Raw genomic sequence first — 72,089 nt, 5'->3', positions numbered from 1 at the left:
GGTTGTTATGGTGTCAGGATGATTGAAGCACATTATTTCTATTATTACATTGTAATATAAAATGAAATCATTCAACTCACCATAATGCAGAATCAGTGGGAGCCCTGAGCGTGTCACTAGCCACATCGCCTGCCACCAGATGACATCAGGTGTCCCCAGCGGAGTCCGTCCTTACATCAGATGCCCCCAGCGGAGTGCCTCCTTACATGCAGCCTGTGTCACATCAAATGCAGCCTGTGTCCCACCAAATGCAGCCTGTGTTCCACCAAATGCAGCCTGCCTGCGTCCCACCAAATGCAGCCTGCCTGTATCCCACCAAATGTAGCCTGCCTGTGTCCCACCAAATGCAGCCCGCCTGTGTCCCACCAAATGCAGCCCGCCTGTGTCCCACCAAACCCCTCCCCTGTTCTCCGCGGGAGCACAGTGGTACTTACCTTGCTGTGTTGTCCTCTCCTGCGGTGTCTCCTTCCACTGGCAGCGGCGATGGAGGAGTCCGCTCCTCATACTTCCGGTTTTCTCTCTCTCGCAATGGGAGAGAGAAAACAGGAAGTGACATCTAACTCAGATGTCAATCAAACACGCTCGGCCATAGTAATAGATACTACGAGCGGTGGGCAGAAGCTACTTGCCGCTTCGGAAAGCCCGCAAATGAAGCGCCGCGTCTGCAATCTTGTGATTGCATAGACGTGATGCTTCCCATAGTGCAGTGTGTCCGGCGTCCGAACACAGTGCACTTAAGGACCTTTTTTTTTTTTTTTTAAAGGGCCAGTTTTTAAAAAAAAATATTAATTAATTAAATTTTTTTTTTAAATGTTTTTATTTTTTTTGTGACTGCCTGGAGGGGGGCGGTGCCCGTGCGCCCCCTATGGACAGGCCGCCACTGGTCTCTCCCTCCTCTGAGTTGATAAAAAGGTTCCAGAGAGACCATATCTCCCTATATTTTTCTTGTTCCTGCCTTCCTGTCCATATCAGGTTCTCTAATCTGTTCAGCTCTTCCACCTTCCTAAGCCACATACCTGCCGAAGTTGGTTGCGTCTTTTTCCATCTAAGCGGGATACATGCTCTTGCTGCATTCAAAAGATGACACAGAATAGAGTTCCTATATGTCTTAGCTGATATTTTAAGGTCATATAAGAGAAACATGTTTAATGCCAGGATAAAACTTCCTTGGTTTGAATGGACAGTTGCTTCAAATTTTTTCACTTAGCAATTGTTGTGAACAGAGCAGCCAAATCCTATTGAAAGGCTGAATGAAGGACTTAGTATAGCAGTAAATGTCCAGCACTCGTGTAACTACAGAACCTAGCACAACCGACCCAGCATACTTGAAGTTGTTGTTCCACAGCCACATAAGATATGGTTAAAAGACTGTTCTTAGACAGGGTTTTTATATGAAAAAATAAATAAATAGCTGACAGGTTCCTATCTTACTTCGCTGTCACTGTTGTTTCATGAAAAAGTTTGACAAACATGGTATTTGACATTTACAATTATTTTCCTAGCAAAGCAAAGGTGATTTCCAGATTGCCATGTCATAAACCCACATGTACCAGTGCACCAGCCACTATAGTTCAACTGCCAGCAGGGAGAAAAACAGCTACAAATCCACCACTTACAGCTAAGGTTAGTATGCAAGCAAGACAATGATTAATATCTGTTTGGCTCTTCAGATAAAACTTTCATAACTATAGATAATCAAGTCTAATGACTTAACGAGGGCAAATAATACAAGATTACAGTCTTTTATTGTTGCCCACTGAGTGTTATAGATTAGATGCCCTAGGTCAGAGGTAATTTTCAGTCAGAGGGTTTCAGGTCCAGTTTTGTGTTTATGAGCAGAGTTCCAATTTGACCTGATGATGTCATTTCAGAGAATTTGTATTTCTGAATACAGCCAGATTCTGCAGCTACTTTTCTAATACAGGTAGAACATTTTCCTTCAATGGTCCCTTATGTTTTGCCGGTTTGTGAGCTGTCCAAAATTGCACCACCTACTCTTTCTTATCCCTCTCTTTTTTCCTCTCCCCTTTTCCTTATCTACAATACTGGTATGTACAGACCTCAGGTCCTGGATCCTGATGTACACCTTTATCGTTACCTTATCCCAATATGTATTGTATTCTACTTACTTTTGATACGTTATATACTGTACAAATGTGACGTTTGATATGAGGATTGACCTCAAATGTTCTTCTATTTTTGTTATATACAATAAACATATATTTACCTCTAAAATTGTACCACAAACCCACTTACTTTTACTGTTACTTTGTTATTGGATAGATTTTCTGTGTTTTAAAAAGATTGCAATGAAAAAACGAGAGAAAACTATCATACTCTTATTGAAAATGAATAGAAATGATCAAGCACGTCCATTCCCTTCCTGAACGTCTCTAAGAAAAGATTAAAAACTATAAAGAAAAATTACCACATACAAATTTGCTTCTTTATACCTTACCCGATGATAATCCTTTGCGTAGATTGACACGCTCAAGTCTCAAGGCTGGCAGATTTGCCCCATAGGGCAATTAGATCTGCCTAAGAGGACAGGTTTTTAGTCCTGTAAAGAAAAGTGTTTTCAGTTTGAGAAATCACCTGTATCGCTACTCCTAAAGTAGCCGCTAGTTAAGATAGGTCCCCTGTTGCTGACCTCAACCTTCTCAAAGACCTGAGCCCCTCACACCAGGCTGAGTACCAGTATCCAGGGCTTTTTTTCTCAGAGAAAAGGTGCAGGAACTCTCCCTCCCCGGCCAACTTCCCGCCCCCAACCACACCCACACCCAAACCTGCCCCCAACCACGCCCAAACTCCACCCCCAACCACGCCTTCCTTAGGGTAGAGAAGAATAGCAGCACCTAATAATGGTAAAAAGTATAAATTTCCCTTTCTGCACAAATCTCCCCCTTTCCCAGCTCTCCTCTCTGCACAAATCTCCCCCTTTCCCAGCTCTCCTCTTTGCACAAATCTCCCCCATCCTGCTCTCCTCTGCCACATTTGCCCCCAACTCCCCTATCTGCATAAATTCCCCCCTCACCACACACTTTCCCAGTTCTCCCCTCTGCAAAATCCCCCCCCATCCCCCAGTTCTCCTCCCTACTAACCCCCCAGCTCTCCTCTCTGCTAAAATTTCCCTCCAGCTCTCTTCATCTTCATTGCACAGATCAACACCCTTCCCCCCGTTCTCCTCTGTAAAAATTCCCCAAAACCTCACTTTCACGTTCTCTCTGTCCATGTTCACTCTCCCAAAAGTTCTTCCCCTCCCCCCTTTTACAGCCCCCTTACCTCCTCCTCTGGAAAGCAGCCACTGCTATATGGTATGCGCGGGCTCTTTTCTTTCAAACTCGTCACAGTAAAGTGACGATCTGAGAGCTCCTCCCATCGGAACTGTCAGAGTAGCTGTGGAGGCGGCAGGCCGGGATGGAAGCTGCCTCTTGGATGGCCACAAGGAGCTGCAGTGTGTGACCTGACCCAATCGAGGGGTCACCATATCTGATGGAACACCGGACTCACATTGGCCAGCACAGAAGCCGGTAGAGGAAGTAAGTTGTGCAGAAAACTTCCTCTACCGGCTATTGTGTTACATGATATGTCGGCGCAGAGAGGGCTACCATAGGTGCCGGAACTGCGTTCTGCCGTGTTCCGGCAGAAAAAAAGCCCTGCCAGTATCACAGAGGAACTCTTGACAGCAACAACTGTACCAAACTATATTGCTAAATTTAAAGAACGCAAGCACCAAGCCAGTTGGTAAAAAGAAACGTAATATATTGTCACAAAATTAAGTTGGTAAAGGCAAGGAGAGACAAAAGGTGAAAAGAATAATAATGGTGATAATACACTTAGTATACAGAATATTTAGCAATAAGGACAAGGCATAAGGTGACACTTATCCATCCAGACCAGCATAAACAGTAACAACTCCACCTGAAGTGCAGCAGCGAGCAGTAAAATACTATAGTAAAAAAACGATAAAACGTTGAAGCTATACTGCCAGAGTGCACTAACGGTGGCTATGCTAGGCCTAAAACCATCTGGTAAGCACTGTCAGTAGTGAGAGGTCAAGAAAAAGTACAGGGAGATAGTGGGAGTGGGAGCGGCTATACACTGGGGCCCTTTAAGAAGCATTAGTGCTCTTAATGACAGTCCTGATGAACCTGAATGCTCTGATAAAGGTAGTATAGTCTGTGCACGGATGTAATGAAACTGAGCCCAAGGTCCTTACAGAACTTAGTCTTGCTTTGCAGGAGACTCTACAGGTTCTACTTTTTTTTTGGTCCTAGAAACACACTGCCCCAGTGTGAAAGCCCAAGTGCTTGGCTTGAGAGGCGCTTTTCAGGCGCTGTTTTTAGAGCTAAAACTCCTGAAAAGCGCCTTCAGTGTGAAAGGGGTCTTGGAGAAACTGCTGCAAGCTGTCCACAGAGAAATCCCAATATCAACAGTACTGACCACTGATTGAATTTCTCCACTGAAATGACGCCACCAAATGCGCTGAGCCCCTGGGAAGTAGTAACCCTGGGACACCAGGCCGGAAGAGAAAGCAGCGGCTTGGAACGCCAATGCGCTCCAGCTGCCATAGACTGGAAGACATTGGAGACAGGGAAGACAACAGACAAACAGAAAAAAAAAACACAAACTGCTGCCATGGAATATGTAATATAAAAGTATACATCACCGCACACGGCATGAACACAGATCTGCAATTCAATCCTGCTTCCACGATTAAACCAGACCAGGTAGGCTGCTCACGCCATACTTTGGACAGATAGGGCCACCCGCTAATAGCTGGGCTATGTTGTGGAAAATTTTATATTAATGTATTGTCAAAATAAGAAGCATGTGTTGGGTCTATTTGTAAGCATGAGGCACACACCAGAGGATGAGCTTTGGCAGAACGAAAGACATATGATCAAAAGGTGAGATGCATTTATATCATTAGATGAAATTGTTATTATGATTAGAAACAGGAGATTTGGCTGTGTGCTCTGCGTACAACCAAATTTCCATAACAGCTATCTGGCCATTACGCCACTTGCCTGCCAATGTCCAGGCTTCAGCTCTTTCAGCGCCTCTTCTGTTTGCCCACTCCATACCCTGCTAATAGCCAAGGCTTATCAGAGTATCGCAACCTGTCTTCCCAGTGGTCACCGTTGGCCGGTCTTGATCGCAGAGAGGAAAAGCTTCAGGTAGTTATATAACCAAACCAGTCCTTAGGAGGAGGACAAAAAAGGAATGTGGCCTCTGGCTCAGAATAAAGATTTATGGGAGTGGGGTCCTATAGGGGAGGAGTGGAGGCGGGGTTTAACCCATACGTATGCTGCCATGGAGTCGGTCAGGAAAGTTTAATTACAAAAAGATAAAAAGTGACTACTCACAAACATGTAAAAAAAAAACACATGATTGAGTTTCCAGGAAAGGATGAGCCTGTAGTGAGGGCACAGTCCTAAAATAGCGCAGCTAAATGGACGGATGGATGGATGATGAGCTGATGCAGGCACAGGGCTGGATCTCTGTACCAACGACAGCTAATTAGGAGAATGCTCTGACAGCCCGGCTAGCATTAAGTGCCTCGGCTTCCTCATTCCTAGTGCCAATGACCAATGGATGGTAATGTCCACCTGAAGTTCAGGGTCACAGGACGCGTTTTATGGGACCTCCATCTTCCTTAGCTAAACCCAATGGGCTACCTGCTCGGTTTAAATAGCCTCCCAAGGAAACAACCCAGGACCAGGTATTGGGAAAATCTTTTATTTTTGAGTTTGTAATAGGAACAGATCAAGTTTTTTTTTTCTCTCCTGAGAGACCTGCCACTCAAACACGTTTCACCCATGTTTAGATTAAATTGGTATTGTCCTTTTCTCTTAAAGTGACATATAAATTCAATGACAGCCCTAAAACTACAGTTTGGAGGCAGACTGCATTAAAACCATAACTAATGTATCCATTTGAAATATTACAGTACTCCCCCCCCCCCCCCCCCCGTGTATGCGGTGTGTTTCAAGTGACCTTTGTACTAGCGGCTCACAAGTACATGGTATAAATGGTTCTCCATTGCCCTCTAGTGGTGCAGTTTACATATAACCTGACAGGATCATTTCTCTCCATAACTTTAGTAAGCTAAGGCCTCGTTCACACGGGGTGATTTACTCCGTGCCTGTGCAGGCCCATGTTTACCAACACAGGGATGCTCATGTGAACAAGCCCTAAGGCCACATGCACACGGTAATTAAAAGAAAGGCATCCAGGTGCATTTGGAGCTAATATAAAATTGCATCTGGAAGAATGTAAATGCTTTGCTATGGCTGAATGCATACCCGGATGTTCAGCAATGTCCAATTGCATTCATCTAGCTGTATATACAAAGGCCTCATGTAGCGGTTAGGCCTATCAGCATCAAACCTCATTATTTTGGGCGCCCTGGGAAGCAGAGGTGCAGTGTCCAGCCCTGTTGCCAGCAGCCTGTCAACATCTGTGAAAATACACTGAATATGCTGAGCAGTACTTGCATCTGGGCCCATATGTGTGCATTGATGCAAACCCAGAATGCTAGAATTCCGTGTTCCAGGCGTGCATTCCTAAACGCATACGGCTCCAAATGCTTGGTACAGCATCTAACCACTCCGGATTTCAGCCTGTCCTAGATCTTGACAGGCTGCTGGCACCAGGGCTGGATGGTGCACCTCCTGAGCGCCTGAAAATGACAGGATTTGTTGCTGACGGGCCAAACCACCCAACTGCATGCAGCCAAAATAAAATGCATGCATGCATGCAAAATGTATGCATCGCATACTAGCACATTATGACAGACTTACCTGAAAATGAAGTCCTCCAGCTGCGGGTTGTCACCGCTGAAGGCGTTTCCATCTTCACGGATATCACTACCACGCGTGCGCGCGGGAGTCACTGTTTACGGCTTGGCGCTGAAGGAACGGTACAGGAACGACCGCAACATACAGAGATATACAATGTAATACTGACATATAATCACACACATAGGTTGGACTTGACGGACTTGTGTCTTTTTTCAACCTCACCTACTATGTAACGATGTAACTAAAAAAAAAAAAAAGGTATTCCTTCAGAGCGCATGCGCCGGTGACAACACCGGCTGCATCCAAAGTACAGATCTCCGAAACGGTGCACGTTTAGGAGATATTTACTGTACCCATAGGGTAAGCCCTATAATAAGGTTTACCTATAAGTAGAAATCATACAAGGGAGTTTATTCCCACTTTAATGGAGGGGCCATTAGTGGGGACTAGGATGTATTTCTAGATATCACTGGAGCTACATGCAGGCCTCACATTATTTCTGCAGCTCCTAGGAGTGTCTGGCGTTTATTTTGTTTTTTTCCTGCCTCCTGACTAAATGTTAGTTGATGTGTCCATGCACACAGGCTTTTAGAGGAGTTGAGGCAGGAAAGAAATCCCCACACAGCCAGTGCATCCAGGAGCGGCAGGAAAAAAAAACACTTGATGTACCTAAGTGCTAGCTGCATTTAAATAATAATAAATAAAATAATAAAAAATTATTATTCCGACCAAAAAAATGTATTAACGCTTGATGTGCGTAAATGTGTTACACATGTTTATAACCATCAGCCTTTTTTTCTGCCAAAACACTGCAAGGGGGAAAGGAGTCTAGGAGAGTTAGCAAAACATCCCGTGTGGATGAGGCCATAAGGCAAAATATATATTGCTTTCATTTTGATTAGCACAAGGGTGGATTAGAACCCCTGCCAGTTTTTTGTTTGCCCTGTGTCCTTTTGTGTCCTGCGTGACTCCGAAACGTTGAACTCTCCTTGTGTTGTGATCATGCAATAAATGACCCGTTTGGACGCTATTTATGTCGTTCCATGGTGGGCTGGCAAATATCTTCACTGTGACTTGAACCAGTATCCTGCTGGTTGTTGCTGCAGCACCCAAATTCGAGAGCTCATCCAGGAATGTGTGCGATGGGAATATGAAGTACTGAGGTAGGAGAATAACAGTATATGACTGCTGGACAATGAACTTCTGGTATGCGAGATTTTTATTCCATTCTTCGCTAGCAAGAATGGACACTCCTGGCCCGACTAATGTCTACACGCCAAAATTGCCCATACAGACAAATTCAGTGTACATATAACTCTATCACATTACGTCACAAGCGAATCAGACAATACATTTCCGTTATAAGACATTTTTAACCTCTTAACCCTTGTAAGCAGTTAACCTACTCTTATGGTTGCAAAGCAGTTAGCAAAGCAAATTCCTTTTGTACTCTTGCAGTTTGCAGATTCTTGTGCTTGCGGTTTCCTTATCTTACTTACTAATCAGCTTGACATTTGCTAACTTATAGGAAAGTGTACGTCAGTGTGCTAAACCCAGGTGTCTGTGTTAAGGGGGAGTGAAAGGGTGAATTCAGTGTCTTTAACCACAGCCTGTAACATATTTTACAGACCTCATAAACTGTTCTTAACATAGTATATACAGGAATGGCATCTTAGCTGAAATTCTAAATCAGCCTTACTGCACACATAACCATGGCCATATAAACTGACCCCCGTTCCTACTTCATTCCCCCCTTTGATCATAATCATAGCGATTAATATAAGCAAGATTAAGCATCATTATATAGCATACAGTTCTGTTTTTCTAATGGATCAGAGCCCAATGTTACTGAGATTTTTTTTTTTTTTTTTTAATCTTGGGGGGTTAATGGCTGGTATTTCCACATAGCCATAATATGGGTCGCAGACTTCCTTTCTACGGTGGCCTCAATGAAACTCTGGATCATTCTAGTCCCAAGGGGAATCAGACAGGGTAGCAGCAGACATGCTACAAGTATTACTACAACGATCCCCAATATAGCTTTCACCCCATATGCACTGGGGAAACCCCAATCCCCGAACCAGCTACCAGCGTTGAAACCATCCCATGTTTGGACTGGCACATGAGCTAACTTTTTTCATTCTACCAGTGATTTCCTCAACTACTTTTCCTGTGTTGTCCACTTCTAAGCAACAATTACTCAGATTAAATTTTCCACAGACACCACCCTCAGTAGCTAACAGATAGTCTAAGGCAAGTCTATTCTGATACACATGAGCACGTAAATTAGTTCCTTGTTTAGCAAGCAAATTTAAGGCAGCAGCAGTTTCATTAGTAATTATTTCTAATACAGCCTGCAACCTTATAATTCGATTAAGCATATAAATTGGTGTTCTATAACCGTAACTGCCATCTTCGGCCCATGTGGCTGGACCATAATACTGGACAATACGTTCTGGGGGCCATTCATTATCTTTCCAGTTTCCTATTGTCAGACTAGATGACCTCCGCTTCCTCTTTGAACCTATGTACACAGGGACTCCCAGTTCTTCCCTATTTCCCAGTGGAAGAAGGAAAAATGAGGATTCTAATGTGCCTAAGACACAGGCTCCTGACCAGTCTTGGGGGAGCTCTGAATAGGCTTTATTCCCACAAATCCAGTACAAGTTTTCTGGGGCCTTCCAGTTAGACTCTTTGGTGAGATTTTCCCATAGCCCTTTTAGATGAGTGAAATTGGTAAAGGGGTGTGGGTCAGGCACGGGTACGTTTGTATCACTCCACCAGGATGTACTTTTAGAAGTGTTGTTATAAAACTGTTGTCCTAAACAGGCCATTTCTCCTACATGTGTTCTATACTGTGGACCCGACCTGGCTATACAATATTTCCCAATTATTGATGTTTTCAGGTGCCATTCTGACCTTATTCGTTCAGGGGCTGCTCAGAGGTGGCACTGAATGGCACATCATAATCTTTTTCCCTGGCTTCCCAAGGCCATTGGTCTCCCATGTTGGTTCCTCCACACACATAGCAATCCAGCGTTGAAACCATCCCATGTTTGGACTGGCACATGAGCTAACTTTTTTCATTCTACCAGTGATTTCCTCAACTACTTTTCCTGTGTTGTCCACTTCTAAGCAACAATTACTCAGATTAAATTTTCCACAGACACCACCCTCAGTAGCTAACAGATAGTCTAAGGCAAGTCTATTCTGATACACATGAGCACGTAAATTAGTTCCTTGTTTAGCAAGCAAATTTAAGGCAGCAGCAGTTTCATTAGTAATTATTTCTAATACAGCCTGCAACCTTATAATTCGATTAAGCATATAAATTGGTGTTCTATAACCGTAACTGCCATCTTCGGCCCATGTGGCTGGACCATAATACTGGACAATACGTTCTGGGGGCCATTCATTATCTTTCCAGTTTCCTATTGTCAGACTAGATGACCTCCGCTTCCTCTTTGAACCTATGTACACAGGGACTCCCAGTTCTTCCCTATTTCCCAGTGGAAGAAGGAAAAATGAGGATTCTAATGTGCCTAAGACACAGGCTCCTGACCAGTCTTGGGGGAGCTCTGAATAGGCTTTATTCCCACAAATCCAGTACAAGTTTTCTGGGGCCTTCCAGTTAGACTCTTTGGTGAGATTTTCCCATAGCCCTTTTAGATGAGTGAAATTGGTAAAGGGGTGTGGGTCAGGCACGGGTACGTTTGTATCACTCCACCAGGATGTACTTTTAGAAGTGTTGTTATAAAACTGTTGTCCTAAACAGGCCATTTCTCCTACATGTGTTCTATACTGTGGACCCGACCTGGCTATACAATATTTCCCAATTATTGATGTTTTCAGGTGCCATTCTGACCTTATTCGTTCAGGGGCTGCTCAGAGGTGGCACTGAATGGCACATCATAATCTTTTTCCCTGGCTTCCCAAGGCCATTGGTCTCCCATGTTGGTTCCTCCACACACATAGCAATCTGTGACTTGTAAATTGTCGGCCACACTTTCTGCCAGTTCAATGAACAGGTTCTTTGTGCTAGGGGGTACTTCCATACCAGTGACTAGCTCTTCATATAAGGAATGAAATAGCTGATGATTAACACTCTTTGTTAGTTCAGTTTCTAGTGAGACATACACAATTGTACCGGGGTCTGATCCTTTACCATAAATATGAACTCCAAACTTATTTCCCCATTGTGCTAAAAACTGGACAGGGTTATGTATGGTGAAATTCACAGGGGTGCAACTTCCCACTGTGCAGCTGGATGAACCAGCTAAAGATTGTAGAATGGCATCCTGATTTTTCATTCCCCATGTTCCCCAGGCAGCACACCTCCAGTTGGGGCAGTAATTCCATTCCTCACCTGCACAGCTAGGTCCCAGTTTCCCTGAACAGATGTACCTATCATTTCTCAAATACTCTCTCTCCCATTCCAATCCCCCACACCCTCCTCTTGGGAAGGGGTTGAGGTTGATCGCAGCACACACATCAAAAATTAGGCTTGCTGCAGTGCTGGGGTCAGTGATCAGTGTACGGTTTATCAGCTTCCCGGTGGAACTAAAGCTCCGGACGGTTAGCCAGGTTTTGTAAGGTGCATAAGTGGGATCATAGCAGGTTATCTGATCTTCCACAGAGCACATTGAATAGGTAGTCCCATTATGTATGCAGGTACCAGTGTCTGTACCCTTGCATTGATAATGGGAGTGCCACAGTAACATCTTGGTAGTCACAGATCCTACTCTGGTGGTTTTTATACAAGGGTCACATGAGTTACTCTCCCCCTCTTTTAACCCGGTCAGTATCACTATTATGGCTATCAACAGTCTCATTATAACGATTTTAGTAAACATTACACCGACGTATATCCTCAGGCTTCAGCTTGTGCGTAGACCAACCAGCGTCCGGGGTGTGGTTGGAGCAGAGCTTAGTAGATATCCTTTATCTTCCGCCGTGCGTTGAGCCAGCAGCTTCCAGGAGTGTGTTGGCCGCAGGGCTGCAGTTTGTCTATCTTCTGCCGTGCGTAAATTCAGCAGCTTCCAGGGGTGTGCTGAACACAGGGCTGGAGTTCTTCCTTCTGATTTCTCTGGTCAATCTCAGTCTCAAAGGATCTTGGGGATCTACTGTACTGTGCCAGGAGTCTGTGAGGTCTGCAGCTCGCTTCACCCTAGAGTGGTGTATCCAGGGTGTCACCTCGGCTACCTTAATGGCTGTTGGGGTAGATAGCAGAACAGTGTAAGGACCTCTCCATTTTGGCCCTAGTGGGGTTAGGTTCCACTCCTTTACCCACACTGTATCTCCTGGTTTAAAAGGGTGTACTGGGTTCGACAAACTTATGGGAAGTTTCTCTTGAACCCATTTCCCTATGTCCTGCATACTTTCCCCAAGTTTCTGTATCAGTTCACGGTTAGTAACCCCTCCTATCTGATGCAAGTCTCCTCTTATCCCTCTAATGATGGGTGGGGGCCTACCATACAGTACCTCAAAAGGGGACAGATTTGTCCTCTTTGTTGGGGTACTCCGAATTCTCAGTAAAGCAATAGGCAACATCAAGGTCCACTTCATTTGGGTTTCCTGACAGACCTTAGCCAGTTGTGACTTGAGTGTGCGGTTCATCCGTTCAACTTTTCCAGAACTTTGTGGTCTATATGCAGTGTGTAGTTTCCAAGTAATTTTAAGTGCTGTTGCTAATTCCTGGAGGCACTTGTGGACAAAGTCAGGGCCATTGTCTGAGCCTATATCTGGGGATAAACATCTTTCACAAAACTGCTTTCGTCAGTAAAGTACTCAACGTTTGGATTTTTCAAGGGGCTGTCTTTCAAGTCTGGTCAGCTTGCATATCCATTACCCGGAGACTGTCCTGAGTTAGGGGTTCTTGTGAGGTGGGGAGCAGAGTGGCTGGGTTTTAAAGTGTTTACAGTCTCTAAGTGGATACGAGGATTTTCACACAGCATAGCTTGATATTTAACCATTCGACTGTTAGTAAACCAGTGATTTCCCTTGTAATCCATTAGTGCCTGTACCTGGTGAGGGACTCGGACATAAGTCTCCTGACCTAATGACAACTTGTCAGCTTCGACCACAAGGAGGGCTGTTGCTGCGATGGCCCGCTGCAGGATGGCCATCCCTGAACTACAGTGTCCAGTTGTTTTGAAAGGTATGCTACAGGGCGCTGCCAAGACCCAGAGTATTGTGCCAGGACTCCTACTGCTATTCCTTGTTTTTCACTGACATACAAATAGAAGACTTTTTGGCTATCTGGCAAGCCTAGCGCAAGAGTCTGCATTAGGGAGACCTTAATGTCTTAATGCTCTGTTTTGCTGTTCTCCCCATTGGAAGGGTTACTTTTCTCCCCCCTTTGTGGATTCATAGAGGGGTCTGGCTTTTATGGCAAAGTCCGGTATCCAGATTCAGCAGAATCCTACCACCCCCAGGAATTCACGTACTTGCCGACTTGTAGTCAGGGTGGGAATCTGACAAACAACTTCTTTCCTGCCTTCTCCCAATTGTCTCTGTCCTTGTGATACTCTGAATCCCAGGTACTTTACAGTCTCTTGTCAAAATTGCACCTTTCTCCGGGACACCTTATAACCTGCCTCCCACAGTAATTGTAACAGTTCATTAGTGACCGCTGGGTGCATGGTCATTACAGCCTGATTGACCGCTCGGAGGTCTTGAACAGGATGACAGTGAGCTGTTTCAGGTTTCTGCACTGGGAGTAGAGGTGTATTCCAGGGAGACTGACAGGGTTTTAGAATTCCATAGTGTAGGAATTTGTTTAAGTACTTTTGTTTTCCTACTAGGGCTTTTAGAGGGACTGGGTACTGTTTCAGGCTGACTGGAGTGGCTCCTGATTTTAATTCAATAAGGATTGAGGGAACGTGTGTGGTTAATCCTGGTAGGTTGTCTTCTGCCCACAGTCCCGGGATGTCTTGCAGTATTTCTGTCCTGCCTATACCCAGAGTGCTACGGTCAGGAGTATATTTACTGAGATTTGGCATTGACAAACTTGCTGAATCTGATGTAGGTGGACAACAACTTGAGTCCTCTTGTCTACTGGGTGGGGCGTTCGGACATGGTTCAGACTTGTCTCTATCTGAGGTCCGTTCCTCTACATATGGGGGAGGTTGATCTGTCTCTTCGGGTTGAGAATATATATGTTTTGTTTGTTTTGTCAGTGGTACTACTCTTGTCATTACTATAATTCTGCACTGTTCCTCTTTTGCAGCTTGTATCCACTGCGGGTCTCTGTCTCCCATTTGTCCAAAGGATGCACAATCATCCAGACGGACTTTTTCTCCTAGCTGACTGACTGACTGACTGACTGTGGATTTATCCGAGAGATGCACAATCATCTGGACGGATATTCCTCCTGACTGGCTGGCTGAGGATTTATTCGAGGGATGCACAATCACCCGAACGAACAGTCCTCCTGGAAGGTGCGTCTTGGTCATGTTTCTGTAAGTCTGACATAATATTCTCAAATAATCAGTCAATGGTCTCTAAGTCAAGGGTTCCCTGTGGGGGCCACCGCGCTCCATAGCAGGGCCAATCTTTCTCACACAATGTTATCAATTTCTCAGGGCTAAGTTTTTTTTTTTTTTAATTACAGTTCTTTAGAAAATCCCTTCTTAAAGTTGGAGATCATGGTTTGTAGAGGAAATTCAACACTATGTTTCCCACCCATTCTTATAACCTAACAGACACCAAGACAGACACAGAGGGTAGGGTAAATGATGAGAATTCAGTAAGGGGTCTGAATCCTCGACACAGGTAGGGACAATAGACAACGCTTCCCTCGGTCAGTGGCCTGGACGTGGTCTCCCAGCCAGAAAACGCACTTAAAAGAGGACACGGTCACTTCACCACAAAGTGATGTCTCATACACACATCAATCATACCAGACATTCCCACCCAAAAATTACTGACTGACTGAGAATTCGTCCGAAAGATGCACAATCATCTAAACGGAGGTCTCTTCTCGGAAGGTGATCAGGCTTCCCTTCTCTCGATCCGTCGAGAGGCCGACTGGCTGTCTGACAGTTATCCCAAAACCAAAAGTAAAAAGCTCTCACCTGTTCCCGTTGGAGCTCCAACTATCTACTGCTCGGATTCCCAGGTCCTTTTGACGCTACGAAGGTCGTCCACAGCAGGCCACCAAATGGGACACAGCGCAGTCTCCTAGATAACAGTTCTAGAAGGCGCCTTTTGAGACTACGATATAACCCACAGGGCTGGCCTCTCGGACCATTCCTTGTAGGTCTGGTGGAAAACAGTGCCACCTGCCTCAACAGGTCACACCGATATTCCCCCCTTACGGCCAATGCACCAAATGAGGTAGGAGAATAACAGTATATGACTGCTGGACAATGAACTTCTGGTATGCGAGATTTTTATTCCATTCTTCGCTAGCAAGAATGGACACTCCTGGCCCGACTAATGTCTACACGCCAAAAGTGCCCATACAGACAAATTCAGTGTACATATAACTCTATCACATTACGTCACAAGCGAATCAGACAATACATTTCCGTTATAAGACATTTTTAACCTCTTAACCCTTGTAAGCAGTTAACCTACTCTTATGGTTGCAAAGCAGTTAGCAAAGCAAATTCCTTTTGTACTCTTGCAGTTTGCAGATTCTTGTGCTTGCGGTTTCCTTATCTTACTTACTAATCAGCTTGACATTTGCTAACTTATAGGAAAGTGTACGTCAGTGTGCTAAACCCAGGTGTCTGTGTTAAGGGGGAGTGAAAGGGTGAATTCAGTGTCTTTAACCACAGCCTGTAACATATTTTACAGACCTCATAAACTGTTCTTAACATAGTATATACAGGAATGGCATCTTAGCTGAAATTCTAAATCAGCCTTACTGCACACATAACCATGGCCATATAAACTGACCCCCGTTCCTACTTCAGTACTACTTTTGGGGGAGGGGGGGTTCCCCTTTACCTCTTGTCCCATAGCCAAAACAGGAAGTGAGAGAAAAATTCCTCCAAAGTGAGAGAATCCCTGGTTGTCATCAGAACTAGTGTCCCCATTGGAAGATTTCCCATTTATTCTAGTTTTGGTGAAAGAAAATCCCAAATGTTAAGCTATCACTCTCAGTGATCATGGTAAACAGGACACACAGGGAGGGTGAATCTCTCCAATGGGGGCACAGACAAAAACCTGACAGGGGTTCTAATCGCTCTAAAACTGAAAAAAATGTTGCCTTTAGTTATACTTTTATTAATAAAAAGCACTCCTTGAGCTTTCACAAAGTGACCTTGCCTAGGCTGATACGTCATCAGTCTTCTGCAGGAAACATTTCCCCAGTGATCAGTCTGTGCATTGAAACATTGTGAGTTTAGAGGCTGGGCTGTGTCAAGACATTTTCTAACCACAAGGATGGCTCTGTCCTGCTAGAGAGCAAAGCAGATGAAGGCATGATTGGACCATTTCGGAAGGGGTATGATGAGAATAACCTATTATGTGGCTTTACAGATGATTTTTGATGTGACTCAACCAGTATCAAATTATAAAAACAGAAATGCTCCATGATATATAAATCAGAGGTAGCACAATGGCCATTTTTTTTTATTTAGTTATTAGAGAGCTAAAGCCCAATTCCAGGAAGCTTTACAAATTGTCCTATGCAGTGGGGCTGCATCCACACTGAAAGGGTTAATTGCGCAATGTCCCCTAGACAAGATTTACCTACCTGATCCTCCTAGCATCTTTTCGCCTTAGCGTTTTAAGGTCCTAAATTCATAGATCCATAGCCCCGCTTTGAACGTGAGGACACTGTGGAATGGACCACAACCTGAGCATGTGGGAGGGGGGGGGATCAGTTAAGTACAAGCTCTTCTCACCCCTAAGGCTCAGGTCACACCAATACGTTTTTTTTTCATGCTTTTTGCAGAATCGCAGGACATTATTTTTAACATGAATTCCTATGGAACATGTTCAAATCAATGCATTTTTTGTGCCTCTGCATTTTGGAAAGGGTCAGGGACTCTTTAAAATCCAAAACTGCTTTTTTTTTACTTTTGTAATTTAATAGACAATGGAGAAACTGCAGAAAAGCATGTAGTGCGTTTTTACTGCGCTTCATTTTTAATCTGCCCAACAACAAAGTTTTGCCAAAATGAAAAAAAGCACTGCAGATACGCTGAAAAGCATATGGCATAGGTGTGATTGGAGCATAAACTGAAGACGCAGTGAACTCTTGTATTGTGGGTGCAAGTTACCCATGGATTGGACACAAATTGGACAGAATGAGGAGGAGGAGCTGACCATCCATATTGAAGGAAAGATTGGTGATCAGGGAGGAAGTATTATCTAATGTGGACAGGGCTGCATTCATTAACACTGAACTTCATACTCAGTCAACATTGACCTTATAATCCATATGATGCTAGTATTAGTAAATAGGTAGGTACTGTATATCATTTACAGGTTTTTAACAAGTCTTCAGTTACTTCCCGTTTGCCATGCCTAGGCAAATGTCATACATACCAGGAGTCTTCAGGAGGGGTTTTCTCAGCTAAGCACAGCCCCCTGCCTGGCCAAACAAAGGGCAGATGGATTCCAGGAAGTAAATGCTACATAAATCTGCCCTTACTCAAGATGGCAACAGCCAGAAATGCTAGGAGGCGATTTCCCAAAGTGATTTCTCTGTGCAAAAAAAAAGGGGGGGGGGGCTTGGAGACAGACGGATGGTTGCTTTGAACAAAATTAAGTAGTGTTTTTGGTGCTCAGATGACGTGTAGTTTAGGAATTTCTTTAGTGGTAAAAAGTTGTCTGGGAAGGGAGGTGGAGAGGGGTGTACCCAGATGTAATTGTTTAAAAACTGAACAGACTTGGGTGGGCCAAAGATTATGTGATTTTCTTTCCTGCAACCACAGGAAGAGGGAGGGAAGACACACCGCTGCAATAAATGCACATTATTATGTTATGTGCAAGTACAAAAAACAGCCTGTGGATCCGACAAATGCACACCGAGTCAGATTGTGGGCGGACAATACACAGCATTTTTGTGGAAAGAGCCCTGCGTCTTATTATTCAGCTACTCTACCACAGCATATACAGTATCTCACAAAAGTGAGTACACCCCTCACATTTTTGTAAATATTTTATTATATCTTTTCATGTGACAACACTGAAGAAATTACACTTTGCTACAATGTAAAGTAGTGAGTGTACAGCTTGTATAACAGTGTAAATTTGCTGTCCCCTCAAAATAACTCGAAACACAGCCATTAATGTCTACACCGCTGGCAACAAAAGTGAGTACACCCCTAAATGAAAATGTCCAAATTGGGTCCAATTAGCCATTTTTCCTCCCCAGTGTTAAGTGACCTGTTAGTGTTACAAGGTCTCAGGTGTGAATGGGGAGCAGGTGTGTTAAATTTGGTGTCATCGTTCTCACTCTCTCATACTGGTCACTGGAAGTTCAACATGGCACCTCTGAGGATCTGAAAAAAAGAATTGTTTCTCTACATAAAGATGGCCTAGACTATAAGAAGATTGCCAAGACCCTGAAAGTGAGCTGCAGCACGGTGGCCAAGACCATACAGCAGTTTAACAGGACAGCTTCGACTCAGAACAGGCCTCGTCATGATCGACCAAAGAAGTTGAGTGCACGTGCTCAGCGTCATATACAGAGGTTGTCTTTGGGAAATAGAGGTATGAGTGCTGCCAGCATTGCGACAGAGGTGGGGGGTCAGCCTGTCAGTGCTCAGACCATACGCTGCACACTGCATCAAATTGGTCTGCATGGCTGTCATCCCAAAAGAAAGCCTCTTCTAAAGATGATTCACAAGAAAGCCTGCAAACAGTTTACTGAAGACAAGCAGACTAAGGACATGCATTACTGGAACCATGTCCTGTGGTCTGATGAGACCAAGATAAACTTATTTGGTTCAGATGGTGTCAAGTGTGTGTGGTGGCAACCAGGTGAGGAGTACAAAGACAAGTGTGTCTTGCCTACAGTAAAGGCATGGTGGTAGAGGTTTCATGGTCTGGGGCTGCATGAGTGCTGCCAGCACTGGGGAGCTACAGTTTATTGAGGGAACCATGAATGCCAACATGTACTGTGACATACTGAAGCAGAGCATGACTGGGCCGCAGGGCAGTATTCCAACATGATACCGACCCCAAACACACCTCCAAGATGACCTCCTGCCTTGCTAAAGAAGTTGAGGGTAAAGGTGATGGACTAGCCAAGCATGTTTCCAGACCTAAACCCTATTGAGCATCTGTGGGGCATCCTCAAATGGAAGGTGGAGGAACGCGAGGTTTCAGAGGGTTAAGGCAGCGCTGGAAAATAATGGTTAATGGTGGCCACACAAAATATTGACACTTTGGGCCCAATTTGCACATTTTCACTTAGGGGTGTACTCACTTTTGTTGCTAATGGTTTAGACATTAATGGCTGTGTGTTGAGTTATTTTGAGAGGACAGCAAATTTACACTGTTATACAAGCTGTACACTGACTACTTTACATTGTAGTAAAGTGTAATTTCTTCAGTGTTGTCACATGAAAAGATATAATAAATGTAGCAATAACTCTCGGTGGAGCTGCTGGTTTAAAGCGGGCTGTTACCGTCACCTTCGTTACCTCTATTTCACCGGAATCGGGTCTAGGGTCCCTTTGAGTTTAATACCAGACAATGTAGGCACCAGACACTTGAGTATCTTTTCCAATGCTTTAATAAACGTAACTGTAACTGGAAGTAGCAGGAAAGAGTAATGCCGCGTACACACGAGCGGACTTTATGGCAGACTTTGCCTGGCGGACTTTTCGACGGACTTTACAACAGACTTTCTGAATGAACGGACTTGCCTACACACAATCAACCAAAGTCCGTCGAATTCGTACGTAATGACGTACGACCGGACTAAAATAAGGAAGTTCATAGCCAGTAGCCAATAGCTGCCCTAGCGTGGATTTTTGTACATCGAACTAGCATACAGACGAGCGGACTTTTCGACCGGACTCGAGTCCGTCGGATAGAACATGTTTCAAATCTAAGTCCGTCCAACTTTTGAGAAAACAAAGTCCGCTGGAGCCCACGCACGATCGAATTGTCCGATGAAATCCCATCCGCCGGGCAAAGTCTGCCGTAAAGTCCGCTCGTGTGTACGCAGCATTAGAAGAAGAGTTGCAGGGAAGTTCAAATACCTTTTCTTAGCGTATTAGTAGAAATTGAGAACTTGTAGGTGAATGTACTTTCCTCTTATGCCACGTACACATGAGCGGACTTTACGGCAGACTTTGCCCGGTGGCCGGGATTGCGACTGACAATTCGATCATGTGTGGGCTCCAGCGGACTTTGTTTTCTCAAAAGTTGGACGGACTTATGCCACGTACACACGAGCGGACTTTACGGCAGACTTTGCCCGGCGGACTTTTCGATGTACTTTACGACGGACTTTCTGAATGAACGGACTTGCCTACACACAATCCACCAAAGTCCGTCGAATTCGTACATGATGACGTACGACCGGACTAAAACAAGGAAGTTCATAGCCAGTAGCCAATAGCTGCCCTAGCGTGGCTTTTTGTCCGTCGAACTAGCATACAGATGGCGGACTTTTCGTCCGGACTCGATTTCAACGGATTAATTTAAAACATGTTTCAAATCTAAGTCCGTCCAACTTTTGAGAAAACAAAGTCCGCTGGAGCCCACACACGATCGCATTGTCCGACCAAATCCCGTCCGCCGGGCAAAGTCTGCCGTAAAGTCCGCTCGTGTGTACGCGGCATTAGATTTGAAACATGTTTTAAATCTATCCGTCGAACTCGAGTCCGGTCGAAAAGTCCGCTTGTCTGTATGCTAGTTCGACAGACAAAAAGCCACGCTAGGGCAGCTATTGGCTACTGGCTATGAACTTCCTTGTTTTAGTCCGGTCGTACGTCATCACGTACAAATTCGACGGACTTTGGTGGATTGTGTGTAGGCAAGTCCGTTCATTCGGAAAGTCCGTCATAAAGTCCGTCGAAAAGTCCGCCGGGCAAAGTCTGCCGTAAAGTCCGCTTGTGTGTACGCGGCATTAGAGTTGCCTGCCTGGATAGATTTCTCTCACTAACCTAGCAACCAGTACGCAGCACGAACAAAAGTCTCTGCCACAGACTTGAATAGAACAAAACCCGTACGATCCTCTGCCACAGGATGTAATGGTTTACGATGGATAGCAAACACAGCACTAGAACCTTTAAGCCGACCCAGCAGTACTATGCAGTAGGATAACTTTAGGATACACCCTCCAACTGACTCACCAGGCCCCTCTCCAGACCAGCACTCTGCATGATCTTTCCATGACGGGTCCTCCCCCGGGATCTTCTCAGTTGTCCAGCTTCTTCCCGTAGGACAGACAGCCCAGGACCATTCCCCTGCCGCTGTAGTAGGCCCCAGACAGGCTTCTGGGCCCACCCACACGCTGCAGCAACGTTGGCCTCCCGATCGGAGGACCACGCGGTAGTACTCCTAGTACATACCTGTCGGCCAGGAGGACCAGCAGGTGGAACGAAAGACGAACCCTAAAACATGGCGTCTGTCCCATAAATACCCTCTCCCAGAATACAACTCGGAGGACCACCTCCACCGAGTTATCTCCGGAACAGAGAAGCACTCATACACTTCAACGTGTTGCCTTTCCAACACCGACCCATGGCAACAACGACACCCACAGGCACAGTGTGAAACTACACGCAACTCAGTCAAGTTGGAACAGAGGCAAATCTGACTACGTATGAACGGATAACCCACTAAGTTTACCTATAAGCAGTAGATTGAAAATCTACCAGTGCTACATAAAATATTTACAAAAATGTGACGGGTGTAGTCACTTCTGTGAGATACTGTAGATTAATTCTTCTGTACCCCAAATAGACAAGGAGGGCTCTCAGGGATTATTGTATTGAGTTACACAATGGTACCCAAACAAGTCATGTTCCTGATATGCATCTGTGCTACCATATACTTGTGTTAAAAATCATCGGGCTGCCTTTGTGTGAAATATACCTGAGGTTTCAAACAGTCCCTCTGCTTTCCCCATTTCAAACTGACCACGATGGGCATCCATCCCAACACACACACCTTGTAGGCTATTTTGCAGCAAATATATATGTGCATTTTTTTTTTTGTAAAGAGGTACAGGTTGTGGAAATCCTAATGCTCACCACAAATTCGGATTTGGCCAAATTATATAGTAGGGTGCTATAAGTCAGTACCAACATGTACAGCCAGCCAAGTTAAAAAGCGCAGTTTCTCCAAATTGCGACGTGTGTGCAATAAATTTGTTGCGCTATGATATACATTCTGCTTCTCTTGATCTTCTTTGGTATATCAATCTCAGGAGATATTTCTTGAGCTGAGAGATACATATGGTTACCCAAGGAATCCGATTGTTACAAGGCTCATTTTATCTAGACAGTTGGCGAGTTTGTATTTCTCCCACACGATTGATGGTGGAGCACGAATAACCAGGATTACTTGCCACTGCACATTTATCTTTTTACCACGGCGTTTGGATTTTTCCTGAGGGCTCTTTCACAATTTATTGAATTGGTTTATTGTGGAACATTAAATTGCACTAAATTTTATATATAGAGTTATATATTGATGCTTTTTTTGTTTCTATAATGAAAAGGTCCTAAATACTGGAGTAAAGTAGTGTGACATGTATTGGCATTATACTGTATGTATTGCATGCTAGGCAGCTACAAAATCCATGGCCCTGGGTGGATAGAATGGAATCCAAATGCAGCCATCACACAATGGTGGGTGTCACAGCTAGCACAGGTAGAAACTAATGACCAGAACCCAAAAAAATAAGATAAAATTACAGAAAATATATTTACCAGCCGGGGGCATTGCTAGGTCTGCAAAAGATTTGGGCTAGAGCCCATAGCAGCAGTCACCAACCTGAGGGGCTGGGGGGGGGGGGGGGGGCGGCACGCCAGTGGTAAGCAATTTTTTGAGGGCAAAGGAAGGCTGGTGTTGGCGTTTCAATCATCATGGCACCATGGTTGATATGGTGTCAGGGTGATCAAAGTGCATTGTTTCTATTGTTACATTGTAATATATAATGAAGTGGTTCAACTCACCATAATGCACAATCAGTGGGAGCCCTGGGCGTGTCACTTGCCACATCACCTGCCACCATTTGCAGATTGTCACTTGCCACCATTTGCAGATTGTCACTTGCCACATCACTTGCCACATCACTTGCCACCATTTTCAGATTGTCACTTGCCACATCACTTGGCACCATTTGCAGATTGTCACTTGCCACGTCACTTGCCACCATTTGCAGATTGTAACTTGCCACGTCACTTGTCACCATTTGCAGATTGTCACTTGCCATGTCACATGCCACATCACTTGGCACCGTTTGCAGATTGTCACTTGCCACGTCACTTGCCACCATTTGCAGATTGTCACTTGCCACGTCACTTGCCACATCACTTGCCACCATTTGCAGATTGTCACCATTTGCAGATTGTCACTTGCCACCATTTGCAGATTGTCACTTGCCACCATTTGCAGATTGTCACTTGGCAAGTCACCTGCCACCATTTGCAGTTTGTCACTTGCCACTATTTGCAGATTGTCACTTGCCACGTCACTTGCCACCATTTGCAGATTGTCACTTGCCACCATTTGCAGATTGTCACTTGCCACCATTTGCAGATTGTCAATTGGCACGTCACCTGCCACCATTTGCAGATTGTCACTTGCCACTATTTGCAGATTGTCACTTGCCATGTCACTTGCCACCATTTGCAGATTGTCACTTGCCACATTTTCAGATTGTCACTTGCCACCATTTGCAGATTGTCACTTGGCACATCACCTGCCACCATTTGCAGATTGTCACTTGCCACTATTTGCAGATTGTCACTTGCCACGTCACTTGGCACCATTTGCAGATTGTCACTTGGCACCATTTGCAGATTGTCACTTGCCACGTCACCTGCCACCATTTGCAGATTGTCACTTGCCACTTCACTTGCCACCATTTGCAGATTGTCACTTGCCACCATTTGCAGATTGTCACTTGCCAAGTCACCTACAAATAGTCACTTGCCACCATTTGCAGATGGTCACTTGCCACGTCACTTGCCATTTGCAGATTGTCACTTGGCACGTCACCTGCCACCATTTGCAGATTGTCACTTGGCACGTCACCTGCCACCATTTGCAGATTGTCACTTGCCACTATTTGCAGATTGTCACTTGCCACCATTTGCAGATTGTCACTTGCCACATCACTTGCCACGTCACTTGCCACCATTTGCGGATTGTCACTTGCCACGTCACTTGCCACCATTTGCAGATTGTCACTTGCCACCATTTGCAGATTGTCACTTGCCACTTCACTTGCCACCATTTGCAGATTGTCACTTGCCACCATTTGCAGATTGTCACTTGCCACATCACTTGCCACATCACTTGCCACCATTTGCAGATGGTCACTTGCCACCATTTGCAGATTGTCACTTGCCACGTCACCTGCCACCATTTGCAGATTGTCACTTGCCATCATTTGCAGATTGTCACTTGCCAAGTCACTTGCAGATAGTCACTTGCCACCATTTGCAGATGGTCACTTGCCACGTCACTTGCCATTTGCAGATTGTCACTTGCCACCATTTGCAGATTGTCACTTGCCACGTCACTTGCCACCATTTGCAGATTGTCACTTGCCATGCCAGCCAGGGCCACCAAATGTACATTATCGCTGCATTGGTGGCAGGCTGGCAGCACTGGTCCATTTAGTGAGGGCAGGAGAACAGAGATGCGGGACGGGCAGTGAGAGATGATGTAATCTCTCTGCTCCATGCCGCACCTCCGACATTTAAAAGGGCCTGCACTGTGAGGATGGAAGAGCGCTGATGTGTGGCGGGCAGTGAGATGTGATGTCATCTCTCTGCTCCCTGCCGCACGTCGCTCCCACGTTGAAGTGGCCCGGCTGTGAGGGCGGAAGAGTGGTGACGGGCAGGCGGAGAGAGATGTCATTTCTGCTTGTCCCTCCTAAACCTCCAATGCCGCCCGCTGCAGCCGTGACCCACCCGCTTGTCTCTCCTCCACCTCCAATGCCGCCCGCCGCAGCCGCGACCCACCCGCTCGTCTCTCCTCCACCTACAATGCCGCCCGCCGCAGCCGCGACCCACCCGCTTGTCTCTCCACCTCCAATGCTGCCCGCTGAGACTCGGGGCTATGGGCTCCACATTCGGGGCTCCAGTCTCGATAGCCACACCCTGGCGATGTCTATGCTACCAGCACGAGAAAATGGTCACCAACATTTAGAGCAAAGAGTTGGCACATTTTGCCAAGTTTGTTGCTTGGCCTATATTTCTGTACACTCATTAACACAGGTGGATGATTTTTTCCCGGCTTTATTCAAATGATAAAAACTCAAAAACAGTCACATGTTATTACACCATTTACAATAAAACCCTCTTTTGAGGAACTTTAGTTCAGACCCAAACATGACTGTACTGGATCTTTAAAAACAAAAAAAAACACAACCCCGTTCCCCCCCACCCCCCGCTGCCCAACAGGTTGATGGTCCTTGTAGGTCACACATTAAAAACCCGTTTAAGGAGTGCAGTTATTAGCCACTCCCTTAGTTATAAGGAATTCTGAAAATAAGCCATCCCACTGGCTTTCAGTCTACAATGATCAATGCCCTCTACCTTCCAAAGTGGAAGAAACTGTACAGAAAGATTAGTAAAGAACAGATTAAAACAATGGAGGAGGTTTATCAGCCAGCCTTGCTTCCACTCTCTCTCAGCTAATTTGTCTTTGGACACAGTTGCAGTCTTTCTCTTAAGACTAGACGTATCAGATTGTTTTTTTTTTTTTTATATGAAGCTGGCCATGTCAGCCACTCTTTAGGGAAAGACAAGAGTGGGCATTACAGACACCCTGGAAACATTTTTTTTTTTTTTTTACTGCAAGGAGGCAACTTAGCTGTGAGCCTGCAGCTGAGCTGACCAACCCAATAAAGACTGAGATGAAAGATGTAAAATGGATGGAATCTGCAGTACCCACATTTAATTAGCGTAGTATTTAGTTTCACTGCCCGTTTCGTTCAGAAGGGTCGTCCTGGCCAAGGCCTCAGTAACAACATAGGGGTCACAGTTGGCTGCTGGGCGGCGATCTTCGAAGTAGCCGAAGCCTTCCTGTCCGACCTGGCGTGGAATACAAATACTGGCACCACGGTTGGCCACACCAGCTGAAAATTCATGAATGCTGGAAGTTGCATGCTGCCCTGTCAAGCGTCGAGAATTGTCCTTACCACCTTGTGGGTCGTAGACACAGATGTGGTAGTTGTGACGCTTTCCTAGTTTCTCAATGGCATCTTCAATGTGTCTGGTGGGACAATAAGGAAATGCTGAATCAAACTGGTGTGTTAACAGGTCATTGTATAATCTCAATAGAACACCATTAAACATGGATAGAATTGGTTACTACCAACACTAAGGGCTTTGTTATTTAGTAATAATGTGAAATAGCGCCCCAAGGGCCAGATAAAAGGGCCGCATCTAGCCCATGGGCTACCGGTTGGAGACCACTGGTTTAAACCATTTCCTCCTGGGATCCAATTTTTTTTTTTTAACATGATTGTGTAGGCTTTTAGAAGCATTGCTGGTTTCTTCCAGCCCCAAAAAGTTGCCTGGGAGACTCACTTCAGTCCTCCTTCCTTCCGCATGTTTTCCGTGCTGTAGTTTGTGTGACACCCAGCTCCGTTCCAGTTGCCAGTCATGGGTTTTGGGTCCAGCGTTGCCACAACACCAAAGTCCTCACATACTCTGTGTAGGATAAAGCGAGCCATCCAAAGGTGGTCTCCCATATCAATCCCTTCACAGGGTCCAACTTGGAACTCCCACTATAGAAGAGATAAAAGATAGAATATAACTAAACAGTTTGCACATCACATGGAAATGTAGTCCTATCCATCTTGGGCAAAGCAGACTTTTAATTGTTTTAGGGTCCATTTAGATCTGTGTGAATAGACATGAGCCTATGTGCAATTACATTATTCTGCATTTCGACACATGTAGTTATACGTTTCCTCAATGTGCTTTTGATTAGAATTTGGAGTAGATCAGGTTAACCACCATTGACATGTGGTGGAGATTTTGAAATCCATATTTATATCAAAGAGCTCCATTTGGAACCATTGCAATGACTCTAATTAAATTGCCAGGCCCCATTGGATGTGTGTATATATAATATGTGTATATGTATGTGTGTGTATATATAATATATTGTGGCGGTAGGACCCTGTGCTACCTGGAGGATTGCTGGTTTACGCCAGATTTTGGAGAGAAAGGCACGCTGATTGCACAGCTGTGTGCTGGGCTATTTAGTTGTGACCTGGCTATGGCTCAGGGTTCCACCCAACAGACAGGAGGTCTGTGCATGGGAGTCAGGTGGACTCCCATTCCTCTGAAGAGGAGTCAGAGGCTGCAGGAGGCAGCCAGAGCATGGATGTCTGCAGGAGGCAGATGTATGTGGTGACAGAGCAGCAAGGCACTGATCAGGAGTAAGCCAGGAGAGAGCTTAACTCTAGGAAACTCTATTGGGTCTGAGGAGCAGACCTAGGGCCTAGGCTAAAGGCCTGAATCAGCCGTATGGCAAAAATGTAAGCCAGGAGGCTAAAGTATTGAGTGTGCAAGATACAGTAATGGTGGAACCCCCTGCGTGGGTACTGATGTTTTTGTGAACTTTTCTGTGCTTTTATATAAAAGTGGGCTACCAGGCCCTTAAAAATACAGTTTTGTACTTGCGTACTCACTGGAAAATGCACCTACCGTTTGAGTCTGATAACCCCAATCTTACAATATATATATATATGTGTGTGTAAGTAGATGTGTTTACACAAAGATGATCTATATATAGTTTGTGATATCATGATAAAATAAGGGCCCAGCTTAAAAAATACTTGTTCCCCTGTGTCGTGGGAACTATTGAATGTCTCCAGGTGTTAATTGAATTCCTTTTGTTTTACAAATAGTCTTTGCTGATGTCGAGGTTCCATCTCACCAGGGCGTCAAAGGGATTGTTCATTAAGTCATAGACTTGAAAGGCACCATAACCTTAAAACCTGAGCCTGAACATTTGGGAAGCTTCAGAGGTAGCCAATCAGAATTTGAGGCAACTCCTAACCAATGAACATTAGACTTCAGAGGTAGCCAATCAGAATTTGATGCAACTCTGAAACAATGAACATGTTGCATCTGTTGATTGGTGGAGAATTAATATAAAATAGGGGGAGAGCTATCTGTTCTCTCTGTTTGACTCCAGACCGTCGAGATGACAGGATGTCTGTGTAAAGTATACTCTTATCTCTCTTTACTTTTTCCCTAACCTTTTCTATCCTAGGATTTATCTTATAATATTGATAGCCAGTGTATGTCCATTGTAACCTTATCTGAGTTTGGTCTAAATTATCTCTGTAGCCTGGCAACACTGTACCTGTAACATCACTTGAGATATTTGATCATTTCTAATTATTCTAACATTTCTTTTCTGTATAAATTAAAGTAATTGTTTATCTTTTCGCACCGTTATCGTTCGTTTTTAATTCCTATATAGACAAAGGTTTTAATCACTTATTTTATGTATCGTTAATCATTTAAGTGAGGTATAAACATTGCCAACACATTTGGTGACCCGGTGTGAGGAAGCATGACGTTTGAGCGACTGGTATTTTGTGTGTGGAGGACAAGACTAACTCCAAAAACGGTAAGCATTTTTATGTCCTTGTTTGTATGTTTGCCTCCCCTGTCTGAACACCCAAACTAGCAAGCTTCTTTGAACATTGTTATATATATATATATATATATATATATATATATATATATATATATATAACCTTTTGTCTGTACTAATACTTTGATGAGACTGATATGAACAGTATAAGTGAAATAAAATTGTACTGAGAGTGTATGAGAAGACATCCTGCTTGGTTGGGCCAAAATTGCAGGAGGGTGTCAGAGCGAATGATATGGGCTCTGATTGGACGCTTGAAGGCAGTGAAAAGAATTAGGATCTGGGCCTTTCTGCCAACAAGCGCTTCTGGTTGACCCTTGCATGAGTCTAGGTCAAGACGCTTCCCAATCTTTGAGATTGAAATGCACTTGTTGGCCTAGATCACACTGAATGATCTTGATGTATATGAATCTATCTTTCTGTGTAAACTACTAACTGGGGATTGTAAGCTTTGTAATTAGATCTGTAAACACTGGCTATATTGTAACTGCTACAAATCATATTGCAATTAGGTGTGCATCAGTTAACTTCCTCCTGTACTACAAGCACGCATAGGGTCCTGATTATCCAAGTTTGTGCTAATCATTCTTGAGATAACAGAAGTAATAGCCCTTCGTTAAGCATTTCTTTTAGAATACTTCAGAAAAGTCCAAGGGGGGGATTGAACTATTCTTTTGTTTGGGAAATCTCTAGGCTAATTTTTTGAAGGACTATAGCCAGGACAGGGATATTGTTCTGGCAAGTAGTGAAAAAAAAGCAGCAACGTTGACAGGGGTGGAACCTGTCAACCCAATTCTTGGCCAGAGAGTAGCTACCTCTGGAGTAAAGGCAACCTGTAAAAAGGTTGGGGAATCAGTTCAAGGTCCATTGTCCCTAAAGGATGGGTAATCAAATCGCTTCAAAGAGGGCGTCTAACCATGGGGAACCCTACCACTTGACCCTGAAGGAAGAGATGATAGATAAATGTGGGCCTTGGGTTGTAAAATATATTTAAGATTGGGATCGCTGGACTGGGAACAAGTATTCTAAAAGAGGTACTTTTAAGCCAAAAGCTTGGGAAGCCCTGTGGTACAATCACCACGGGAAGATGACACCAACAAATGAAAGAGATGCGTGGAGTGCATGGATGGTAGAATCCATGCATAGAACTGATGATGTGAATATTTTTACGGTGGGAGTTAAGGAGAAAATACACCAAATGATACTGAGGAGTAGGGACAAGCAGGAGCAGCCACTAGACCCACATACCCAGAGTAGTGACAGTGATGAACAGGGGGATGATGAGGAATTGTCAGGATTGGGGCCTGTACAATCACCGGTCCTTGTTGGCAAGATACTCAGAAAGTGATAGGAATTGTCATCTATCAGCAGATGAAAAAAAGGGGAAGCCACAACTTGCTGCCAAGTTTAACACCCCATTTAAAACCCCCAATGAATCACAGAAAAACTCTTTATGTGAAGCATTGAAACAAAAGGAAAGAGATAGGGCAGCAAGCCAGGGGAAGGGAATGCTGGAATCAAGGGAGAAAAGTCTCCCCAGTTCGGGAGACCATATACCATGAAAAGGGATACTTTCTTCCCCTCTGATGGAAGAACCTCCCGACTATAGTAATCCCCATTTACTGGCTGCGAGCCAGAATTCTCCCCTAAACGGCAGTTAACTAGCAATTCCGCTGCTGTAAGCAATCCTGGCAGTTCTGCTACAGAGTACACGGGCTATGTACCTTTATACCCCCAAGTAACTAGCACCCCACAGCAAGGACCTGTGTGGTGTCAATCTAATGGTGAAAGGATATAACCCAATGTGGGCACACCTGTGTACCATGGGACTGTTAATGCCACCCTTCAGGGCACTTTGCAGTTGGATAAAGTGCCTCCACCTGGCAACAACAATCTTCCCCAATCTTATTGGGATTCTGTGACAGAATCCCAAAAGACCAATCCACAACTGATATCTTTTTCAGATGACATATCTGTCTATCCTGTAAGAGAACAAGTGGTTTATGACAACAGTGGGAGATCCACAGGAAAGATGACACATCACGTGCCATGGACTCCCTCTGAGATGAAGGGATTTCTGAGTGTTATCCCCCATCCAAGGACAGATCCTATTAAATTTGCCAAAGAGCTGCAATGATCCTATTAAATTTGCCAAAGAGCTGCAAAGCTACAATGCAAACTGGAGTGAGTAACTGGAGTGATATGCTTCAAATAATGAAAAGGGTTTGTGGAGATGGGGACTTTAATGAAATTCTTAGTAAAACTAATATTCCATGGACACTCTATGTTGACTCCAGCCATCAAGGATATATACTCACTAAGCAATTGGCACAGCAGTCTATCCTCCCCAGTCTTGGACCAAGGTGTCAGGAGTGATCCAAGGTCCAAAGGAAGATTGTATTACCGAGTTGAGAGGAAACATCAGAGAAAAATTGATGACTGCAAATCCAGACTGGAGAGATAAGCCCCTCTCCTCTATGTTGTCACTTGCAACTGCTATTGAAAGGAATATAGCAGATTGGGAGTCACAAAAACTTCAAAAGATCTGCATTGTCACTGATCAGTTGAACAGTGCAGATCTTGCACAAAAACCAAGAGGGATACCGGTTTGTTTCAACTGCCACAAACCCGGTCACTACAAGAGGGAGTGTAGAGCTCCAAGACAAAATAGGCCACCACGGCAGGAGAGGGAATCTTAAAGAGACCTCAAGTGATGGGGAGAGCTCCCGGTGTTGCCTGTAATCTCGACAAATGAGCAAGGTAGTGCTTATGTACAAATGCAATTAAATAATCAGACCCTAAAGCTATTAGTAGACACCGGGGAAGCTCGTACCATATTAAAATCCAGTGAGGTGAATCTTCCCATTCAAAATACCATGAGGAGAGTTAGGCTAGGGGGTATATCATATCCCCTATTAGAAACCAATCCCACAAAAGTTCGAACTGGACCCTTTCAAACTGAAGCCTCCCTGCTCTTGAGCAATTCAGTTCCTTGCAATTTGCTGGGAAAAGATTTGCTCTCACAAATGAGAGCACAAATACAATTCACTGAGGATGGAGTGGAAGTAAACATTCCTTCTGATCCTGACCAACACCAAATGGTAGAAACCTGGGATAGCATCAATGCTTTGTGTAAATTGGAACTGGACACAAGCTTTGCAGAAAGCTTGCCTTGTGATTTATTCAAAAGCACCAATCCAGATGTTTGGGCTAAAGAGGGGAACACAGGACTTATGATCCGCTACCCCCTGTTAGGATCAAACTAAAACCAGATGCTATCATTCCTAGATTACCTCACTATCCCTTGAAATTGTCTCAATTGGAGGGAATTAGTGACCAAATCAAACACCTCCTTAAAGAGGGTACACTGGTGAAGTGAGTTCACCAGCTAATACCCCATTTTACCCTGTGAAAAAAAAAACAGGCCGAAACGTTTATCGGATGGTACAAGACCTGAGGGCAATTAACAAAATCATCCAAGAGGATGCTCCAGTGGTACCAAACCATCACACTATTCTGAGTAACATCATTCCTTCTAATCAATATTTCACAGTTATGGATTTGAAGGATGCCTTTTTCACGGTACCACTCTACCCTGACTGTCAATACCTCTTTGCCTTCAGTTTTGAATGGCAACAGTATACCTGGAGTAGATTGCCCATGGGTATGGTATCTAGCGCTAATGAGTACAGCAAAGCAATGAAAGAATGCCTGGACACGTGGCACTGCCCGGAGGGTATCACTCTCCTTCAGTATGTGGATGACTTGCTGATTGGAGGCGACACAAGAGACGCATGTAGAGAGGCCACTATCTCTTTGTTGAATCACCTTGGGGAGGAGGGATGCAGAGTATCCCCCGCCAAGTTACAATACAACATGGACCTGTGTTTGTGGGTCATTGCATCTCCAAAGAAAGAAAACACTTGACACAAGACTGAAAGAAGGTTATTCTGAATAGCAAAATGCCACAAAATGCAAAACAATTGAGGGGATTCCTAGGGTTGATTGGATATTACTGACAATGGATATCAGAAATGTCCAATGTTTGTAAGCCCCACTATGACTCTGTAAAAATACAGGGGAAACTGGAACTCAGTAAAGGGCAAATACATGCTATTCAGACCTTGAAAGCTGCAATCAGTGAAGCCCCCGTTTTGGGCCTGCCAGATTATACCAAGGGATTTCAGCTTTACTGTCACGAGTCCAGAGGCCACGCTGCTGGCGTCCTGACACAGGACCATGGAGGACATGACAAGCCCATTGGCTATTACAGTTGTCAGATTGACACAGTTGTCAATGCCATGGCACCCTGTCTGAGGGCGGTAGCAGCAGCTGCTGAGATGCTGACTAAAACTGCAGACATTGTGCTAGGGTACCCGTTAGAAGTTTATGTACCCCATGAGGTTCACGTGGTCATGAAGAACCTGACCACAAAGCACATTTCATCAGCGAGATTGACCAGATATGAACTGGCACTTTTAACGCACACAAATATTACCCCAAAAGGTGTGCAAAATTAAATCCAGCTACATTACTACCAGAGACATTGCAAGATGAAATAGAAAGCCATGACTGCAATGCAGAAATGGAGGATCATTATCTGGAAGCACAGAGAGTAAGAGACACCACCATCCATAATGCTGACCTCACTGTTTTTGTAGATGGGTATTCAGTAGTCACCAAGGATGAAATCCTTTTCCAAGGAAAACCACCTGGGCATCATTCCGCCCAGGTGGCAGAGCTTATGGCTCTCATGCAAGCTTGCATAGTAGGGAAAGGAAAAAAGCTCAATGTCTACACAGACTCAAGATATGCTTTTGGCATATGTCACGATTTTGGCCAACTATGGAAACTGAGAGGCTTCCTGACCACCTGTGGAAAACCTATCAAACATGGTGAGCTCATTAAGAAAGTCCTTGAGGCGCTTTGGTTCCCAGAGGCGATAGCAGTCTTATAATGTGCAGCACACATCAAAGGCACGGATGAGGTTTCACTTGGAAATGCTAAAGCAGATACCGCTGCAAAAGCAGCTGCTGTAACTGGTACGGAGTCTGTGGAAATCTTCATGGCCCCACCTTGCTCCGACAGTCCTGATCAGGTAGATTTGACTGTTCTGGAGAAATTGCAAGTACAAACCGATGAAAAGACAAAACAGAAGTGGCGAGGCCAGGGATGTAAAGAAACAGCTTGACTTTGGGCCCATGAGGATGGAAGGTACTGTGCCCCTCCAGCACTGTATCCATATTTGGCTGAGGCATCGCATGGCCCCTCTTTTCTGTCCAAAGGAGCAATGGTCTCCACAATCACATCTCACTGGGTGGCCCCCGGATTCACCACTATTGCGGAGAGATTCTGTCAAGGATGTGAAACATGTCAGATACATAATCCTGGGAAGCATGTCAAAACCCCAACTAAACATTTGCCCACAGTATCCCTTCCAGAGACTGCAGATTGATTACATTCAAATGCCAACAATTTCAATATGTCCTAGTATGTGTAGACATGTTTTCAGGATGGGTAGAAGCCTGGACTGTAGCCAATGCTACTGCATCAGTCACCGCAAAGAAACGATTGCAGGAAGTTGTGTGCAGGTATGGCCTAATGGAGACCGTATAATTGGATCAAGGGAGCCATTTCACAGGCCAAGTGATGGCTGAGGTTATAGGAGCACTCCAAATTGAACAAAAGTTCCATACTCCCTATCACCTGCAGGCATCAGGGAAGGTTGAAAGGTATAATGGAATGATCATTTGAGATATTGTTTGGGAGACCCCCAATGACAGCATTGTTTTTCCCACAAGAGATAACATTAATGCATTGTTCCTTAAAGATGTATGTGCAGGAATTACATAAGCAGCTCACCAAGTTGCATGCCCAAGTGTTCTCTTCTATTCCAGACCCAAATTCTGACGGTAAATCTCACTCCCTACAGCCTGGAGATTGGGTGGTGATCGATAAATTTCAACGAAGAGGACTGGAGCCCAGGTTTGAGGGTCCTGACCACCCCCACTTCAGTGAAGATAGAGGGAAAAATCTCTTGGGTGCATGCTTCTCATTGCAAACAAGTTCAGAAGGAGGTTTAGGGAGCTGGGTGGGATGGGCACGTTTCCCCTTTTGTTAGGTTTACTCAGCTGGTATGTTCTCATTTCTGCTCAAGAACCACCAGCTCCTAAGAAGGAAATCCAAACAGAGCCTGTACCCTGGACCCCACCAGAGGAGTATAGTAAATGGGTAATAAAACCTGAGGGGTGGAGTCAAACACAGATCCATAAGGCCGAGTGCAAACAAGGACAACTACTCCCCAGATACCCAATGTACTTTCATGGGTATATACTCATTCATGCCATAGCAGGGATGGGTTTTGATGGGACCTTCCTAGAACACACCACCGGCCTCGATCCCCACCCTTATAGATTTCATGCAGCCTTTGGGGACATTGATGCAGGGTATCTACTAGATAGGCTTTGCAGTCTTGCATACTGGAAGACCAGTCCTGATGAGCGGGAACGAATACAGCAGGTGGTGAAAGAGCCCTGATACCATATTGTATGTAACATATCACCTAGATGAGGACGTTGCCTTGTGTGAAGGAGACTGGGACCCCAAGGATATGGAATGTTTAATCCCAGGAATTTTTCATGAATGATCAAATGACAGTCAATCTACCAAGAGGTAGTTTGTAGATCTTGATACCGAGACCTATGAAATGTCCATAACAAACTTAACCAAGGGGTCAGATTTATGGAGGATAAAATGCAAAAATAGCAAGTTATATCCCGTAGATCCCACAGGGGAGAACTATGAAGGGTGGTTTATTGTTTACATCATCTTCAATCAGGGGGAAGAGAGAGAACATAAGAGGTGCTATTATGATTTCCCAGAACTTGTTCAAGGGTCACTAACGGATAAGTGTTTCCACCCCGCTGAGGGAACCCTTGAGATTCTGATCACTAAAAGTCCCACTTATAAAAGGAAGCAAAATCCACTAAACTACCTGTCAAAGAAAAAGGTTATCTTGCAGTTGAATTGTAGTAACGTCCATCAGGCCATGTGGTATGAACGAGCAAATGTGATTCTCTCCACCAAATATACAAACACTGTAATCTTAAAAATTAGGACCGATTCTAAAAACAAACAGTATGAGGTCCTGGATTTACAACCAAGACTGTCTATACATGCCATTGTGTTGCAAGTAATGAGGGAGACTTGTGTCCCCGAAACAGAGGGTCACTATTTTATTGACACCGCTTATTGGCCCCCAAATCAGTCCTTGGCTTTTAACAGTCCAAACCCATGGAAGTGGCATGTCTTATGCAATGGTGTGGATCTGCCTAGCATGAATGAGTGGATGAATGGAAGGCCAATGAATGAAGAAATTAGAGGCGTGCATATGAGTGTAGACTGTCAGGATCCCCAAGGATATGATCTAGATTTAGACTTACATCTAGATGGCCCATTTGTGTGGCCATTCTGCAACGCATTTGACGAAGGCTGTTGGACCTTTATGCAAATGACAAAGTTTAAGAATGATGACATATTCCCCGGGATAAGTACCCCCGTTATTGACTCTAAATGTTGGTATCCCTGGAAAGGGCGAGGAAAGATCTGTGTGACAGTTGTAGGGGTACCCACTGAGTTAGATCATGTTCTTGTGCCAGCAAAAATTAGTGCAGACTCCTGTAAAGCTCCTATAGTGAAGGCAGCATCTATTCATCCCTTTACTCTCCTCTCACTGGACAGTATTAACAGACACGCAATTTACGTTATATACATGGAGGATAACCTTATCTGATTTCCGGGTTGATAAGTGGGATAAACAGTGTGCAGCCTTCACAAAGAATCAGGTATACATTTTGAAGGGGTGGCTGAAATCTGGATGTTCAGAATATTCCCACACTAGAGTAAAGAGAGGCCTAATAGAGACTGCCTTAGGAGCAGGGGGTGTTGCCCTGGGTAGCCTAAACACAATGGATTTAGAGGTACCCAGAAACAAGTTAGGAGGGTTGGCACAACATGTTGGGGAAGGGGTTAAGGTGCAGCTAGACATGAATCATATCCTCAAAAATCTACAACATGCTCATATCGATGCTACTGCCTCACTATCTGAGGTAATGAAACAGAAGTTCACAGGATTGATAGCGGATTTATCCAAAGTACAGGAAAGCATCCAGCTTGCTTTATCTTGCACCCAGGTACAATCAGAACTGTCCCAGGACCTCAGAGTAATGACTGCTTCTTTTTCAGCAGGACAATTTTCCACTAAATTTGAGAAAACAAGCAGGTAGGGTAGTATCCAAGTTTGCTATGAGTCATATGGATTGGTAGATGACTCAATTCCATTGCTGTAAAAACCTGATTCCAGTTGCAGGGACTGAACATCGTGCTTATACCACAGTCAATTGGGGTACTATCCTATCGCGCTCTACCGTGTTACACCCCTGAGTCCATCATGATCTGATGGTTTATGAGTCCAGACAACCTCGAATGATTGATACTGATGGGTGCTGGAGAAAGGAAGGGGTTGTGTTATGCCAAAGGAAACAGGACAGGATCATGAGACAACAATGCTGGCACAAGGAAGGGTCATGTCTCATGGATGCCGAGGAAATGTCCCAACCTTATGTAAAATACTTGGAGCAAGGATATTTGTGCTGGTATCAAACGTCCAGTGATGCCCTATGTTCTGCACACGGGTTGAACTGTACTCAGCGTGGTACACTACCTCAGGGAGTCTACTGCACATCTTCCCCTGTCCTGGGAATAGATATAGCAGGGACACAAGGGCGGACCCCTATTACCCCATAGAAAAGGCTTGATATCAAACCTGACACCCCCATACATTTACAGGAACTTCCTCTGGGATTTGGGGCTGAGTTAAAAGCTTTGCTGGTTGATTTCGGGCAACAGGATGAAATATTGAATGTGCTAAGAGATGCTGAGAAACAAGCCACCATACGACTCACCCATGGTCAAAATAGATTGATCCAAGTATCCCACGCTTTAGGCGCAGACGCTAAGATTTCCTAAACATTTTGCTCCACCCTGTTGTTGTCCTAATCTGTGCAGCCTTATTGCTTTTCCTGATGTAAATAATAATGTGCTTTACTATCAGGAGAATAAACGCCAAAGCTATGAGAATGTGTACCTTCTCTCAATGATATGAGGTATCTTCTCTCAAGGAACAGAAAGGCCACTAACTCAGAAACAAATCTCTGAAGAACTCTAATCCAGTCCAGACCAGTACAAAGAATTTGCACATTTAAGAGAGGACTCTAGAACTATATTTTTCTTGTTTTTTTTTTGTTCTAGGGATAAGCCTCTTCAATTTAAAATAATAAAGTGCAGGCAGGTTTACCTAAATTCTAAAAAAATTTTAATCATTTTTTTTCTCTCTCTCTCTCGTTGTTAATATCTGTACCTGACCTGCTAAAATACTGCCAATTACTAGTATGAGAGAGGAGTTGCCCTTTTGATTAAAGAACTTTTTTGTTTTTCTTTCTTCTCGCAGTCAGCAAAAGTTGTCAGGGCAACTAGGTATTCGTTTTTTTTTTAATACTGATTCAATGCTCTTTAACAATCTAAGGTGGAATGTAAACTAGAAATCTTGGCTGGAGTAGCATTAAATCTGTAGTTTTTTTGTTTTTTTAAATTTTTTTTTACTATTCTCCTTGTTCATTTTCATTACCCACTTCTCTTCCATTCCTCCTTTAATATTATGCTCTCTAAGTTTTTCTTTTGGTTTCTATCATCTATCTGCTCAAGATAATGTAACTAAGACATCAGTCATATCATTTTCCTGCCCGCAAGTACCATATTTTACACCCAGTGAAACCAAAGTATCCCTGGATATCCAGGTTTTTATGTCTTAATGTAATTCTACCTCCCAAATGCAATTCTCTACCCCCCAAATGTAATTCTACCTCCCCTAGTCTATCTACTGCTTTATAGTCTTAATGGCCACACTGCTGCTCCTGTCTGTCATTCCTCCAATAACTGTACACTGACGTTCCTCTCTTTTTTGTATTCATGCACGACTGTCCACCACCGGAAGAAGTAACGACAACCAAGTCATTTCTTGAGACAAATGTGCCACAAATAAGACTCTCCTGAACTTTCCTTCACCATGCTGAAAAGTGCTGTCTCTCGGTCCGATCCAATCGTTACATTCATTACACCATATTTACAGGACTAGATATGCCGGATCCCGCCATCAATGTTGGAGTTCCGCTCTTTCAAGGCAGAGGGGTGATGAAACATTGCATTACAGACACTCATGGTTCGGAGGTGAAGTCTCTAAGGCACCAGGATTACTTTGCTGTCTCAAGCCTACCTTGAGGAGTTCCGACCTGTTCAAGAAAGGAAGAGGAGGCTGTGGTGGTGGTGGGGAAGGGTCGGGGCTTCTGGGCTGTTGTGGGTGGGTACAAAATCATTGAAGGAGGACATAAGTTCAAGAATGAACTTCAGGGGGGACTGTGGTGGAGATTTTGAAATCCATATTTATATCAAAGGAGCTCCAAGGGAACCATTGCAAGGACTAATTAAATTGCCATGCCCCATTGGATGTGTGTATGTATGTATGTATATATATATATATATATATATATATATATATATATATATATATATATATATATATATATATGTGTATGTAGGTAGATGTTTTACAGGAAGATGATATATATATAGTTTGTGATATCATGATAAAATAAGGGCCCAGCTTACCTTTTAAAACTAGTGAATGTCTCCAGGTGTTAATTGAATTCCTTTTGTTTTACAAATAGTCTTTGTAGACGTCGAGCCTCCATCTCACCAGGGGCCGTTGACATGCAAATGTCAGAACTGTTTGGGCTGGGGATCAAAGGGGTTGTTCATTAGGTCATAGACTTGGAGGCACCATAACCTTAAAACCTGAGCATGGACATTTGGGAAGCTTCAAAGGTAGCCAATCAGAATTTGATGTAACTCTGAACCAATGAACGTGTTGCATCTGTTGATTGGTGGAGAATGAATATAAAATAGAGGGAGAGCTATCTGTTCTCTCTGTTTGACTCCAGACCATCGAGACGACAGGATGTCTGTGTAAAGTATACTCTTATCTCTCTTTACTTTTTCCCTAACCTTTTCTATCCTAGGATTTATCGTATAAAATTGATAGCCAGTGTATGTCCATTGTAACCTTATCTGAGTTTGGCCTAAATTATCTCTGTAGTCTGGCAACACTGTTACCTGTAACATCACTTGAGATATTTGATGATTTCTAATAATTCTAACGTTTCTTTTCTGTATAAATAAATGTAATTGTTTATCTTTTCACACAGTTATCGTTCATTTTTACCGTATTTATCGGCGTATAACACGCGCCGGCATATAACACGCACCCCAAGTTTAGGAAGGAATTATAAGGAAAAAAATTTACATTTAAATGCCCATCAATGCAGCCTTGCACAGCGTCCATCTGCATGCTTGTCCAGTGTCATTTGCAGCCTTGCAGTCATTTGCAGCCTTGCAGTCAGCAGCCTTGGTGTCATTTGCAGCCTTGCAGTCATTTGCAGCCTTGCAGTCAGCAGCCTTGGTGTCATTTGCAGCCTTGCAGTCCGCAGCCTTGGTGTCATTTGCAGCCTTATCAGTGTCCATTTGCAGCCTTGCAGCTTTGCCAGTGCCGATCTGAAGCTTCTCTGTGTCCTTTTGCAGCCTTGCCCAGGCTGCAGTTAAACTGCAGTGACATGTCAGTGTCACTGCAGTTTGAAAATGGTGCCGAAACACACAGAGCCGGTCCTCGGCTCTTCTCGGCGGCTCTCGTTCACTTTCGGCCACTTTTGGCTCCATTCGTAGTCCCGCCCGGGATGGGCGTGACTGTGAGCGGAGCTTGCCGAACCTAGCCGAGTACACTCGGCTAGGTTCGGGCGGCGCTCGAGTGAAGCCGAGGACCAGCTCCGTGTATTTGCGCCATTTTCAAATCGCGGTGGGCGATCGCTCCGCTCAGTCAGAGATCGCAGGGGATCGGCGTATAACACGCACCCGCGGTTTTCCCCTGATTTTAAGGGGAAAAAAGTGCATGTTATATGCTGATAAATACGGTAATTCTTATATAGACAAAGGTTTTAATCACTTATTTTATGTATCGTTAATCATTTAAGTGAGGTATAAACATTGCCAACACATCAAGGCTAAATACTTGTTGCCAATGTATCAAAATGCATGTTATGTGCGGCCATTGGCTTCTATGAATCTGCCAATGTAATGCAATTGCAAGAAAAAATGTTGCTGGACACATGTTTAGTGTTTCAAGACATGAATAGTAATAGTAGAAATGGGCCCTCACAGATTGTATCAGGATTTTAGAATGGGTCATTTATCCTTACCTGTGATGGCATAACTTCTGCGTTTGTGCCACAGATTTTAATGCCAGCATAAAAGCAGGCTTTGTAGTGGCATTCCATAATATTCCTTCCATAGACTTTGTCTGCACCGACTCCACAGTAATAGGGACCTGGAGGGGACACCAAAGGCCATCAGTTCTAAAACAAAAATAATCAGGCGAGTTTTAATTCAATCGTCAAATCATTTTTAACTTGGAGATCTGTGACCATTTCAGCCTCTGGTAATGTCTCAATGTACAAACTACAGTCATCCAGCAACAGCTTAAAGTAGCACAATTCGCATTTAATCCAAAGTTGTGCTTTGATGAAATGCTCTGGATAATTGTAATTTTGATGGCCAAGATATTTGCAAACACTGAGAATAACTTCAGATAACCATTTCCTGCTGTAGGAAGCTCTGCTAAAGCCCTGTAAACAATGGTGCCTTAGGACCACAATTCAGCAGCTATCCATTTATGAAACCGTGGCTTAGTAGTCAACACTGGTCCTGGTTTCAAATCCTAGTAGAGCACCTGGGCTCGACCCAGAATTTGTAGGTTGTCTTGCAAAGCAATGTTTTTTTTTTAACTGTGTTAATCCACATCTACCTCAGTTAGACTTCGTAGGGGCATTAGAACAGATTGCAAGGGACTCCGAATGTTATAGTTCTGGAGCAATTTAATAGAAACTACCTATAACTGAAAGCCAGGATTGCAGTTACTTGAATTGAGACCTTAATTGTCTACAATCCTTAACATCAGATTGTCACATGTACAATGTGGACTCCACAACATAAATGATACCCAACATTTACACAACTAATAGCCCCATCAGCCGCTAATGAGGACAGGAGAGTGATTAAAAACCCTGAAGTAGTCACATGACAAGCTGCACAGGAGAGACAGATGGCACTTCTGTTACCTCTTAACATTCAGGAGTCCCATGATCTGCCAAGGACCTTGGGTACCAATAATCTTCTCCCCCCCTTTGGCTTTTCATTATATTAATTCTTTCTAACCCAACCCAGCTTAATCCTGAGCACAAGATATTATAGCTACAGAACAGAATGGCTGCTAGAACAATCCCCAACTTGAAAGTTTTTGTAGTGCAACAGGCATATTCAACTTTTGTATTAAACAAAACAAAGTGCACCCATATTGCAAAGAATCTGTTTGTGTTTTTTTGTTTACAATGGAGTATTACAGGTGCAATGCACAGGCTCCTGTAGATTATTCCTCCAGCCTCAGGTCTAACTGTAGGCATGGAGCTGGAGGAAGTTAACAGTTGACTTCAAAAGCAGAGGTCACTGTTATGGTGAGCCATTGAGAGCTACGTATATGTTCCTCTGCCATGTAAATTTCAGATTTACAGTTTAATAAAACCATCATAAAAAATCTAACCTTGTGGTCCTGGGAAACCATTTTCAGGCCAGCCAAATGGATGTCCATTAATACCAAGAAGAGTGTACTCTTGTTCCATGCCAAACCATGGGTGTTGATCAGCCACCATGTCCATGATCCGCCGACACGTGTGACGCAGGTTGGTTTCTGGAAGGAGAAAAACAACTTAAAGTCAATAAAGTTCCATCAGTGGATCTCCCAAAGTAAACGGTAAAGTTGTGTACACTGAACAAGGGTGAGGTCTGCATCTCTACAATGTGATGACGTGAAAGGGCATACCTTTTCAACAAGCTGCACAGCAAAGTTTTTTCCTTTGATTCATAAAACCCAATACAACACATGTATGTTACCACTTTAGGCTTCAGGAGTATTCTGCAAGCTCCCTTTAATACCATGTTCAATCAAGACCCCCAATTAGCACTTTATACATACAGAAAACTATTTCATCAGCCCCTCCCACCTCTGAAAAAGCCTACATACCCTGCCACAATGTACACATGAATAAATTAACCAACTCCAATTAACCCAAAAGTATGTTCTAGATTGTGTGTGTTTGTGTGTGTGTGTGGGGGGGTGTCACTTTTGGGGGCCCCAGTACAGCATAGCTTTAACACTTGTTGCTAAACCTATAAAAACCTTTAAATATTGATGAGTGACTATACAAGTCGTTTCATCATGTTGCAAGGATTTTTGGAATGTCAAGTAGACATCACTCAAAGCCAACATAGTTTGGAATTTTAGAACTGTACAAAGTGCTTTTTACTGTGTGGGAACCTACCAAGCACCTTTCCAAAACATAGAAGGCAATCAATCACCATTTCTACTACCCAGTCTAAACAGTGGAATTGCTCAGCAATGTTCTAGTGATGCCAGAAATCTCTCCAAAGTGGAGAAGGAGATTTAAGGTCATCCATGAGCTCCAAAAAGTACTGCAATACTTGCAAAAACAGCAGCATGTGCTCAGTATTTTATATACTCTGCGCCACAGCAAATAAAATTGGAACCATTTTCTGCACATTTTTTGGATTTGCCCGCATGTCTGGCGGTTTTGGGTGGGTGTGATGGACTGTATTAGGTCAGTAACTACAATTGCTATTGCACCATCCATTGAAATTTGTCTGTTGGCCCTGGTAGACACATTAGCACCCAAAAATGTGATTCGTACTCTGCTCACGTTGCTCCTGTATTATGCTCACAAAGTGATTATCTTGTCATGGAAGCAACCGCTGGCACCTACCCTCATGGCCTGGAAGGCATTAATTAATAAGGCTCTGCCACTGTATGAAGCTACATATCTCCGGTGACTAGTTGAATTATGTGGCGGGTGGTGAGGTTTGGGTAAGCCTAGATGGGAATTTTAGACTCTCCTTTACTATGGATATTGGGGGATATTACACTGTGTATAACAAATGTATATTGTATTTGTCCTCCCCCCTTCCCCTCTTTCCTCCCACCCCCCCCTTTTTGTATGGAAAGATTTCGGATATCTGTTACTATTAGATGTGGGAGCTGCATTGTACACTGGTGCTGAATTGTGGTGCTGAACGTTTATTATATGTATATGCTTTTTCTATGTGGAAAACCTTTAATAAAAAGAATTTACAAAAAAAAAAAAAAATAAATACAATTGGAACCCTTTCGAAGATGAGCAGACACTATGCCATAACGAGTATCCCCTGACTACAGATGCTTGTTATCACCACATAGGAATGCAGAAACTGCCAACTAAGCAATACTTAGAATTCTAGATGTAATTATAGAGCCACCAGTGGTCAGTTAAAATGTCCCATGTTCACAGATTCTCCAATTCTGCTACAGTGGTACTGTACCTGCTGATTTTCGATTGTATTTTAGGACCTCACACATGACTAGCTTGTTGGGGTCCAGGCAAAAAGGATCACGAAACATCTGGACAGGGACAAGGTACATGTCACTGTTGGAGCCCTCAGCTTGATATGTGCCTGAGCCACTAGAGTTCCATTCTGGGACCTCTAATGGAAGAAGAGTAATAAGAGTTAGCAGGAATACCAGGTTAGAGATCACATGGCAGAGGAGAGGACAATATTTGGATTACAGCTGATCACCTTTGAGGCACATTAATACATTTTCCTGGTTAGTCATTTTTGTTACACACAATCTGTTATTTCAAGGGTTGAATAAAATATTCATTGAGCTTTTCAAGAGTGCTGATGAAGGTCTTTTTCCCCCCCCTCCCTTAAGCGTCAACCCATGTAATGTAATGTAATGTTTCCATGGATGCAAAATAAACAGTTTCTTGGCAAAACATGGAAGAGATCCAATTCTAGCTCTGCATACTCCACTTTAGGCCTCATGCACACATAAACCACTGCTTTTCCAGGAGTTTTGAATTAGTTTTTTTACCTCTAAATGCCCCTCTATGGGAGGAAGAGGAAGAGGCATTTAGAGTTAAAATTGGGGGAGGGGGGACGCACTTCTGTTCAGGAGAGGAGCTTTTGAACATAAACTCTCAAAGTGCTTTAACATGCACTGTAATGGCTAGAATTCTGGCCAACAGAATGCACTAAATGCCATATGCAGAAACGTGCATGAATGCACATGCAAAAATGCACATGCAAAAATGTGTCTTTACTGTGGCCCAACTCTTGTAGGAGAAAAGGATCATAAAAATACAGTGTGCTTGAAGCCTTAGACTTGGTCCTTCTGCTACATAGCCATTACAGAACATTTTTGTGAACTGGAACATTGGAGTCAAACATAAAGCCTATAGGCTTTGTCGTAACCCATCAGTCACCCAGTGATAATTTTGGGTGGATTATCTGCATGCTGCACTTTCCTCTAGAAAAAGGAACAAGTTTTACCCTTGTTCAAAGTCTAATTTGGACTTATCAGCTTATCTGACTGCTTTTATCCCCCCACTCCTCAAATGAATCATTGTTGTAAGGTGTCTCCACCTCCTCCTCTGCCTCTCACCAAGGACAGCACAATACTTCAGGTGGGAATAGATGGCAATAGTCATGACAACAGACACCTACAGCAATAGACTGCTAGAAACGCTTAGAACCTTCGTTTCATGCCTACCCCAAAGCCAAGAACCTTGATGTAATCGCATGCTGGGGTACACATCTTGAAATGCTACAGTCTACACACATTCCATTATCTTTCCTATCATTTGCTTCAAGAATAAAGGAAACAAAGCAAATGCATGTACAATGAGTAGGGATGAGCCGAACAACCCCCGGTTTGGTTCGCAGCAGAACTTGCGAACGGACTGAAAGTTCGCGCAAACTTTGGAACCCCATTAAAGTCTATGGGACTCGAACGTTCGAAATCAAAAATGCTAATTTTAAAGGCTAATATGCAAGTTATTGTCCTAAAAAGGGTTTGGGGACCCGGGTCCTGCTCCAGGGGATATGTATCAATGCAAAAAAAGTTTTTAAAATGGCCTTTTTTTCAGGAGTAGTGTTTTAATGATGCTTAAAGTGAAAAAAAAGTGAAATATTCCTTTACATATCGTACCTGGGGGGTGTCTATAGTATGCCTGTAAAGTGGCGCGTGTTTCCCATGCTTAGAACAGTCCCTGCACAAAATGACATTTTTAAAGGAATAAAAGTCATTTAAAACTGCTTGCGGCTTTAATGTAATGTTGGGTCCTGGCAATATGGATGAAAATTAGTGAGACAAAGGGCATGGGTATCCCCCCCCCCAGTCCATTACCAGGCCCTTTGGGTCTTGTATGGATATTAAGGGGAACCCCGCACCCAAATTAAAAAAAGGAAAGGCGTGGGGCCCCCAGGCCCTATATACTCTGAACAGCAGTATACAGGCGGTGCAAACAAGACAGGGACTGTAGGTTTGTTGTTGAGTAGAATCTGTTTGTAATTTTGAACTGGTAGATTTTTAAAGTGTAGCTCCAGCCAAAAAATCTATTTTTAAGCTTTTTGGAAAACATAGGGAAGGGTTATCACCCCTGTAACATTTGTTTTGCTGTCTGTGCACCTCTTCAGAAGATTTCACCTCACTTTCTGTCCCAATGACAAATGTTTTTTGAAAATTTGAGGTTTTTAGTGAAACAAGGATTGGTGATAAAGCATCAGTGGAGAGGAGACACGTTTTTCCCATATTAACTCTTACAGGAGAGAATTTCCCTTCCTAGGGGTATATTTCATCTCACTTCCTGTTGTCTCCTTCTGTTTACAAGTAGGAGTCGTTTGTAAGTTGGATGTTTGAAAGTAGGGGCCTGCCCTATATACTCTGCAGAAATTTGGGCCTTAGATGTTGGTGTTGCCACAACACTGTAAACCCTCACAGTTACTCTTGGTGGGCGCAGGAACGGGCCCTGCTGTGAAATATTAGATCAAGAATTGTAATTACATGCCATTGTTGAACAGTGGTAGAAAAATTGGACCTTTGGTGGTGGTGGTTGTGCTGGTGCCACAACACTGTAAGTCCTCACAGTTACTCTTGGTGGGTGCAGGAACAGGCCCTGCTGTGAAATATTAGATCAAGAATTGTAATTACATGTCCCTGTTGAACAGGGGCAGAAAAATTGGGCCTTAGGCACTGGTGCCACAACACTGCAACCCCTCACAGATACTCTATTTGGAGCGCAGGAATGAGCCTTGCTGCAAAGTATTGCATCAAAAATTGTAATTACACGCCCCTGTTAATCAGGGGCTGAAAAATTTGGGCCTTAGGCACTGGTGCTGATGCCACAACACTGCAACCACTCACAGATACTCTAGTTGGAGCGCAGGAACGAGCCCTGCTGCAAAGTATTGCATCAAAATTGTAATTACACATCCCTGTTAAACAGGGGCTGAAAAATTGGGCCTTAGCCACTAGTGGCAGCGCCCAGAACCAAAAATGTTCTTACAAGCTATCAGCATGATCATTGAGGAGGAAGAGGATAGTCACTCAGCATAACAGGAGAGTCACTCAGCATCAGCATAGTCTTGAAGGGATCTGACATTTCAAAAAAAATTATTCGGTTACATCAGCATCAGGTGCTTGGTAGCTGGTGGTGATCCAAGACTGATTCTTTTTTATGAAGGTCAGTCGATCGACCGAGTCGGTGGACAGGCGCACCCTGTGATCGGTTACAAAGCCTCCAGCAGCACTGATTGCGCGTTCCGAAAGAACGCTGGATGCAGGACTGGCCAGTAGCTCAATTGCATATTGTGCAAGCTCTGGCCAGTGATCCATCCTCAAGACCCAGTAACCCAGAGGATTTTCGGTGGGAAAGGTGTCCAAGTCAGATCTTGCCCCTAGGTATTCCTGCACAATGTAAAACAGACGCTGGCGATGGTTCCTGACACCGATCATACCTTGGGGCTGTGGAATAAAAAATTGTCTGAACAGAGTGGCCTGGGACTACATGACAGCGACGCTACAAGCTATGGGTTTCCCAGATATTTTTATCCAACTGATATTGGCTCTTTACTCGTCACCCACTGCCAGGATCCGAGTCGATGGTCGCCTTCTCCATATCGAATGGCACTCGCCAGGGATATGCCCCCTGTCCCCTATTATCTTTGTGCTCACCATGGAACCCTTCCTACGCAGACTACGTGCCAACACTGACATAAAAGGAATTAATATCAAGCCCAAAACCTACAAAACGGCGGCGTACGCAGATGACATTTTGCTTTTCTTGTCAGACCCAATAACAACCATACCTAATCTATTAAAAGACTTTGCTCTCTTTAAAAATATCTCAAACCTACAAATAAATTTTTCTAAATCCAAGGCACTGAACATATCCCTCCCCCCAACCTTGGTAGCACAATGCAAATCCAACTTTCCCTTTACTTGGGAACCCTACGCAATTACTTACCTGGGCATAAAGATTCCCACAAAGCTGTCAGAGCTATTTTCTAGCAACTTCCCACCCGTGTTTCATTCCATACAGCAGGATCTCCACAAATGGACCTCAGGCATCTTCTCCTGGTTTGGGAGAGCTGCCATTATCAAAATGAATATCCTACCCAGACTCCTATACTTATTACAGACCCTCCCGATCAAAATCCCTTCCTCGTTCTTCACATCCTACAAAAGGATATGCAGAAACCTAATTTGGGCAGATAACACCCCTAGATTGAATTGGGACAGACTGGTCCTTCCAAAAATGAAGGGAGGGATAGGTCTTCCAGATGTACAAAAATATTATTGGGCGTGCCACGTGTCCAGAATCCATAGACTGGCATGTGCATAAGAAGACCAAAGACTGGATTAACCTAGAGGACTCTTTCATGCAAATCCCACTAGCCCATACCCCATGGATTGACCAAAAATCTATCCATACAGAAATTGTGTCTCACCCTTTACTAGGCACTACCCTACTGACATTCAGGGCGGTATGCAAGAAACAAAATATGACCCCTACTCCAGGACCTCTAACCCCGCTAGACGGGAACCCAGATTTTCCTCCGGCCTCATGGAACCCACCTGAAATGACCTCAGTTTAGCACCACCACTCAGAGCAGAACAATTATATCAGGATGGCCAGATGCTGACGTATCAGGCCTTGACCTCCCAATTCCCTGAGCGGAACTTTCCATTATTAAAATATTTACAACTAAGACACTTCCTTAATAGTGCCAAACCCAGCACTCAATGGCATAGAGACCACACTCCCTTAGAGGCACTGTGTTCTAGCACAGAACCACAAAGACATCTGATTTCCATCGTATACTCGCTCCTGTTCAGTGGTTGCGACCCCAAAGCAAACAACCTAAGTCAGCAATGGGAAAGGGAAATCGCTCTGGATTTATCCAAAGAAGAATGGGAACGAATATATGACCACATCCACAAGGCATCTGTTAACGTTTCGGCACAAGAAAATGGCTTTAAAATCTACTCCAAATGGTACAGGACACCCGACAAGATTCACAAATATCACCCACAAGTCTCCCCACTGTGTTGGAGATGTGACTCTGCCCTAGGCTCATTAATCCATGTCTGGTGGGAATGTGCCCTAATACAACCCTTCTGGCGGGAAGTCCACCGCTTGACAACCCAAATAACGACCTACACTCCAGATTTTGCCCCAGCCCAATACCTACTCCATCACACCTCTGTACCCCAATCAGCATACAAAAAATCCCTTACTCTCCACCTCATCAATGCAGCCAAACAATGCATACCGGTCCACTGGAGAAGCCCCAATCCCCCGACCATCCCTGAATGGATCCGTCACATAGAAAGAATAGCGGAAATTGAAAACTTAATTCATCAAGCAAAAGAGACTCCGACCAAATATCACAAAACCTGGGCCTGATGGATTCAGGGAATCCCCGGACTTCCAACAACTATCATATATCACGTAAAAACCTAACCCTCAGTTATCACCACGTAACTTGACGTCTGCATGGTTTGGTTCACACAGGAGCACGTTGTCCAGGAACAGGAGTTTGTAACCCCCCAGTCTCTGGGAACGCGTTGCACAGACCTTTCTGCAAGGCCTCCCGAAGATATTTTGTCCTCTGCTCCCTCTGCGATGGCAAGATAAGGTCCGCAACCTTACCCTTGTAACGTGGATCAAGGAGGGTTGCCAGCCAGTAATGATCCCTCTCCTTGATACCACGAATACGAGGATCTTTCCGCAGGCTTTGCAGGATCAGGGAGGCCATGCAGCGTAGGTTTGCTGAGGCATTTGGTCCAGAGTCCTCCGCAGCCACCTCCATCCAGCCACGTACAAGTCCATGGGTTTCTTGGGACTGTAAATGATCCCTTGAAGACTGCTGCTGATGCTGAGTGCCAGGCTCCACCTCCATGCTGACACAATCCTCCTCCTCGTCCTCTTCCTGTGTGATCGGCGGGCACGCAGGAACACTGTCTGGATAAAGGGGGCCTTGAGAGCTAAGGAAGTCCTCCTCTTCCTGCCTCTGTTCTGCCTCAAGTGCCCTGTCCATTATTCCATGCAGCGTGTGCTTCAAAAGGTGGACAAGAGGGACAGTGTCACTGATGCATGCACTGTCACTGCTCACCATCCTGGTGGCCTCCTCAAATGGTGACAGGACAGTGCATGCATCCCTGATCATGACCCACTGGAGTGGGGAAAAAAACAAGCTCCCCTGACCCTGTCCTGGTGTCATAGTCACACAGCTACTCATTGATGGCCCTCTGCTGCGTGTGCAGCCGCTGCAGCATGGCCAACGTTGAGTTCCACCTGGTGGGCATGTCACAGATTAGGTGGTTCTTGGGCAGGTTAAATTCCTTTTGGAGGTCACTCCTGCTGACCTGGCATTATATAGCACTGGCATTATATGACTGGCAGAAATGCACACAGACTTTCCTGGCCTGCCTCAGGACATCCTGTAAGCCCGGGTACCTGCCCAAGAACAGCTGCACCACCAAGTTAAGGACGTGAGCCAAACAGGGCACATGGGTCAGTTGTCCCTGTCAGAGGGCGGAGAGGAGGTTGGTGCCATTGTCACAAACCACCATTCCTGCCTTAAGCTGGCGTGGTGTCAACCACCTCTAAGCCTGCCCCTGCAGAGCTGACAGAATCTCTGCCCCAGTGTGGCTCCTGTCCCCCAAGCACACCAGCTCAAGCACCGCATGGCATCTTTTGGCCTGCGTACTTGCGTAGCCCCTTGAACGCCCACAAAGCACCGCTGGTTCTGAGGACAAAGCACAGGAAGAGGCCATGGAGGAAGAAGAAGAGGAGGGGGTGGAGGAGAGAGGTGTGTCAGAATCACCAGTAGTAGCATTTTGGAGGCGTGGTGGCGGAACAACCTCCAACACTACTGCACCTTATCCTGCATCCTTCCCAGCTGCCAGCAGAGTCACCCAATGCGCCATGAAACATAGGTAACGTCCCTGTCCATGCCTGCTGGACCATGAGTCAGCGGTAATATGCACCTTAACGCTGACCACCCTGTCCAGCGAGGCCAAGACATTGCCTTTCACATGCCAGTAGAGAGCCTAAATTGCCTTCATTGAGAAAAAGTGGTGTTTTGGAACCTGTCATTGAGGAACCGCACATTCCACAAACTCACGGAAGGGGGCAGAGTCTACCAACTGAAAAGGCAGCAGTTGAAGTGCTAGCAATTTAGCCAAGCTAGCATTCAACCGCTGCGCATGTGGATGGCTGGGAGCGAACTTCTTTCGGCGGTGCAGCAGCTGGGGCAGGGAAATTTGCCTGGTACAATCTGATGTCGTTGTACCGATAGCAGATTGCCCGCAAGTACTTGGCTGTGACACACTTAATTCTACACCTTCATTCCTCTTAGTGCAGGTCTCAGAGAGGACTGAAGGTATAGTGGGGTTGAAGATCCCAGCTGATGAGGAGCAAGGTGAAGTCGTATTTGTTCTTTGGTGTGGGTCTTTTAGGTACGCTTGCCAACGAACTGCATGGCAGGTCGACATATGTCTGGTCAAGCATGTGGTGCCCAAGCGTGTGATGTTTTGGCCATGCAAGATACGCTTGAGACATATGTTGCAAATAGCAGCGGTGCGATCTGATGCACTTGTCTCAAAAAAGGCCCACACCAAAGAATGCGCAGAGACAGCAGTGCCCTGCACATGTGGAGCTCTGCGGTGTGCTGCCCTTAAGCTGGCCCCTGGAGGGCATCCTGCCTCGTTGGTGATGTGCCTCCTCCTCCTCCTCTCTCCTATCAGGCACCCACATGGAGTCAGTGACCTCATCATCCCCTCCCTCCTCATCACTGGAGCAAACCTGGCAGTATGCTGCAGCTGGGGGAACACGACTGCCAGATTGCTGTCCTTCTTGGGCACCCCCTCTCTCTGGGCTCACGTTACTGCCTTCCTGTACCTGGGTACCATCATCGGAGCCTTCAAAATGCTGGGCATCCTCCTGGAGCATGTACCCAACACTGTGGTCAAACAGTTCGGGGGACTCCTTTAGGAAGACATGGTGGGGTTAGGGAAGGAGTGACTGATGCCATTGAGCCGAGGGAAGAGGCTGCGTTGGCAGCTGCTTTGCTAGACAAAGTACCCTGAGCCTGGGTGAGAGAGGATGAGGAGGATGAGGACGGCTTGGTCATCCACTCTACCAAGTCTTCAACACGTCCAGCTGCTGAAAAAAAGGGCAAGCGTGTCCCACGGCCACGTGCTGATGAGGATGCACCGTCTCCATGACCAGCACTGTTGCCTCTAGACACAGAGCCTGCTTGCCCTCTTTTATTGGCTTGTGACTGTCTGCCTCTCCTTGTTGGCCTTCCAGACATACTAATGGCCTGCAGTGAGATGTAGCTGCACAAAACTCGGATGTATATATATATACTGCAGCTAGCAGAGTCAACTGCCTGCCTGTAGTATTATTAGTATGAGAACACCAGCAATTGTCTTCAGGTAGCTTTAGGTGCACACTGTGCAGGGTACACAGTACACTAACTGTAAATACTTAAAGCTGCCTGCCTGTGGTATTAATAGGATCAGAAGAAGAACACCAGCACTTGTCTTCAGGTAGCTATAGGTGCACACTGTACAGGGTACACAGTACACTAACTGTAAATATTTAAAGCTGCTTGCCTGTGGTATTAATAGGATCAGAAGAACACCAGCAATTGTCTTCAGGTAGCTTTAGGTGCACACTGTGCAGGGTACACAGTACACTAACTGTAAATACTTAAAGCTGCCTGCCTGTGGCATTAATAGGATCAGAAGAACACCAGCAATTGTCTTCAGGTAGCTTTAGGTGCACACTGTGCAGGGTACACAGTACACTAACTGTAAATACTTAAAGCTGCCTGCCTGTGGTATTAATAGGATCAGAAGAAGAACACCAGCACTTGTCTTCAGGTAGCTTTAGGTGCACACTGTGCAGGGTACACAGTACACTAACTGTAAATACTTAAAGCTGCCTGCCTGTGGTATTAATAGGATCAGAAGAACACAAGGAATTGTCTTCAGGTAGCTTTAGGTGCACACTGTGCAGGGTACACAGTACACTAACTGTAAATACTTAAATCTGCCTGCCTGTGGTATTAATAGGATCAGAAGAACACCAGCAATTGTCTTCAGGTAGCTTTAGGTGCACATTGTGCAGGGTACACAGTATACTAACTGTAAATACTTAAAGCTGCCTGCCTGTGGTATTAATAGGATCAGAAGAAGAACACCAGCACTTGTCTTCAGGTAGCTTTAGGTGCACACTGTGCAGGGTACACAGTACACTTATGTCCCGTACACACGGTCGGATTTTCTGACAGAAAATGTGTGATAGGACCTTGTTGTCGGAAATTCCGACCGTGTGTGGGCTCCATCACACATTTTCCATCAGAAGAAGAACACCAGCACTTGTCTTCAGGTAGCTATAGGTGTACACTGTGCAGGGTACACAGTACACTAACTGTAAATACTTAAAGCTGCATGCCTGAGGTATTATTAGGATCAGAAGAACATCAGCAATTGTCTTCAGGTAGCTATAGATGCACACTGTGCAGGGTACATAGTACACTAACTGTAAATACTGGAAAAACACCTGCCTGCCTGTCAGTATATCAGGAAGAGAATAACAGGAACGGATCTAGCTAAACTGAATACATTGCATATATATATATATATATATATATATATACACACACATATATACACACACACACAACACCTGGGATGCATATATATATATATATATATATATATATATATATATATATATATATATATATACACACAATACACTGTAAGTGCAGCTAACTGAATCGCCTGCCTACCTTATCTAACTTAAATCAAATGACACTGTCTCTCTCTCTGTCTATCTCTTTCCGCCACCGCAACACACTACACAAGGCCGCCACGCAGGCGGTCTTATATAATGTGGGGCATGTACTAAACCCCCTGAGCCATAATTGGCCAAAGCCACCCTGGCTTTGGCCAATTACGGCTCCCTGTACAGACGGCGCTGTGAGTGGCCAAGCATGCGGGTCATAAGTGCATGCTTGGCCAATCATCAGCCAGCAATGCACTGCAATACTGCAGTGAATTATGGGCCGTGATGCGCCACTAGAATTTGGCGCAAACGGCCCATAACGTTCACAATTCGACGAACAGGCGATGTTCGAGTCGAACATGGGTTTGACTCAAACTCGAAGCTCATCCCTAACAACGAGCATTAGCAACATACCTTACAACAGCATAGGCAGGAATAGGGCCCAACTGTGCTGAACGTGAGACAAGCTGCATCCTTGCTCAATGTGGGCAGTAATGATAGTGTGCCCGCAAGATCAGCTCTGCCATCGAGTTATTTGTGGCATGCCAGAGCAGATGCTGCACTAAATCATTGTATGCCCCAAGTCTCGTGTCACATTGCACAATTTCTTTAGTGCCGCCTTTGAAAATCGTGGGAGGAGAAATCATAAATTGAATAAATCCCTTTGAACTGTGCCTTAAAAAGCAAGCCAATCCTCACAATAGCAGATTTTGTTTTTGGCTTTAACGCACTGCAATATCTAGCTGTATGGTATATTTTAGCTGCGTGGACAAGGTAAATCGTGATTGAAATAGTCTTAGCATGCCTTGGAATGCACAAATGCCTGTGTGCTACAGCACCTTTGGAATTTTTACTTCACATACTTACCAACTGTCCCGAATTTCCCGGGACATTCCCCAGATTTAGACTCTTTTCCCGATTTTATTAATTCCCGGGAAATGTCCCGAGAAATTAACTTTTTCCCGATTTCTAGCTGCCGCTAGAGGTCCGCGACCGGCAGAGACAATGTCTCCGCCGGCCGCCATTTTTTAGAAGACCAGAAGTGGAGTGGAGCTGGGTGGCTACAATAGAAACCTAGTAGCTGCGGTGACGCACACCCCCCCCGCTCCGCCCAACCTCCGCCCCGCTCTGCCCATCCCCGCTCCGCCCCACTCCTCCCCGCTGCCAGTCTGTTATGGAAAGGGGCAGGGGTGGGCGGTGGTTCTATTGTAACCACATGGCCGGCGAACCACATGGCCCCCTTGGACTTCTGTAATGGCGGCGGATTCACCGCTGGGGACTCCTGATGTGAGGGGGAGCTCAGCTGGGGACTCCTGATGTGGGGGGCCTCCGCTGGGGACTTCTGATGTGGGGGGAGCTCCGCTGGGGACTCCTGATGTGAGGGGGGGCTCCGCTGGGGACTCCTGATGTAAGGGGGGCTCCGCTGGGGACTCCTGATATGAGGGGGGCTCCGCTGGGGACTCCTGATGTGAGGGGGGCTCCGCTGGGGACTTCTGATGTGAGGGGGGGCTCCGCTGGGGACTCCTGATGTGAGGGGGGCTCCGCTGGGGACTCCTGATGTAAGGGGGGCTCCGCTGGGGACTCCTGATGTAAGGGGGGGCTCCGCTGGGGACTCCTGATGTAAGGGGGGGCTCCGCTGGGGACTCCTGATGTGAGGGGGGCTTCGCTGGGGACACCTGATGTGAGGGGGGCTCCGCTGAGGACTCCTGATGTGAGGGGGGCTCCGCTGGGGACACCTGATGTGAGGGGGGCTCCGCTGGGGACTTCTGATGTGAGGGGGGCTCCGCTGGGGACTCCTGATGTGAGGGGGGGGCTCCGCTGGGGACTCCTGATGTAAGGGGGGGCTCCGCTGGGGACTCCTGATGTAAGGGGGGGCTCCGCTGGGGACTCCTGATGTAAGGGGGGCTCTGCTGGGGACTCCTGATGTAAGGGGGGGCTCCACTGGGGACTCCTGATGTAAGGGGGGGCTCCGCTGGGGACTCCTGATGTGAGGGGGGGCTTCGCTGGGGACACCTGATGTGAGGGGGGGCTCCGCTGAGGACACCTGATGTGAGGGGGGCTCCGCTGGGGACACCTGATGTGAGGGGGGCTCCGCTGGGGACACCTGATGTAAGGGGGCTCCGCTGGGGACTCCTGATGTAAGGGGGGCTCCGCTGGGGACTCCTGGTGTAAGGGGGGCTCCGCTGGGGACTCCTGATGTAAGGGGGGCTCCGTTGGGGGACTCCTGATGTAAGGGGGGGCTCCGCTGGGGACTCCTGATGTAAGAGGGGGCTCCGCTTGAGACTCCTGATGTAAGAGGGGGCTCCGCTGGAGACTCCTGATGTAAGGGGGGGCTCCGCTGGGGACTCCTGATGTAAGGAGGGGCTCCGCTGGGGACGTCTGATGTAAGGAGGGGCTCCGCTGGGGACGTCTGATGTAAGGGGGGCTCCTCTGGGGACGTCTGATGTAAGGGGGGCTCCGCTGGGGACATCTGATGTAAGGGGGGCTCTGCTGGGGACATCTGATGTAAGGGGGGCTCCGCTGGGGACGTCTGATGTAAGGGGGGCTCCCCGCTGGGAACACCTGATGTAAGGGGGGCTCTGCTGGGGACGTCTGATGTAAGGGGGGCTCCGCTGGGGATGTCTGATGTAAGGGGGGGCTCCCAGCTGGGAACACCTGATGTAAGGGGGGCTCCGCTGGGGACATCTGATGTAAAGGGGGGCTCCACTGGGGACATCTGATGTAAGGAGGGACTCTGCTGGGGGCACCTGATGTAAGGACAGACTCTGCTGGGGGCACCTGGTGGCATCTGGTGGCACGCAACATGGCAGGTGATACACTCAGGTGACCCACTGATTCTGGATTATGGTGAGTTGAATGATTTCATTATATATTACAATGTAATAATAGTAATAATGCGCCTCAATCATCCTGACACCATAACAACCATGGTGCTGGGATGATTGAAGCGCTAACACCAGGTGTTTGGAGTATCTTTATCTGCTGATTTTTTAAACTCTGGAATACACATTTCTATTATGTTGTAGCATCTGGGCCTGCTGTCCCTCCATCCCTCTTTCCCTCCTTCTTTCCTTCTTTCTCTCTCCCTCCCTCCCTCTTTTCCCCTTTTTTTCTCCGTCTCTCATTCATCTCACACTCTAACCCAGGGGTCTTCAAACTGCGGCCCTCCAGGTGTTCAGGAACTACAATTCCCATCATGTCTAGTCATGTCTGTGAATGTCAGAGTTTTACAATGCCTGGGATGTGTAGTTCTGCAACAGCTGGAGGGCCGTAGTTTGAGGATCCCTGCTCTAACCACAGACCCATGTAAACCATGCCCATATAAGCCACGCCCATGATTTCATTTACACCACGCCCATTTTTCACATTTTTCCTTTTTACTATGCCACACCTACAAATGCATTCCCCGCCCCCTAATTATAATAAGGCTCCACCTACAGCCAAAAAAGTGTCCCTATAAATTTTTTTACAATGTTGGCAACTATGCTTCAGAGTGCATTCAGATGTCCAGAAGCCGGAAGACCAGCAAGGTGTAAAAGTGTGGGAAGGGCTGCCATTTTACCTTCAATAGACTTGGGTTCATAGTCCAGGGTCTTGGTCTTGCAGCGGACTCCTTCTCCAGTGCCATCAATCCAGACGTAGGTCACCTGGACCATCCCTGCTTGGGGCAGCTTCATATACTGGTCCCTCACCCCCTTGTTGAGCCTGGAACTGTGTGACACAGACATGGTGGTGATTGCTGATCTAGAAAAAACAGAAGGAAAAAATATTGTTATTATACAGGATTTATATAACACCAACAGTTTGCGCAGCGCTTTACAACATGAGGACAGACAGTACAGTTACATTTAAATACAGGAGAAACCAGAGGGTCCTGCTAATTCGAGCTTACAATCTAGGAGGCAGTTTGTGGAGGAAACAGAAGTTTCCTGAAAACCTTACAAAACTGCAAGCCAGCAACATTCTCGTTGGCAGATCTGCAGTACCATGCCATGCTGCCAACTACTAACCTGGAGCACAACAACCCACCATTTTCAAATTAGGGCCTCCCATTAAAGAAAAAAAAATGTGTTGCAGCACCTAACAGTGCTTAGTCCCCGTGCAAAGTCCCACAAATACCTGTTGATCCTACCAGTGAATCCATCCTAAAGCAACTTTCTTTGACGGGACGACCACAATGCTGCACTGTCCCTGAATTCAGAGCACAGTTGCCACTCATGTAGGGAGAGAGGAGGAGGAGGGAGGGGTATGAGCATGACAACTTGTACTCAATATTCTCAAGCAATTTCATGATTGGCATGCATTAAGTTGGCCATACATGGATCAGCAGGACCCGGCCAAATTTTCAATCCATGGGCAGGTTAATGGTAAACGAGTCGATCTATTGGTTTGCTAGGGTCTGGATGGAATCAAAACATTTTCTTTTGCTCAACAAGCAGGTTTAAGGAAAGAGAAGGACTATAGCAGCTGCTAGCGATAATTGCAAGAGAATCCAGCAGGCTGGTTGTACCCAAGTAGATCGCTCAACTTAGTACATTCAGCCTGCCCATTAACGATTCAAATGTTGGCCGCTTCCTGCTGAACCGGCCAAGATTTGAACAGTGTATGGCTGGGATGGGATCTTTTGGTGTGGATGGCTTCCCCCGCCACGCAGTGAGAAGGCAATTGCTGATTCCTATGTCTGTGTTCACGGGGGAATGGTGTAAATGTCTTTCCTGCAGCCCAAGGTTGCAGGAAAAAAAATAAAATACAAAATTGATTTGTGCCATGTATGATCAGCCTAAGGCAGGCCATACAGAGCAAATTTCTTTCCTGCAACCACAGGTTGAGAGGGGAATCCGGTGCAGGGCCACCCTTACTATTAATTCTAACCAATCCTTGATATGATCTGCCTAATCAGCAATGTGTAAAACATAGCTAGTTTATCAAAAGTTCCTGCAGAAGTAAAGCAAGACAGTTTATAAACTGTCCCAGGGGATGGAGAAACGCCTGAAAATGTGCTAAACAGCTTCTGGATTATGGGACAAACTCAATATGGTCAATTATCTTCCCATCCCATCACAAGTCTTTGCAGAGCTAATCGCCTGGAGAAGAATCAGACTTTCCATCCTGGGCGAGAACAGACAAAAAACTGGAACCAACTGGTTATTCAACTTTACAGCCAGACAGAGCAGTCCCTTATTGGTACAGAGGGGAATTAACCATTTGAAGCCCAGAGAGACTTAACTAACCTGATAAACAACTCACATTGTTTTCAGCCTTCCCAACTAAGAAGCCCAACTACATAGAATGCAAGCTCTGCAATACAAACCCATCATCACAAAAAGTTGTATACGGTCACCAATTCAGACGACTGAAATCCTTATCGATCCCATGATTTAGTTATATTAAAAATATATTTAAAATAAATAAGAAATGAAAATAGGAGTTAAAAAAAATAAAAAATAGCCAAAAAAAAAAAAAAACCTCACCCCACACAGACAGTTGTTACAATGTTTCTGGTCACAGTTTGAGTAACAATTTGTCTAAGAAAAGTTTCTAAGCAACAAATTAGACACAGCAGTGTTCCTGCAGTTTTATATGTTATATGACAATGGGAAATCTCAAACAAAACGTTTTCATAGAGATCCCCTTCATCAGTATCCCAACAAAGCTCATTTTAATAAGAAATTCCCGCTGGCTCCTACATCAGGCTTTGTATTGCCCGACAAGTCAGCAAGCCCTGAAGATTCAGAGCCAAATAAATAAGATCACAGCACAGGACAATGAAGATAATCTGGCTGCAAGACAATGGACAATGTGCAAGCCATGAGCCCCAACATTAGCTTATTATCAGGGATTTTTTTTTTTTGCAAAGCCAGTGGCATGTGAAACACACCCAAAAACTCCACCCGGTGCCAAAAAAAGTGCACACACAGAAAGAGTGAAACACAAAAGGTGCAACGGGTGTTACACTGTCCTCCCCTAGGGAAGGACCTTACCCTGATCCCCCAGGGCATTAGGCTCCAGACGGGGACTGAGGTACTTCACATGGGTCCATCTGGCCGAAACCAGACGGACCCCCTTTCTCTGGAGGGTCTGCCAAAACAGACCCACCCAAGTACTAGGGGGGACTCCCCCCAAAGGGAGACCCCATGAGAGAAGGCAAACCAAGCCAAAAGGCCTATGTTCACCCCCTCTCAAGACTTTCAGATTAGGCCCGAGGACCAGTGTTAATTTTGGCAGCAAATTTCGATTTAGTTTTAGTCTTAGGACTAAAATGGCATTTTAGTTTTAGTCCCACTTTATTCTTCTGCAGTTGTTTTAGTCGTATTTAGTCGACTAAATCTCCAGTACATTTTAGTCGACTAAAATGTCCTATGTTTTAGTCGACTAAAATCTCCAGTACATTTTACTCGACTAAAACTCATTTTAGACGAATAAAACTCATTTTAGTCATCTAAAATTGAATGGGTGTAATTAAATTGTAATGCATTAGTTAACATTTCTCTACAATTTCTAAACTCATTATATACTGCTGGAGTGAAAAATCTAATATGTTATTTATTATGGCATTGAGGTATGAACATGCACTACAGACCAGTGTTCATTTTGAAGTCAAATTTCAATTTAGTTTTAGTCTTTTGACTAAAATGACATTTTAGTTTTAGTCCCATTATAGTCTGTTGACTAAAATGGCATTTTAGTTTTAGTCGTATTTTAGTCAACTAAAATAATATTAATTTAGTCGCCTAAAATGTTTTAGTCGTTTTAGTTGATGAAATTAACACTGCCGAGGACCCACACCCTACTCATCACACTGTGACAAATGTGAACACCAAACAAAAAAATACATAAAAGTGACAAACACGGGGATAAATAAAAAGAAAGTGGGGAGAAGGAAGGTGGGAGAAGTGAAAGTGGCCATTGTGCAATACAATGGCCGGCCCTTCTGTCAGGAATCAAAAATTCCTCTGGTCATAGCCAAACGGCTCAGCCCTAGAGGCAGGTGTGAAAAAAGTGTGTGTAGTGAAGTGACCAAGGTGCCAAATCTCGAAGTGCCCCCCAACACTTGTGCGAGCTATGTCACCCCTGGACTGCCACTCCAGGGGCACATTCACCACAGGCTCTCTCAACCCTGACCAACAGCCCAAACTGATACAGACCCCTTCCCCACCAGAAAGGTATAGAGCTCTGAAAGCTCAGGGAAAGCCCTCTTCGCTAAGCTCCCCCGTCGCTCCCATTGCTCCCACCTAATTATATTCGGGAAGTACTAACCAAACCCTTATTAGCAGGGATGCAGCAGCAGCAGCGAGCCCCTCGTCTTCTGGGAATCAGATATCACTGAGGCTCCCCCAGGGGATACACACACTCTTATAGTAGATGACACCTACAGGACACGCTCACACGTCTGATGTAACTGGAGAGTAATAAGAGAAGGGCGCGCCACATTCCATCTCCTTCCACGCTGTGATTTCCTCTATTTCTTCATGACCCAGAATACTGCCGTTCACTTTCCATGTCCCTCTATTATTTATATCACTTTTATATTATTAACCACTTGACCCCCAGGGCATTTCTGACATTTCTCATATACATGTAAAAATTCGTTTTTTTTGCTAGAAAATGTCTCAGAACCCCCCAAAACATATATTTTTTTAAGCAGAGATCCTGGAGAATAAAATGGTTGTTGTCTTTGCAGCAATCGGAGGCTTTAAAAGCACGGCTCAGCTGCATATTTTTTTTTAAATCTTTATTTAAGGAATGCGGAATGTACAAAAAGGCAAGAAATCCAACATGTCATCCAGCCATGTCCAGGAATAGGCAATGATAATAACTTGTCAAACAAGTCTATGTACATTAGTGAGATAGCAATCAGGGCCGGTGCTACCACTAGGCGGACTAGGCAGCCGCCTAGGGCGCTGCCATGACCACTGGTTTCCCTACTCTCTGCTGGAAGGAGGGGGCACAGGAGCTTGGCAGTGCCTTGTTTTCCGTAGTCCGGGGATCGGGAGGAAGATGTCTGTCTCCTCTCCTCCGGACATTGCTCCAGCTGGCTTTCCCCCAACACCAGCTCCTTCTTCTCCAGGGTCAGGGAGCTCCAGTATACCATCTTCCTCTGGGAGGGGGGCAGGGTCCAGCAGATACATGTCCCGGTGTGGGGGAAGGGGACATGGCACAGGTCTTGGTGCAGAAGAAAGGAGGTGTGCCGTGCCAGTTAGATTCACCCCCTCTGCACTAGTCAGCACCAAAGCTGTACCCCAAGAACCAAGCCGGGGATGGCTCTGATGTGAATGGCATGAGGAGCTGGGAGAGCAGTGAGCGGAACCCGCAGGAGACCTGGAGACTGACACTGAAGTGAGGCAGACACCCTGAGACTGGGAGGGAGAGGAGACACCGAGGAGGCAGGGCCGTCTTAAAGCACGGGCAAGGGCCCGAGGTGCATGAGGAGCCCCTGAAGTTTCGCCCCCGCAGACTGTGAACATGGTGGGAGCTGCCTGTCAGTAATAATGACAGCTCCCCTGGGCGCTGGTAAATACAAACTGCACGTGCACAGTTTAACAGCCAGCCATTCTTCATCAGCTGAGCTTGGAATGGGGCATGCTTAGAGATCCGTCTGATGACACTCCGGGGCGGACCCTTTGTTTAAACATCTCTGGAGCCTGGCATTTTCCTGCTGCCCCATGCAGCTCAAAGTGCAGTGCACGCAGAGAGGGGTCCACTCCCCACACTGCCTGCAAAGAACTGTAATATAATCTAGGCCTTAGGTCTGCTCCTTAGAACAAAAGAGTTTCCTATAGTTAAGCTCTCTCCTGGCTTACTCCTAATCAGCGCCTTGCTGCTCTATCACAAAGTACATCTGCCTCCTGCAAACATGCATGCTCTGGCTGCACCTTTGCAGTCTCTGACTCCTGCAGAGGAATCCGGGTCCACCTGACTCCCATGCACAGACTTCCTGTGTGTGGGGTGGGGACCTGAGCCATAGTCAGGTCACAACTAAATAGCCCAGCACACAGCTGTGCAATCAGCGTGCCTTTCTCTCCAAAATCTGGCGTAAACCAGCGAATTTCCAGGTAGGACAGAGTTCCACTGCCACATATCCTCCCCCCTTGTTTCGAACCAGAGGGAGGAACACATAAACCCGTCACCATGGATGGGACACCTCTGTGCCAGCCATTAGCTGCGTAGGCCCATTTCTTTTTTCTGGGTATGTTTCCACCAGCACTTCACCTTGGCACCTCTATGCCAACTATCAGCAGCAGGACTCCTAATCTGCCCAACCTTTTTCCTAAAGGGGCACTCCACCCACATCTTCTTCCAGGTGTGCTTCCACCAGCACTTCTTCCTGAACCTTGGGCTCCCACTAATCTCTCTATCCCTTCTATCTTCTAGCCACGGGACCCACCCTTTCTATTTTCCCCCATAGACCTACTCTCCCAGGACTGTTGGGGACCCACTTCCATGAAACCTGTCGGAGACTGACTCCTCTCACTACCTGACGCAACACTAACCAACAACATCTGTTTCACAGGTTCACCAACCTCTGTGTGGTTACCCTTGGCAAATAAACCATCTGAGATCAACACCACATCCTTCTGTTTAACCTCAATAGCAATGTTCAACAAGGGGTCATTCACCTCAATATTATCATTGTCATCAGGACCTCTTGCCACCTTGTTTTCTAGGACAGTGTCTATGAAGGGACCATCTACAGGCAAGCAGTTACTCTCTATGGGACATTCCCGTAGTTTCACATCTCCTCTGTTGTCCAACACTCCAATAGCGACTGTCCTACCAACGTACATTTTTCACCACATTTTTCCAGACCAATCTCTTTAACCATTTCTGTGTCCATTGGAACCTCAACCAATACCTCTGAGCTGTCCGACAGTGCTCTACAGCAGTGGTCATCAACCCAGTCCTCAGGGCCCACTTACAGTCCAGGTTTGCAAGATAACTAAAATACATCACAGGTGATATCATTTGCTGCTCAGTGATGGCAGTATTCTAGTCTGCATCTCCCCAAGGTAATACATAAAACCTGGCCTGTTAGTGGGCCCTGAGGACAGGGTTGATGACCACTGCTCTACAGTGCTTCTCATACACTTTTTCATTTCAGTTACCAACACTGTTATTTCCTGTCAGAGTGTCTCCGGGTACCTCAAACTGCACCTCCCTGCGAGTAATGGATTGAATTCCCACTACTGCCCCGTCTGTTCCGGGCTCTTCCTTTCCATCTTCTCCACACTACAGGCCTCCGCCTCCCCTGAGTTAGTGTTTCCTCCACCCACCTCCTTCATCTTCTCCACCTTGCAGCAGTCTGCAGAGCAGCCTGAATACAGTAAGAAGACTTATTGAGAAGATTACTGGATCCATCTGATCCATCTCCACTTCATTGCTCCTGCATGGGAGCCCCTCCCCTCACCAGAGCACCAAAAATTATTGACTAAAAGTGAGTAAAAGAATGAATGAATGTCATGTGTAAAATCACAAAATACATGTGTGCCATTATGTGTGAAAAAAAATGCCCTTTTAGTCTTGACTTGTTGTTGTTCAACCTTAACTGAAAAGTTTTACCCCCCCTTATGACCAGACCATTTTTTGTGATACTGCGCTGCGTTACTTTAACTGGCTGACAATTGCCCTGTAATGCGACGTTGTACCCAAATAAAATTGACGTCCTTTTTTCCCCACATATGGAGCTTTCTTTTGGTGGTATTTGATCACCTCTGCGGTTTTTATTTTTTGGGATATAAACAGAAAAAGACCTACAATTTTGAAAAAAAAAATCAATATTTTTTGCTTTTTGCTATAAAAAAATGTCTTCCTCAGTTTAGGCCAATATGTATTCTGCTACATATTTTTGGTAAAAAAAAATCCCAGTAAGTGTATATTGATTGGTTTGCGCAAAATTTATAGTGTCTACAAAATAAGGAATAGATTACTGGCATTTATATTTAATTATTTTTTACTAGTAATGGCGGCGATCTGCAATTTTTAGTGGTACTGCAAAATTACAGTGGACACATCGGACACCTAGCTGACACTTTTGACACTTTTTGGGGACCAGTGACACTAATAAAGTGATCAGTGCTAAAAATATTTACTGCCACTGTACTAATGACACTGGCTAGGAAGGGGTTAACATCAGGGGCGAGCAAAGGGTTAACTGTGTGCCTAGGGGGTGCTTGCTAACTGTGTGGGGGGAGGGACTCACTAGATGAACAGAGTGATCTTCTGTTCCTGGTTAGCAGGAACAGAAGATCACTCTGTTCATCTCTGACAAAACGGCGGTCTGCCTTGTTTACATCTGCAGACCGCTGTTCTATTTCTGTGGGGAGCAATCCCGGGTGGCTGGCGGACATCGCTTCCGCCAGACCCGCTGATTGGCTCCCCCTATCAGCGTGTGCGCCTTCGTTGGCTATTGCACGAAATGGCCTACAGGTATGTAGTTTCGTGCAATAGAGCCAACCTGCTGCGGTATATGTACTGCAGCTGGTCAGCAAGTGGTTAATTTAATTATAATGCAGGATATTGATTTAAATGCAGAGCTGCAGAAGAGCAAACAGTGCTTTAATCTGGCCACCTGAATTTTTTTTTATATTTACATTTTTGAAACATTTGTTAAATCAGGGTTTTCAGGGTTTCTGTGCATGACTGTTGGATAACAGATGTGATTAACCATGCCCCTTAACAACCCCCATCTTAAACCTTTACCCCAATAACTAAGACCACACCAAGATTGGAGTAATAAAAGGCCGTAGCAGCCTACTTTATATAACAAATATATATTTTAATATAGAAAAATATAAACATATCATCATCAACTGCAAACAACATCTGTTATACAACCCACTGAATATCTCAAGCGTTGGTCTGAGCAATAGCTTAATAATCATCCGTGTCCATAACAAACTTGTACTGCGGCCCCATCAAATTTATAACATAGGCCGACAAGCTGACTCAGTGACTACCAATGACCGCAGTGCCCCATTATTACTTTCCGGCTAACCTCCGTTAACCGGGAACCACCATCAGGACCCATATCAACTTTAGCTCCCAAAAACTCTTACTTTTTGCCATCTTCCTTCTTTTGCACAGACCAACGCCCGCCACCACACCCAAGAATAATACCTTAATCTTGGGTGCCTCTCCACACCCAAAGTGCTCTCTGTATGCCATCTTGTAAACCTAAGGCCCACAAATCTATACCGACCTCATTTAAATGAACCCCATCAGCCCGAAAATACCTCCATGTTTCAAACTCAAGTTCAAGGTGTCTAACCGCCAAACCTCCATTATTAACCACAAACTTACTCACCTCCCTGTTTATTTTTTTACGGGCCCTGTTAACCCCTTCCACTGACCTAGCCATTCTCCATGACATCCTAGCCACCATGTCAGACCAGTCAATAATCATCTTACGGAAAGCTTCCTTCAACCGCCACACATCAAGCTTGATGTCTCGCGTGATGTCCACCATGGCTCTTATGCCCAATCATTACCGCCTACGTGAATGACTAATACGTCCGGCGGCCTGTCTCGTTGTACATAACGATGCACCTCCGAAACCAATCTACCCCACAACATGCCTGGGATCCCCAACCACTTGATACATGCCTCCCGTCTACTAAAACCCAATTGCCTACCCTCATGTCGGGCGTCCCCTCTCCGTGCTCCCCAAGACACGTAGGAATGGCCCATAATCCAGACCATCCCCGTCAAGGAATCTGAAAATAGAAGAACACAGAAGAAAAAAAACATACTATAACCCCTGTTTATTCAACATTCGCTTAACCACCGACAGTTCCCAAAAATTACAATCCAAATTATCCCTCTACAAACCTACCACCATATGGGGCCGAACATAAGATTGGAACCTGTTAGATTCCCACCACCCAATTCGTTTAACTGCTTCCACATCCATCCCGTTTCTGGCTGCCTCCGTAGCGGCCCCTATCCGAAACGAGTGGGACGAGAAATCCTTCTCCTCCAGCCCCAACCCACGTATGCATTTATTAAAAACTGCCACAAACGAACCCTCAAAAATTCCCAAATAGCTTTCACCGGGCATAGTTGCGATCCCGTAATTGGATACACTTCCACAATTCTACCTTTACCCATTTGATCAGTCTTTGATTTCCGTAACCACAACTTTAAACCCTCTTCTCCACACGTCACCTCCTGATAAGCCAACCCTCCTTGTACTTTCTTAGAAGGGCTGACCAATTCCCCTATCCGAAACGCCCCAAAAAACGCCAATAAAAAAGCCACTTTAAACAACAGAACTTCGTAACCAGACGTACACACACAAACCAACTGTGTTATAGTACCCGGCAGGATCTCAAATGTTACGGGTCTTCTAGAATCCCGTCGAACCATCGACTTCCTATAGCCCTTTATCGCCTGCCGTACCCAAAAATCTTTTGTGAAATCTGGCTGACCTTGTAATTTAAAAAGAAAGGCCAAACCAGTTACTTTCCTGTTAACCACCGACGCGGACACACCCTCCTCCATTTTCCTAGCAATATAGTACAGCAAAAGCAACCGCACCTCCTGACCGGCTGGATCCTCCCCCAATCCATCTGCAAACTCCCTCCACTCACTCCATACCTTCGTGTACGCTGCCCATGTAGCCCCACTCACCGACTTCTTTATCCATCCTGCGACGATGCCAATGCTATCCCCCACAGCCACTCGGGACAAGGTACCCCTTGTTGTTCCGCTTCTGGCGTCAACTCTCGGAACCTGTCCCACTGGAAGCGAGACAAGGCATCAGCTATAACATTTTCCACTCCCGGTAAATGGACAGCATGAATGAAAACATTCAGTTGCAGACAGCGCAAGACTAGGTGTTGCAGCAACCTAATCACTGGCGGTGATGACGCCGTAATCCTGTTAATTACCTGCACCACCCCCATATTGTCCCCATGGAAACGCACCTTCAGATCCCTGAATGATGCTCCCCATAGTTCCACCGCCAGCACTACTAAATAATTCCAGCAGCACCAGATTCTTTGTGAATCCCGCCTCCACCCACGACTGAGGCCAAGGCCCTGCGCTCCACTGACCCTGAAAAAATGCCCCAAAACCGGTGGAACCCCCTGCGTCTGTGAATAGTTCCAAGTCAAAGTTGCTGACTGGACCAGACATCCAAAAAGCCCTTCCATTAAAAGACTCCAAAAATGTATGCCACACCCTCAAATCTGCCCTGTGCGTTTCACCTAAACGCACGAAATGTCTCGGCGATTTGACGCTAGCCTGCGACTGAACACCCTCCCCATCGGTAATATGCGGCACGCAAAATTAAGCTTGCCCAATACCAATTGCAACGTCCGCAGCTGCACTTTACGCAATCCCAGTAGCCCCGCTATTTCCCTCTTCAGGTCCTCCAATTTATCGTCCGGCAGCCTGCATTCCATTGCGTCCGAATCCAGGACAATGCCCAAGAACATGATCACCGTGCAAGGTCCCTCCATTTTGTCGGCAGCCAATGGAATGCCAAATTTTTCTGCGATGTGTTCCAGCGTGGCTAGAAGCACAGCGCAGATCCTTGAAGAAGCCGGACCTATACAGAGAAAATCATCGAGGTAATGAATTATAGAATTCACCCTGACACATCCCGTACCACCCATTCCACAAATGAGCTGAATTGCTCAAATATCGTGCACGATATTGAGCAACCCATGGGTAGGCATTGGTCCACATAAAATCCATTGTCCCAATGACACCCCAATAACCGAAAACTGTCAGGGTGTACAGGCAGCCGCCGAAAAGCAGATTTCCACATCCGCCTTCGCCATCAAGGCTCCTGTCCCGTACCGCCGGACCCATCCTACTGCCGCATCGAATGAGGTATAGGTCACGGAGCACGCCCCTTGGTCTATGGCATCATTCACCGACCCCCCTTTCGGGAAAGATAGATGATGAATCAGCCTAAATTTTCCCGCTTCCTTTTTTGGCACCACCCCCAGCTGCGATACCAGCAAATCGTCAAACGGCGCCGCTGGGAATGGACCACCCATGCGCCCCAATGCAACTTCCTTCTTCAGTTTTTCTGTAACTACCTCCGGGTGTTGCATTGCTGACCGTAAATTGGGCGGCACAGGGGGGATAACTGTCAATGTGCATGGGATCCTAAAACCCACCGAAAAACCCTTGTCCAACCATGGGGCTGCCTTCCTGTCTGGATAACTACCTAGAAACGGTTGCATCCTTTCCACCCTCACCGGGGTCCTCCCTTTTGCTTGCAGCCTCTCCTGGACGACCCTTGCCTTGCTTAAAACATCTGGACCCTGGGTGAGATCCCCCGCAGCCTGAACACTCGTGTTTATACTTACACGTGGCGCCAAACTTGCAGTTCCCTGTGTTGTATTGCCAACACACCCCTTTTTTGTTTCTGACCGGCTGTCCCTGGGCCGAAGGACCACCGGTCCCCCCCTGAAAAAACTGATTGGGGGCCCTCGCCATCGTCATCAATCTCATCCACAAGCTGATATCCTTGTGGTCCCACCGCAGTGCCGGCCGAACTGCCCTCTGCTGCCAGAACTGTTCGTCGTACCTCAGCCACGCTGTGCCCCCGTAAACTCTAAAGGCCTCTCCAATCGCATCCTGATAACAGAAAAGCGCCGAACAATGCTTGGGTTGCTTTTCCCCGATGACACTTGCCATAATCGCAAACGCCTGCAACCAGTTGGCAAATGTTCTCGGAAATTAAATGGTACCTCCTCTTCTCCTCATCCTCCTTCTTGGAATCGTCCGGCTTTACCCTATCAAGATTGAATTTTTCCAACGGTGGCAGTGAAAAAATTTCCACGTACTCACCTTTCCATAGCTTTTCACGAACCTCCTGTTTCAAATGCGACCCTAATGGCCCCTCATAACAAACATATACTTCACATTTGGCTGCGTCCGCCAACCTCGTTATGTCCTGCCTGCCTGCAGCCTCCCCCACCACCGCTGTTTTTTCTGTCTCTTGCGTGACCCCACTCACCATCACCACCGCACTGGGCGAGGTAACCACGGCCGTGACAACTGGCCCCGCTGCTACCGTTCCTGTTGCCCTGACTACCCCAGAACCCCCGGACCCGCCGGTCCCGTGGGAGCCTTTTCCGCCGCCTCAAACCTTTTTACCAGCTCTTTTATGCCTGCCAAGAAACCCATTAAGCCAGAGGTCCCCCCGCTTACCGCTGTCACCTCTACCCTGGGAACCGTGCTCACTACCGCATCCCCTGGCCCCGCACCTCTAGGCAGACCTGAATCGATTAAAGTAAATTGGGACTCACCAGGCTGCACAGGCGTCGCCTCATCAGCTGGACCTCTGATTTCCACCGCTGCCGTTCTCCTGGAAGGGGGGGCCAACTCTTCCTCAGACCCGGACCACTCTGCTGCCGCATGGCGCTCCCCTACTTCCTCCTCTGACGATGAGGGCCCACCCGGCCTTGACACCGTGGTTGCCGCTGAAGTTGCCGCCTGACGTCCCCGCCTCTGCGCATCCACAAAGCCATCTGACTTCTTCGTCGCTTTGCCCGGACCGGTGCTGGGTACCACAGGCCTGCCGTCTCTCGGGTTGGATGCCTTAACAGGCCAACCCCACTTGCTCCTCCTGCGATCCCCTGCCGCGGAACATGCAGGCCCGGGAATCGCTCCATGTGCTCTCCTCTGCCAGTTCTCTGAACTCCTCTTGGGGGCGGGGCTTGTGCTCACCTCTGCTCTTGTTCTCGTAGGCCGCACCGCAGCTCCCGAAGACTCCCGCTGCCCGCTCTGCTGTGCCGTAGCCCCCCTCGGGCTTCTGCCTGTCTCTCCTGCCATCCGTTTTGCCGGCGGGCCCGCCGTGAGTCCGACATGACTCCCAGGCTGCCGCTGATTGTTCGTCCGCTGCTCTGGGGAGAACCGCTCGGGTGGCTGGGACCGACGCGCCCTGGTGCCGCTCATTCTTCCCCCGCTCGCAGTAGGCTCCGATCTCTGAATGGCCTCATCGATCGTATCCTGCAGCCAGGCCGCCCCTCTCACTGCCGCTTCTTCCCTTAGCTGCTCCATCAGGCGCTCCAACTCTGCCATCTTGCTCTGCTGGGGAACTTTCTTCCAATCTACTGTTACTCCCCCAGGGCGGGATCACCATATAAAGCCCCCCCAATACCTCCCCCTCGGCTATCTCCAACACACCCACCAGCCTTGTTAACCCTACTGCTCCCAAAGTCATGTATGCCCTGAACCTAGGCATTACATGCTGCTGTTCCGGGCTCTTCTATATTTGTGGTATTTCATGGTACAAAAGTTTATAGCCTAAAGGAAACAGAACAGGTGAGTTTATAAGGAAAACAATGTAACCAGTGTTGCTGTTATTTAAGAAGAACCTTAGGGCCCCTTTCACACGGGGTGGATTCTGTTTCAATCAGCAGGGGATTGGCTGACAGATCCCCTCTTGATTGGAGCAGAGCGGGCGGATGACACATCTGTGGCTGACAAGTTTCTGAAGAGCAAACACAAACTAAGCCTGCTCTACTCTATGAGCAACTGGGTGTAAACGGACTCCGCTGTCTGTTTACACCCAACTACTTCTGATCCGATTTGCCTGCACAAAAGAGGACAGATCCCCTTACATTTTTAGAGCAAATCAGAGAGGAGGTAGGCAGGTATAAATGGACCATTTACACCTGCCTGTCTATAGGAATGCATAGACCTTTCCAGTCAGGTCCCCCTGAAAAACTGACCGGCAGGCTTGATCATTAGAACCCCTGACAATTTTTTTTTTTATTGCTGTTGGGCACTGATAAGGCTGCATTTAATGGGCACTGGTGAGGCTGCATTGATGCATTGATCTCTTGTATTATGTCTGCAGTGTCTGACCATCTCTTGTATCATGTCTGCAGTCTGTGATCAGCCCTTGTATCATGTCTGCAGTCTCTGATCAACTCCTATATCATGTCTGCAGTCTCTGATCATCTCTTGTATCATGTCTGCAGTCTCTGATCAACTCCTGTATCATGTCTGCAGTCTCTGATCATCTCTTGTATCATGTCTGCAGTCTCTGATCATCTCTTGTATCATGTCTGCAGTCTCTGATCATCTCTTGTATCATGTCTGCAGTCTCTGATCAACTCCTGTA

General features: G+C 45.7%; 1 protein-coding gene and 1 long non-coding RNA gene across 3 annotated transcripts in view; one reads left to right on the top strand and one right to left on the bottom strand.

Moving 5' to 3' along the window:
• The window catches only part of LOC141108262 (uncharacterized), a 326,101-nt gene extending 324,478 nt beyond the window's left edge, over positions 1-1,623 (top strand). The window contains exon 3 of the long non-coding RNA XR_012236043.1: positions 1,503-1,623. This is a non-coding gene — a long non-coding RNA (uncharacterized lncRNA). The remainder of the gene's footprint in view (positions 1-1,502) is intronic.
• Positions 1,624-25,185: 23,562 nt separating this feature from the next.
• On the bottom strand, positions 25,186-61,412 carry LOC141108260 (glutamine synthetase-like). 2 transcript variants are annotated; one of them, XM_073599695.1, is made up of 7 exons: positions 61,259-61,412; positions 57,564-57,745; positions 44,175-44,336; positions 42,346-42,492; positions 40,949-41,076; positions 26,498-26,697; positions 25,186-26,180 (listed from the first exon to the last, which is right to left on the bottom strand). In XM_073599695.1, exons 2-7 carry the CDS (start codon positions 57,727-57,729, stop codon positions 25,862-25,864), a joined length of 1,122 nt encoding a protein of 373 aa, XP_073455796.1. In that variant the 5' UTR covers positions 57,730-57,745; positions 61,259-61,412; the 3' UTR covers positions 25,186-25,861. The 2 variants fall into 2 exon arrangements, with proteins under 2 accessions (XP_073455796.1, XP_073455797.1); XM_073599696.1 differs by lacking the exon at positions 44,175-44,336.
• Positions 61,413-72,089: the final 10,677 nt, after the last annotated feature.

The sequence above is a fragment of the Aquarana catesbeiana genome, linkage group LG09, assembly GCF_042186555.1.
Source record: "Aquarana catesbeiana isolate 2022-GZ linkage group LG09, ASM4218655v1, whole genome shotgun sequence".
In the NCBI taxonomy this organism is placed as follows: domain Eukaryota; kingdom Metazoa; phylum Chordata; class Amphibia; order Anura; family Ranidae; genus Aquarana; species Aquarana catesbeiana.
This window is presented reverse-complemented; position numbering and strand designations above follow the sequence as displayed.

What these genes read in the sequence shown, in the direction of transcription:
- LOC141108260 (XM_073599695.1), bottom strand. Translation starts at nt 57,729, where the DNA reads ATGTCTGTGTCACACAGTTCCAGGCTCAACAAGGGGGTGAGGGACCAG. An exon ending in ATACAATCGAAAATCAGCAG is followed by an intron (nt 42,493 to 44,174) that starts GTACAGTACCAC and finishes TTCTCCTTCCAG; the next exon opens with AAACCAACCTGCGTCACACG. An exon ending in TGGTTTCCCAGGACCACAAG is followed by an intron (nt 41,077 to 42,345) that starts GTTAGATTTTTT and finishes TGTCCCCTCCAG; the next exon opens with GTCCCTATTACTGTGGAGTC.